Consider the following 72089-nt stretch of genomic DNA (forward strand, 5'->3'; position numbering starts at 1 on the left):
CTGATGGCCACACCATTGTGGCATCTTCCTGAACAATATCATAAGATCTATAGGAATGTTAAATGTTTTATGTTGTGATTGTTTATCTAATCTTACAAACCATATAAGTTCATGTAAGGAATGGCATGCCCACTAGTAAGTATAATTTAAACTTCAAAATTAAAACCTAGTTCAAAATGGGAAGCAAATTTATAAGATAAACTCATTGGTATGAAAAAGACACACCATATTCCATTATTTAGATGATTATACTTATTAGTGAAAAAATCACTTGATGTGTATGATAAGAAGGTTTCTAGCAGATGTCTCTTTGATGTAAGATATAAAACAGCACATACCTCATTAAACAACACATCAAAAGCATAAAAATGCAACCATTAATCTATATTTCATAATTTTCCCATAATAACTAGAAGTAAAACTCATTGAACACAAATGAAAGAGCTGCAGAAGAAGGTGATATTAAAATTCACATAAGGTTCAGCCCTTGTTCTTTTGAATTCAATTAAACATCTGTTGGTCCAAAATGAATGTAAGAATGAAAAAGTTTGACATATGAGTTATAACTTAGGAATATTTTCAGTAGAAATGATGATCTCATTCATTAATTTATCATAAATATATATATATATATATATATATATTAAGTATTATTAGATCCAATGAGACAATAAATATAATCTAAACCAAATTTTACATTTTACAGAATGGTAAATTGAAGCACACAGCAGTTAACTGACTTGCTTTACATGAGCACATTTAATGTAGAGCAGAATAGAAAATTTTACACAGAATATTCCAGTACATTTCATGATGTTTTAGGAATACACTTTCTATCTGAGAGAATCTTAAATTCTGTAGATTGGAAAATGTCTTCCATAAGAGGTATTTGTTATTCAACATATGCAGGGGCTGGAGGTATAACAAGTACAGTACAGACAGAAGGATCACTGTGGTAGACCACCTATTTCCTCACTTAACACCTATTGACTTTTATTATTACTTCTCAGTTATATAGACATAACTTTCACGAACCTGCTCTAATATTGCTATTTCTTATTTCCATCTCAGTTATCTTCAACCTTCCCAGAAGCCTGGGCTCTTCTTACATTCTGTGTTATTTTTTTTTCCACAGTCATTTTTTAAAGAGTATGTGTCTTTCAATTCTACTTTTTGCCTGACATTATTTTTGTTGCCACCAACTCCTTTTACTGATAGGAACCACTACATATCATGATCCCTCTGTTTCTAGTGCATCTGTCCTCCAAAATGTGTCTAACTCTGGGGCACATTTACTGATATCCTCTGAACCGATATACTTCATTTTAGGGTATTTCCCAAATCATTCACACCATGTTTATCATACTGGCTTGAGCAAGACAGGATACCTAATCTGCCTCATCGGATGTATGGTCTTTATTTATTTATTATTTGTTTATTGGTATTGGGAATTGAAACTAGGAGCATCCATTCTCCAAGCTACACCCCAAGTTTTTACAATACTTTTATTGGTGCACTATATCATATCATAGTGTAATCCATCCTAGTGGTGACATAGCACGTGGTGAGTTTCCTCCATACTCCTTCTTTCTCCATACATGAGACTGAGATTGGCATTGGTGTTCTCACATAGGTACACAATGTCAAGGAAGTGTTTCTTTCATTCTCTCTCCTCTCCCCTTTTCCAAACCACCTTCTCTGCTCCACTGGAGTTTCTCCCCCAGGATTTAAAGTAACACTTATATCCCAATTAATTCCTAGCTTCCAATATGAGAGAAAACATATTACCTTTTACTTTCTTTGACTGGATAATCTCATTTAACATAATCTTCTTCAGGTTTATTAATTTACTTGCAAATAAAATAATTTTGTTATTTATGGCCAAGTAAATTCCACTGTGTGTATACCCCATAATTTCGTGACCCATTCATTTGTTGATGGACACAACAAATTGTTCCATAATTTGGCTATTGTAAACTGTGCTGCTGTAAACATGGATATGCTTGTATTACTATAATATTGTGATTTCATTTGCTTTGGAAAGATACCCAGGAGTGATATAGTTGGCTCATATGCCACATCCATCCCAAATTTTCTGAGGAATCTCCACACGGATCTCCATATTGGCTACGTTAATTTGCAATCCCACTAAAAGTATAGAAATTCCTATTTCCCCACATCTTCAGCAGCATTTATTATTGTTTGACTTCTTAATGATTGCCAATCTAATGGAGGCTATGTGGAATCTCATGCAGTTTTAGTTTCCAACTTGATTTCTAATGATATTATGATATCATATATATATCATATATAGATCATATATATATATATCTCACTTGTATTTTGTATTTTCTGAAATACCTATTTGTTCAATTGCCCATTTCTTGATTAGGTAGTTAGTTTTTTTGTGTCAAGTATTTTAAATAGTTTTTATATTCTATACATTAGAACTTTATCAAAGAAATGGCTAGAAAAAATCTTCTCCCATTCGGTTAGATCTCTGTTTAGACTCTTGATGGTTTCCTTTGATGAACAGAAACATTTTAGTTTAATGCCATTCCATTTATTCTTGTTTTAAGTTTTTGAGTTCTAGGGGTCTTAATGAGGAAGTTTCTACTTATGTCTATATGTTGGGCCTATACTCTCCTCTAGTAATTTCAAAGTCTGTGATCCAATTCCTATGTCTTTGATCCATCTTGAATTTAATCTTGTTCAGGGTGAGAGGTAGGTACTTAATTCAATTTTTCTGTAAATGGATAACCAGTTTTCCCAACAACATTTGTTGAAAAGGCTGCTGTCTTTTCTCCAAATGATGTGTTTGGCACTTTTGTCAAAAATCAATTGGCTATCAGTGTGTGGATTTGTTTCTGTCTCTTCTATTCCATGAATCCATTGTTCTTTGTGTCTTTTTTGTGTCATTACCATACTATTATTTTTTATTACTATAGCTCTGTAGCATAATTTGAAGTCAGATATTGTGATGCCTGCTGAATGGTTTTTATTGTTGAGAATGCTCTGGCTATTCTGGGTCTTTTGGCTTTGGCTATTCTGAGTCATAAAATTCATGACTATTCTGACTGAAAAGAATGACATTAGTATGTTGATAGGGACTGAATTGACTTTGTAGATCACTTTTGGTAGAATGGCCATTTTGATAATATTTATTCTGCCTATCCAAGAACATGTGAATTGTTTTCATCTCCTAAGATCCCCAATTTCTTTCTTTAGTATTTTATAATTTAATTGTAGAGGTCTTTGACCTCCTCGGTTAGATTTATTACAGGGGTTTTTATTGTTTTTGAAGTTATTATGAGTGGAATTTTTCTCTGGATATCTTTTTTAGTGGACTCACAGTTGTCATATAGAAAAGCTAGAGTTTTTTTAGATTGATTTTGTATCTTATTACTTTTATAAATTTGTTTATCAGCTCTAGACAACTTTTGGTTGAGTTTTTTGGATCTTCTAAGTATAGGATCATGTCAACTGCAAATAGAGATCATTTCAGTTCCTCTTTTCTTATTTTTCTTAATATGAGTTCATTCTCTTGCTTCATCACTCTAGCTAGAGTCTTGAGTACTATATTTAAAAGGAGTGGTGATACTGAGCACCATTCTCTGGTTCCTGATTTTAAAAGAAAATTTTTTCAGTTTTTCCTCATTCAATAAAGCTCTTTTGATTGTATTATGCTTTTTAAAATTTGAAACTGTGTCTCTCTGAGTTGCTGAGTGTCTAGCTAAGTTACTGAGGATAGTCTCCAACCTGTGATCCTCTTATCCCCGCCTCCCAAGTACTGAATTTCTAGGAGTGTATCACTGTGTTTTAGCACTGGGGTTGTATTCATTTCACTTGGTATCACTAACATCTAGAACTGTGTCTGTCTTGCTGGAGGCAGACAAATACACATAAGAGTTTTTGCATAAATGTAATAAGTATGCCATATTTTAGAAAGAACTTTCTGTTTATTTATTTTCAGTCCCCAATTTTCTTTAAAAATGTCTTTTTCATTTCTGTATAGGAATAACAGGTTCCAATATTTTAATAGGCTTTAGTCTATTTATTGTGTTATATTTGCATGGATTATTTTACATATGAATAATGTGAGCTTATTCTCTAGACATTTCTGTTGGTTGTGAAAATTTTCCCATTGTTTCCTACAGATTATAATGTGGTATTTTAGTCTCTTCTATTCTGCTAGATCAATAATGATTATTTAGGATTCATTTTGTAGTCATCTTTAGTGTATAAAAATGCATTATCATTTTACTTACTAAAAGTACATGCATAAAATATATTTTATTAAAATATGCGGGCTTTGATTATCTACAAATATAAGTACAATAATAAAATGTCAATAGTCATAAAATACCAAGATATAAACAAAAAATTAGGGGGGTATTGTAAACAAAATTAGTAATCTATTCATAACATTTATAGTCTTGAAGTTAAGCTAATGTACATGAACTTTAAGTTCACCTGACATGAGATAGTAAATGAGATTACTAAAAAGTTTATCAAATTTTGTCATTCTAACTCATATGAATGAAGTAATTATTTGCTAACACATTGAATTTACTTTTTTATACCTTATTCTCCTCATTCCATTTATTTTAGAAGGAAGTAATAATCTGCCAAATGCTATTTTGTCCACTTTTCTCCTCCTCAATTTTTCTACTTAAGTTCCAGATACTTATAGCCTTTCATGAATAAATTAGATTATTAAAGGTTTTACTCAACATTTAATTGCAGAAATTTTGGCTTTAAAATATTTACTATGATTTTGTACATTTGAATATATCTATTATAAAGTGAATATATTATTTGAAAATAACCTTGATTATAAAAATAAATTAAAATCTTTATTTATAGTTAATAGATTCTTTGTTGCATTTTTAAGATTCTTATATACAAAAGTGAATATATTGAAAATTAAAACAGATTTTAGGAGAATCATCTATAACTACTATACTATAAAAATAATGACAATTAGCAATTATTTAATAGTAACATATATTTGAACTCATCTTAGTATTTTGCATCCATTAGCTTATCTAATCTTAATGTTCAAGACTTTGGCACTATTATTAGCCTTATTTTATAGATGAAGAAACTGAACTACAGAAAATTTAAATTACCAATCCAAGTTTACCCAGTCTTCCAATGAAGGATACAGAGTTTGAACCCAGGAAGTTCTCCACACTTTTAACCATCTCTTTACATACCACTGAAAAAAAAGGAAAGTATTTCATCTCTACCTAGTCAAGCATCCTATTTATCAATTCTTGGCCATTCCTGAGCTTTTGAAGTTCTATATTCAGGAAGACATTGACTCTATGTTGAAGTGAAAACCAGATTCTGTATGAATCTTTTTTCATAATTAAATTGAAAATTCCACATTTTTTACAAACAAGATTTTAATTCTAATAAAGAAAACCGACATATATAATATGTTTTTATTTGACTAGGTATGTATTAATCTCTCTTCAATTAAGAATAAGCCAAAGAAAGATAGCAGAATCATATACATTTTAGGCTCATTTATTTAAGTAAAAAGAAACACGAGATGACAGGTTACCAGTGATCTACAGGTGACAAATAGATTGTGTAGAAAAAAATTTCATGGTAAATAATATTTTTCACTAAACTCATATATGAATTACAAAAAATGAGTAATACAGTGCTCAGGGGAACTGTTTACTACACACTAAACAAGCTATTATTGTCTCATCGATCTTAATTTCCTTTTTACTTAATAAACATTCGTCGTTATTGAAGGCAATTTTGTTTTCTGCATCAATGTGTTCTGTATAGATTCAAAGTTTCATGATGGTAAATGCATAGTTAACCTTGAAACTAAGCAAGGAATATGCCGTTATATCTGTCTACCTAGAGCACATCAGACAAATATATATACATACATATATATATATGTATGTATATATATACATATATATATATATATATATATATTAGCTTGCATACATATATATTCTTCTCATCCATGTAATTAAAAATATCACCATTAAAAAAGAATTCATTTCTAAAGGACATGATAATAATATTGTCTTATTGTGTTTCATTTAATGGCCACAGTAGACTCTTGATAATAAATGGAAACATCCTGCTTCTGCTAATATGCTTATTCTGAAATTTTATAAGATTACATTTTCATATATATGTACATACACTCACACAAACATATACATATGCATATTTAATTCAACTTTCTTTCCTATTCTGAAGATACATGTAACATACTATTTCCCCCATATTAATTAAACTTATTTTATGGCTTTCATTTGCTCTTTTTATTTGAAAGCTCTGAATGTCTTGTTTGATCCTTGTCATTCAGAAAATAGACAAAATGATTACAAGAACTCAGATTGGCATATTCACTACACTACTGCTGTTGCCCTCTCTAAACACAGAGAGAGGAACTCTGGGTTGCAGAACTGCTTAGCATCTATCCTCTCCACTCAACCCTCAAGGCATGGACATTCGGAGGATTTTGTGTCTTTTCCTCTGGAACAAATATGCAAAAACAGAAAGGATATAAATTTTAAAAAAATTCCTATTGCAAATGCACATTTCAGTTGAAATTGACACGTCCCACAGTAAGGTCTGGGAATGTGTTTTGTAATTCTTTTGTTCCTAACAGGACAGACTTATCTAAAACCAGAATGAAAGTGTTAGGATGCTCGGGTTTGATTAATCTAATACTTGGCAAGAAACATTTCAATGAATCCTTGTGTTTCAGCACATTTTGGTAAGATTGTTTGAAAGACTGATGAAGATTTTTGACAAGCAGCCTAGAAACTAGAGCCAGGATATGAAATTTTAAAACTCCTATCCGCATCAATGGATGCAGAGAGAAGAGGAAAGAAGGCCATACAATAACTTCAAGACTAATTATGAATAGATCTGATTAAATGCACAGCATATCAGTAGCAATTAATATAATTAGTTTGGGAGAAAAAGAATGTGTGTTGTTGTTGTTGTTGTTCTTGTATTTTTACTTTTTTTCTCAAGCAGCAGGCTTTACTGTTTCTCACTTTGAATCTACAGCCTGTTTTACAAGCCAGGAGAGAAAGAAGATAAGTGTGAATTGTGGGTGAGTCCATTAACCTATTTGAACTAAAGCAACTCCTGGGGTTCTTCAGATGAGAAAAGGTGGCACTTTTCCTTTGGAAATAGCCAACACAGTAATCAGCTAAAAAATAAAAGTAGTAAAATCAGACTTGATCAAGTAGAAAAGAAGGGCCAGTTAAACAATAAAAGATGTTCCATATTTTCAACAACACTGTGAGGTAGAAAGGTCTTTTATTTCTGTTTTGTTTTTTTTTCCTCTTAAATGTCTATCTGATAAACAAGAAAAAAGTATCATAGAGCATGCTTAATGTCATACAACTTGGAAGGGTATAACTGAAATTCAAAGTGTATGGCTCTAAAATATTTTCATTCCAACTTGTCTCAAATAAAAATCAATGATCTTCTCAGAAAACTGTATTTATTTAAAAAGAAAGAGAAAAGGAAAAGATACTTATTAAGTCTGCTTGCACAAGGCTCCAGGCTAGGTGCAGAAGCAAAAAGATGCATAATAGAGGACACCTGCCCTCATTGGGCTCAAGAAGTGAGTTAAAAGCATTCTGTTTTTGTCCGTTATACACTGTGGATTCTCTCTGTAAAGCAATACAAATGGAATAAGACCAAAGTTGTTGTTGAATTTGTATAAAATAAGTGAACAGTATGAAAAATGAGAATCTCTATTGAGCAGATATTGGTGCTCAAATTATATCATATCAACAACTATATAAATAATTATCAAAAGATAATTATTGGTGATAATCGTCTTTATTTGATTAATTGAATAATTTATTCTCTCCTCCTGTCCTTTTTGTAGATTTTTTTTACTAGTTTACTTTTTTTAATTTTTTCACATCATTTTTTAGTAGTGTGTGTGTGTGTGTGTGTGTGTGTGTGTGTGTGTGTTATTTTGCTTAATTTCTTCCCAACTACCAATTCAGGCCAGTTTGTTAATAGACAGTGAGTCTTGTGAAGTCAAACTAGCTGACATGTAGCATCTGAAAAGTTAAATATAATTTATCATTTGTTCTCATGAGATTTCATATTTTCATATTCAAGAAATTTTATAAACTTATTTAAAAAGCAATTGGAGTTGAAAAGATCCTAACTAAATGAACACTATAGCTTTATATGAGTTATTTTAAGTTAGGAAATGGTGTTTTAATTTCTAGTTTACTTTTCAAGCACCCTATCTGCCAACAAATAATTACATAATAATTTTAAAAAGGTTTCAAAATGTATAACTGATTTGATATTCTTGAAGATTAATAAATTAATAATAATAAAACCTAGATATTCTGTTAAAACACAACTGCTATTGCTATTTCTAATTATTTTGAAACATATTTTAAAAATATACCATTAGTGATCACTATGCAGTTTTTTATGAAAGACAAGAAATCCTTCCTTGGTAGTTATAGGTGATTAGTTCTAGGTTCCCTGCGCGTACGAAAATCTGTGTATACTCAAGATCCTTATAGAAAATGGCATAATATTTGAAGACAACCTATACAAATCCTTCATTTTTCTCTGCTTTAAATACTCTCTAGAGTACTTATAATAACTAATTCAAAGGCCATGTAAATAATTGTATACTTTATTGTTGAGGAAAAAAATGAAAATAATCTACAAATGTTCAATTCTGATATATGTTTTTAATTGTGTTGGTGCATTGTAATCATACATCTTGATGAAGTTGAGGGTGGTGGAGGCATACATGTATGCAGCACTTAATTAGCCATCCCCCATTCCACTGTATTCCCCCCACCCCCGCCGTTCAGGTGCTCAGCATTGTGATTGACCTTGATAAGTTTGTGTATGTACATCACACCCTTCGAGGTGTTTCTCTCTTCCATTCCCCAATCTCCCTCAGTTCAGTCACCATTTGTAGTCCTTCCTGTGTCCCATATTCTCCCTAGCTTCAGCGTAATAGGAAGAACATATGACTTTTCACTTTTTGTGACTAAATAATCCAGGAATATCACTCCTCAGTATCTACCCAAAAAAATAAAAACTGAACTACCAGAGTAATGCATGCATATCTGTCATAGCCGCGATATTCAAATTTGCCAAGTTATGGAACCAGTCAAGATGGCCATGAAGAGATAAATGGATTTAAAAATTATTGAATATGTACACAGTGAGATTTTACTCAGTCATAAAGCAGACATAATTTTTAAAATATTTTTGATCCTCACTGAATCCGTGGATACAGAACCTATGTATATGGAGATTCAAGTATATAACTTAAATTTGTACTTAAGAAATATTTAAATATGTTTAGAAATATGGCTTCTTTATTTTTACTAATAAATATTATTTTACAACTTTAAATATTTCATTAGATAAACATGTTTATTATAGGAAAATTAGAAAACATGAGTTTGTTGAGAAAAAAATAGAAGAAAATTAGAGCTATCCATTGGTTTATAATTAATATTCATTTATTTTCATCCACAGTTTTTTGTCTTTTATTTTCCATCCATCTTTATTTCTTTTCTTTCTTCTTCTTCTTTTTTTTTGGTGAAAGTTACTAGGGATTTAACCCAGGGGTAATCTACCTCCAAGATATACTCCAAATTATTTATTTATTTATTTATTTATTTATTTATTTATTTACTTTTTGTGTTGAAACATAGACTTCCTAGGTTGCTGAGAGGTCTACTAAGTTGATGAGTCTGTCATTAAACCTGTAACCCTGTAGACTTTGGCTCCCAAATACTGAGATTAAAGGCAGGCATCACCATGCCTGGCTTTCATGACTTTATTTGTGTGTGTATTTTTTATACTTTAGTTGATGCATTATAGTCTCACATCATAATGTAGCTTTAGTGATTGTGTCATTCATGCACACACACTTGGTGAGCTTTAATATGTGATACAAATTACACTTTAAATTTTTTTTCTTTGGTGGTACTGGGGTTACTGGAAACCCTTCTACCTCCAGGCTACACTCCCAGACCTATTTTATATATTTTTATTTGGAAACAGGGTCTCTTAAGCCAGCGCAGCTGGCTTCCAACCTGCACCATCCTCCTGTCTTGGCCTCCCAAGCGCAGGGATTACAAGTGTGTGCCACCACGCCCGGCTACACTTTAAAATTTTAAAGTGAGACCCTGTTTCAAAATAAAGAATAAAATATAAGACTGGGGATGCATCTCGGAGGTTAAATGCCCCTGGGTTCCCCTCCTAGTACCACACACAAAAAAAATTAGTTACATGCATTATGTGAATTTATGATATGTGTGGATGTCCCTGTAAGATTCATGGTCCGAATTTTTTTGTATAAAACAACATATTTTCCCATCCAATTACTAACCAGGCCCAACCCTGCTTAGTTTCCAAGATTAGACAAGATCGGGTGCATTTTGGTGGTAATGAAACTCTCACTCTTTCTTGCTAGACAAATGCAGGATATATTGCCAACTGAAAATTTAAATAAATTGACTGGTAGCATTTTTTTTGGTGGTTTATATTACAATAACCTAAAAATATACTTATATTTTCCTAAATATAAATCATAGGTGGAATTTCTTTGTGGCTACTTGAAAGTTCTAGAAGAGAATGAATGTTGTGAATTAGAAACACTAATCCATCATATGTTTATATCTGTGTTTGAAAGAATATATGTGTTTGTACATACACATATATTCATCTCCTTTGATGTAATTAAAAGATAACTTATCTACTATTAGCTCTGTGAAATTGTGCTAATCAATAATTTTAATCTTCTTGTGTAAAGTGAAGAATTTTCTTATATAAACACTCACTATTCTTTACAGTTCTAAAGTAATACCATTTTGAGCCTTAACAAATTATTTAATATGTCCTAACATTAAAATGGAACCTAACTGGTAAAATTTACTATATATGTTATAGTACAAGATATTTTAAGATGTTTGCAGAAAACTAGTTTTAAAAAGTTATTCAATAGTTAAAGTCATTCACTTTCAAACAGGTGTTTGTGTCTTATTTATGTTCGTCAATGATTGCAATTTTCCATGTAAATATATTGAAGATATTTTGTATGCAATAATATTAAACACCTTTTCTTCTAAATCCTGATTTTTTTATTTCTAAATAAAAAATAAGAAATTTTTATTATAACTTTACCCCAAATACTGAAAATAGTCACTAAAAATGGAATCTTTGAAAAAAGATTAGACAATTCAATTTGTCAGATGAAAATATTAACATGTCTTAATTATGCACAAATGAATAATTTGTTCCTTCATAAAACATGAATTTCAAAAATTTTAATTATTCACTATAAAACTGAATTTCTATATAACAAATATTTCAGATATGTATGTTAATTATTATTTTCATTTTTACCAAATTTATTGGGTTTTTTTCTCCCGAGTAAATTCTATATTGAAGTATTTAGATTCATAACACATATTCTGATTCCCATTTGCCTTTTTTAGAGTTTTGCCTTCAGGGGTATTTTGACTTGAAAGAATTTGCTGAGAAAAGGAGTTGCATTGATAGTGAATCTCAGAGAAAGAAGCACATGTTTGGCAAAAACTTATTTTTCCTCTTTGCAAGTTGATTGAAATATATTGAAGACAGTACAGAATAATTTATAAAAAGAGAATCAGATTGCCAAATGAACAGCATGCTTCTTTGAATACAATAAAATTATTAGAAGACCATAAAGAAATGTATATGCACTAACATGTATTTGTTTGGAATAATATTCAACCAAAGAGATATATACTATTAATGTTTCTAGGTAATTCTTAAACTCAAAATGAAATATGACATTTGTGATTGAAAATTACATATGATTAACTATTTTATTTATAAATCATCTTAAAAAGTGACCCATTTGTGCTTTTAAGCATGTACTCACAAATCAGAACTCTTTTCAGTTTACTTTTATTGTGACAGTACAGAGAAAGACATAATGTTTTAAATTACTACCCCCTATGAGCATTCAATATTTATTTATTTAGTTAGGTACTAGGGATTGAACTCAGGAACATTCTTCCTCTGAGGTTTACCCCAAGTTCTTTCTATTTTGAAACAGAGCCTAAGTTGCTGCGGGTCTTGCTCCATTGCTGAAACTGGTCTCAAACCTGCAACCCTCCTGTCTCAGCTTTCCAACTACTGAGATGGCATGTACCACCACACCCTCCTAAGCATTCAGCCTTAAGATGTACAAGAAAGCTTAGCTCATCTACAGGATTTTGGTAAACAAATATTATGTGAATGCAAAGAGAAAAATAAAGATGAAAAATTCCAAAAAAGAGGCAATTCCCTATTCAGAGGTTCTCACTTGTGATGGAATTGAAATTATAGGACCACAGTCCCAAGCAATCTTATTCCATAAGATAGAATGTAATGGGAAAATGTGATTTGTGAAAAATTTCTGCCAATCGATTGTTTGATTCATTTGTTTTCTATTTCTAATTAAGTGGATCCTTTACTTCACTAACCTAGTTCCCACAACTAATTTGTATTTCAGAGTTGGTTTTTTTTTTTTTTTTTTTTTTTTTTTTGGTCGTACTGGGTTCCTGGAAACTCTTCTACCTCCGGTTACACTCCCAGACCTATTTTTATATATTTTTTATTTGGAAACAGGGTCTCTTAAGCCAGGGCGGCTGGCTCCAAACCTGAGCGATCCTCCTGTATCCGCTTCCCAAGCACGGGCCACCAGGCCCGCTCGACTTCATTCATTTCTAAAGTTACCCATGTAGGTGTCTTCAGTGAGTTGATTGTATCTGTTTGTTATATGATTGGAAAATCATGTGTTTCCCTGCATTCTGAAGTCATTCCAACCTCCTAAATGGTTTTAAACTGGGATTTTTTGTATAATTATGGTTACTCTGTGCTGAACTATCGGTTTTGTGGAATCCACAGTACCATGTTTCCACCATAATTGTATGCAGCATAATTTCCACCATCGTGGGTGATGTGGGCATGTATGTCTTCACAAGTTTTATCCCATTAAGATGTATGACTACAGTGCACCAATAAAAATAATAATAATTTCTACCATCTTAAAAACATCTCATGTAACTTATCTCCTTTCAATTCTCTTTCCCCTCCCCCATATCCCTGCACTGATTTGTTTTACTGTGTCTATAGTTTTATTCTTTTTAGACTGTTATGTAATTGGAATCATGCAGTATATAGCTTTTTTAGGTGGGCCTCTTTCATTTTAGCATAAATTTAAGATTCATTCAGTTATTTCCGTGGCTTGAAAACTCATCCATTTATTAAATCATTGAATTATATTCTAAAGAGGTACCATTGTCTTCATTTACCATTTAAAGAAAAAATTGGTTGCTTCCAGTTTGGAAGAATTATAAATCAATCCATACACACATTCAGATTTTTATGTGGGTATAATTTTAAACATAAGTCTAAAGAATACCTAGAAGCATGATTGCTGGGTCATGTGGTAAAATGTGCTTAGCTCTGAAAGAAATCATCACACTGTGCTATTAACACTAACTTAACTTTTGTGCAATGTTGAGGAGTTTGAAAAGGAAAACATTTTTGTCTTATTGCCAATGATCTCAGGGGAGAATTTTCTAATATATATGAATTATATTGGCAGCTAGGCATGGTGAAACAGGTCAGGTCTATAATTTCAATACTTGGAAGATGAAACAGGAGGATGACAGGTTCAAGACCAGCCTTAACAGTGTAGCAAGACTCTCTGCAACCAAGCAATACCTTCTTATACTTAAAAAAAAAAAATAAGGGTTAAAGAGGGAGTAGGGTTTGTAGCTCAAAGGTAGAATGCCCCTGGGTTCAGTCTTTACTATTACACACACACACACACACACACACACACACACACACACTGCTGCAAAGTTGATGTGTAAATATTTTTATCAAGTTAAGGAAATTTCTCTCTAGTTCTAGTTTTCAAGAATATAATTTTGAATAAGTATTGAATTTCACCAATGCATTTTGTGTATTAATTAATATAATACAGTTTTTCTTCATTACCCTGTTGATATGGTGAATTATATTGATAGGTCTTTGAATGTTGGAGCAGACATGCTTTACTAGAATAAACCTTATTTGGTATTGGTATATATTTCTTATGTGGTATTGGATTCAACTTTATTTTATTTAGAATTTTTCATCCATATTCAAAAGTATACTGGTCAGTATGAAGATAATGTTGGCCTTACAGACAAAGGAAGAATTCCCTGTGTATCTGTTGTCTGGAAGAAATTGTATAATTGAAATTATTTTTTTGAAGTGTTAGATTGAATTCACCAATAGAAGTTTCTGGAACTGGCACTTACCTTTTGGAAAGTTCTATTATTCATTCACATTCTTTAATGTTTATAGAACTATCAGTTTTTCTATTCTCCCACATGTGAATTATATTTGGTTGAATATTTCAATAGATTTGTATGTTGTATCTAAGCTAACAAATTTCAAGTCATAGAGGTGTGAGAATAATTTATATATTATTTTTAAGTCCTTAAGCTTAGAAGTAATGATGTCTCTTTCATTTCTTAAATTAGTCATTCTTGTCATCCTGTTTTTATTAACTAGTCAACAGTTTTATTAAGTTAATTTATCTTTTCAAAGAACCAGTTTTGCTCACATGCTTGTTATTTTTATTTTTCTCAACTTTCTGCTAGCTCTTTGTTTTTATTTTTAATATACTTTTATGGGTGCATTGCAAATTTACTCCATAATGAGATTCATAGTGATAGAAACATGCGTGCAAACAGCATTTAGTTTGTTTCCCTCTGGTACCAACCTCACTCCTTCCTTTTCCCTGCACATCTTACTGAGATTGGTTTCCATAGCTTCACCTACATACATATAATTATTCAAACTTGATAAATTATTTAATATGCTAGTTTCCCTCTTCTTTCTCTTTACTTTTGATAATATAAAATGATAAATACCACAAAATTAATTCATCCTAGTATATAAAAATACAGGAGACTGGATATCTTTCCTCATTTTCATGAAGTTCTTTCTCCTTTTTATTTTCTCTCTAGCTCCCACATACGATCAAAATAAAACATGCTACTCTTAATTTTTTTATTCTGTTGATCTCTAGTACTATTATGTTCTCTAGTTCTATCCATTTTCTTGCAAACGGCATGATTTTGTTCTTCTTTGTAACTGAGTAAAATACCATTAAGTGTATATATACACAACATTATCCTAATCCATCTCTTAATGGATACCTGGTTTGATTCCATTACTTGGCTATGTATCATGTAGTATTCTAACTTTAATTCTCTGGAGAAGACACTGAGGAATAGTGAACAAAATAGACACTTTCTAACAGAAGAAATACAAATGGACAGTAAATATTTGAAAAAAAATGCTCTATATCATTAACAATTAGGGAAAAGTAAATCAAAAATACACTTAGATTGGCAATTGTCACGAATATAAATAGTAAGCTGGGTATGGTGGTGCATGCTTGTAATCCTAGTACTTGGGAAACTGAGACAGGAAGATCGCAAGTTCTCTGCCAGCCTCAGCTATTTAGTGAGGTCTTCTGCAACTTAATGAGACCATATTTTAAAAGAGAGTTAAAAATAGGGCCGGGGGTTTAAACGTAGAGGTAGAATGCCCCTGGGTTCAATCTCCAGTACCGCAATAAAAAGAATACAAATAATAGTAAATGCTGGTGAGGATGTGAGGGAAAATGAACACTTATACCTGTTAGTGGGATTATAAATTTATATAAACACATAAACACACAATGGTGATCAGTATGGAGGTTTCTCAAAAGACTAGGTAATAGGACCACCGTATGACTCACTTAAATTATATTCCTCTCCCTTTAAGATATTTTTAGACATTATGCTTATTCAACACACTTAAGTATCAGTACTAGTAAAACCATCCAGATCCCTGTGGAGCACAGAAGGATGTGACCAATATAAACAGTTGACAGTAATAAATTTATCAGCCACTGAATTGAGTTAGAGCTTCACTTCTCCCTATATTTTTCCTTTAAAATATAATTATTTTTCCCAGTGTATAACAGACTGGTACAAAAGAAATCATCTGTTGGCTAAGACTAAAACAGGGGGATAATATTATGTATGTTATTTGTCAAATGCCCTTAAGTATGCCCTGTGTAATTTTAATTTAGAAAATATATTTTATTAAATAGTTCAAAAATATCACAGAAGATTATTTTTATTCAACATATGGCCTCTATTATATATTGTGAATAGTATTATATGGTGAACTAAATAAATAGTGGGTGTATATCAAATTGATGATGTCTGAAATAGGATGATTTATGACCCAAACCAGCAAATGCTTTTTAGTTTGAAATTGAGTGAATTCCTGGTAAAACAAGCATAAAAAGTTTTCTGTCATACTTTATATTTGACTAGTCAAAATGTAAGCCTGAGTACTGCTTATGATTTGCTTGGCTTACTTTTAATCTATTAATTAAACATTGTCTAAACTGTGAACTATAGGATGCTCTTGGCATTTGTGCCCCACAGGATTTAATTCCTAAAATGACTAAATTCCAATCTACCAGCCATCCAATTAATTGTGTTTCATCACTAATCAGATGCACTGCAGATATCTCTGGTTTCTACCCTATTTCTAGAAGCTGAAATTGTAATGAAGAGTTTTTATATCTGGGTACAGAAACTAGAAACCTAATCTCTGCAGCAGCTGATCAAGTGAGAGAAAATAAACTCACATTTTTGAAACTTACAGTTGGATTTATTTTAAATGTATGGTTTCTTTCAAACTTTAATTAACCCTAAATGTGCTTACTGCCTGTGGCCTTATGAATACGTTAACCGTTATGACCCTCTCAAATATTTTGACTGCATTTGTGAGTTTGTGTGTGTGTGTGTGTGTGTTTGTGTGTGTGTGTTACTAAAGATTGAACATAGGGGCATTCTACCTTCAAGCTACACATCCAGCCCTATTTTATATTTTTTTATTTTGAAACAAAGTTGGACTAAGTTGCTGAGAATGTCCCTAAATTGCTAATCTGGCTGTGACATGATATTCTACTCAGCCTCCCAAGTATTGGAATTACAGGCATGCACTACCATGGTTGACTGCATTCTATTTTATATATGACATATAAGGGGTCTGGTGTGATATTTGTTAAATATTAGCAAAGCATAAGTTTTTAATTTATTTTTAAATGTAAATAGAAATTTGAATACTTCTTCATTTTTTATATATTTTTTTGGAAACAGGGTCTTACTAAATTGTTGAGATCCTACTAAGTAGTTGAAGCTGGCTTCGAACCTGTGCAATCCTCCTGTCTCAGCCTCCCAAGCTCTGGGATTACAAGCATGAGCCACCATGCCTGACTTATTTCAACATTTTAATAGTTCTTTTAGTAATATGTTAAAATGAAATTAAGAACCTCACCACAGATAGTCTTGAAGAGATTAAAGGAGTATATTATTTGCATAAAATAAAACTCTAAAAATAACAATTATAGGTGATATCAGTCATTAAAAACTTATATTTACTATGAAATTGGTCAATACAAAAATATGCTAAGGTCATAGAATGTATATATAGATATGCCTATAAGAAGCTTAGACATTTTAATAAAGTTTCTGGTTGTAGCAACTTAGTTTTGTTATTTTCAGCAATTCTGACTGACAATGTCTGTATATGTTGTCAAATTAGTCACTCTAACTAAATTCTAAACTGACCTCAATTCTACATTTGGAAATGATGACATAAAAGATATGAACTGAAAATATGTGTGAAACTTCTAGCATAAATGAAGATTTTTATTTAGACAATTTGTACTTTAAAAGATATATGGGATGTGGTTATAGCTCTTGACTACATGTAGGATGCCCTAGGTACAATCCCAGTAGTCCCCTAAATAAAAGAGAAAAGAGGTTTATACTTATATAAAAGCAAATTTCTTGGATTAAATAAAAACTAAAAATACTTGAGTGTAATTGTCTTCTTACTTTCAGTTCATTATAATCTGGAAAAATGGATAAATTGTTTGGCAAAACTCTTTCCTGCATGCATACAAAAGAAAGATAAGCATCATAGACTAAATATTTTTCAACTTACCTGATTTCATGACTATTTGGGGGATTTCAACTGAGTTATCCAGCTGTATTTGGATCAGAAGATGGAAGTCAAAAGAAATGGCTCATGGATGGTCCTAGAAGTATCTAGCTTAATGGAGAAGATCTAAAATTGACCTAAAGCATTGTAGACTACAAACATTTTTAAGAAAATAAGCGACATGATAAAATATATTATTTAAATTCTTCACTGGTGAGACCATTTCCCATGGAAGTGTGTAATGCTAGTCTCAGAGTACCTCCATCTCAGTTGTCATTCTCTGCTCCATCTTCTTTCTTAGCCCTCCACAATTAAAAGCCATCTGTTGAGGGATAAATAGAGATAGTTTAACTTTCAAGAACTAACTTTTCAGGATTCTGGTTTCAAAAGATCTGGCCTCTTCAATGTCTCTCTCTTTCCCTCATGTGGAAGGTTTCTTATTTGTTTGTCTGTATTTTCTCCATAGTTTGTCATTGCTTACATGTTTTTGGAAGGGGTGATTTGCAAATAAAGTCTTAACCATCATTAGAAGCTAAAACCCCTATCAGATGTCTTCAGTTAACTCTCAATAGATTCAGAATTGAGTAGATGTGTCACTTCCAGTGCCTCTGTAAATTCAGAAGCAAGGATGGAAATCAGATAGGATAAGTCGGAAAAATAGTGGATGGATAAAAAGAAGAATGACTCAGAGGTAGAAAGGCCCTGGGTTCTATTACCCTTACTTCAAAAAGAGTGTTGGGGGTAGGCTATATGAGTATCTGCTCGTTTTTTTTTTTTTTTTTTTTTTTTTTTTTGTGGTACTGGGGTTCCTGGAAGCCCTTCTACCTCCGGGCTATACTCCCAGACCTATTTTTACATTTTTATTTGGAAACAGGTTCTCCTAAGCCAGCCCGCACGACTGGCTTAGAACCTGCGCGATCCTCCTGTCTCTGCCTCCCAAGCGCGGGGATTACAAGCGTGCGCCACCACGCCCGGCCTACTCATGTTTTTAATCTTAGTTGGATTTTGAAATCATTCTCAAATCCTTCATGTTAGTGATTTAAAAATTTAATAGAAATCATAATGTATGTGATTTAAGAGCTAGGCAAAGTAGCACAGTAGAATTTGGTGTAATGCTACAGAAAACACACACACACACACGCGCACACACACATGCAATCTTTTGTTTGTCTTTTGTGTGTGTGCGCGTGTGTGTGTGATAATGGGGATGGAATCCAGGATATTCTAACTCCGAACTACACCCGTACACCCAGTCCTATTTTAGGTTTTTTTTTTCCCCTGAAACAGGGTCTCAGTGAGTTGCAAAGGGCCTTGTGAAGTAGCTGAGGTTGTCTGTGAACTGCGATCCTCCTGTCTCTGCCTAAGGAATGATGGGATTACAAGGGTGTGCCACCATGCTTGGACTTGGTTTGTATTTTTTTTCATGGTTACTATGTTTATATTTTTTAAAGTAATATTTAAAAAATAATGCCTGTTTTTGTATCTTTTATTTTTTTTTAATTTTATTGCTTCATTGTAGTCATACATCTTAATGAGGTACAAAATGGTAGAGGCATACATGCACACATCACCCAAATAACCCTTACCCAATTTCCACCCCATTCCCTCCCTCTCCCTCCTTCTCATGCTTGGCTTAGTGATTGGCTTTGATATGTTTGTTAAAGTACCTCATATGCATTAAAGAATTTCTCTCTTTCCCCCTTACATCCCCTCAGGTCACCTTATTTGCTCATCTATAGAATCTCCTTCTTCAGTTAGAGTTCCTCCTATGGCTCATTGTCTCCATAGCTTTCACATATTAGGGACAGCATCCGAGTTCTTATTTTTTTGTCACTGAATAATCTCACTTAGCATAATGTTCTACAGTTCCTTCGATATTTCTGCAAATGATGTAATTGTGTTCTTCTTTATGGATGAGTAAAATTCCATTCTGTACATATCCCACAGTTTTCTAATCCATTCATCTGTTGATGGACATCTTGGGTACTTCCATAGTTTGGCAATGGTGAATTGTGCAGTTATGCATGCATTAGTTTTTATATTTTAGAGTCATGTTACTTTAGTGCCTTACAAAACAAGATTTTTCTTGTTGGTAAGTTTTGTTTGACCTTATAAACAACTAAAAAATAAAGAGACTAATTCCAAACTTGTATTTTTCAAAAGCCCCCCAAAGCTTTGATTAATATTTTTAACGTTCCTTAATATATTTTATGAGCCTCTGTGGCTGTTTTAGAAATTCTTGACCATGGTGAACTTTAAGAAAGGTGTCATGAATTTGAGTGGCTGTTCTATATACAAGATATGCGAATAAAAGCATTACCAAAATGCTCCACTGCAAAACTTCATGAATCAAACATAGGCCAAGTTACATAGAATTCATAATGTTGTTGTTTATTTATTCTCTTAAAATATTTTTAAAAGATTTAATTTACAGATTTTCTAAACTTAGGTCTGAAAAAGACAAGAAAAATTATCTAGGCAAGCAAATTATTTATCTAATGCCAACTTAGTGTGTTGATGTTGGAGGAAAAGTTTGTTTTAATCTATTTTCTGTATTGTATTCACTTGAGCTGAGTATACAAAGTGGCAGAAGAAGAAGATGAAGAAAGAAGATGGGTTTTCATTTCAAGCTCCAATGAAAATTTTCTGTAAGATACTGGGTTGATATTTTTACATATGTAGTTAAACCATTTAAGTTGAACCTGGAATCTTAGAAGCAGTCGATAGTTGAGAATAACCTAGAAAAATCACTAATAATATACTCTAACACAATAATTAAAACAATATTATTTTATATTACTGCATTATTGTTAATATAGGGTGGGTATATTACTATAATATAATTGTGACATAATTATAATAATGAAGCTTTCTTACTAAAGAAGCAAAATGCTTTATAGCTCTTACAGCCCTCAACTTATATCTTGTATTAATATAATATGATGCCATTTTAGAACCATGTATGAGATACATCAAGCTCAGAGTTCTTATTTTATAAAATATAAAATCTGATATTTCAAGAAAATATCATGAAATTCCTGTTACTCAGCATACGTTATCAAATTGCTATGTAAGAAGAATTTCTGAAAATGTGTGGAATTGGCAATAATGTATTCAAGCAGCGATCTGATTCATATTCTTTTACTTATATGCTTTATTAATTTTCTTATTTCTGGTCATTTCCCTAAAATGTGTGACATTAAGAAATACTATTTTATTTTTTATTTTTATACATATTATTAAAAAAAATAAACACAACATCCCAAATTGTGAGATTTCTCCAGGGACTGAGAACAGTCACCATTCCTTACCAAGCACTCTCTTTTGGACACTGTAACCCTCAGTCCTCACATCTGAGATAGACTCCACTGTCAAGGCTTAGTGTACTAGAAGGTAGTTCTTCAAACAATTATTTATATTGGTATTAATTTTATCAACAATACTTGGGGAACATTTTATTTAAAATAAAAATGATCTCAAATGTTCCATTGCATAAATCTCTACTGAATAGTTCTGGTATCCTGTGTATTAAATGTCAAATGTTGTAAGAAAAAGACCTAAAAATTTATATTATTTTACTTATATTTTTACTCTTATTTATATAACTTGTTTAAAATCAAATTATTTGTATATATGTAGCTATGTGGTAAAGCATATAAGTAGCTTTGTTATTATACACAATAAAGATTTTGAGTTAATCTTTTTAATAGTTTTTACAGAAATAAAAGTTGAGCATCTAAAAGTTTATAGTATAGTAGTCTTCATATTAGTCTCTCTAAAAAGGAGTCCTCCTGTACTTGCTGAATTTAATCACTTAGTAGTGAATAACAGGGGATATGCTCAGGTGAGAGTCATTTAGAACAAGCCAGCACAAAGTAAGATGAGACATTTTAAGTAAAGTAAGAAAGATAAAAGCAGGAAGCTGAAGACAAGGATACATTTTTAAGTCACTGTGGAGAAGAACAGCCCAGGAAGACTTTGATCAATGACAGTGATGAAAAAATGAGTAACTTCAATCAAAACCACCCAAAGCACTTCGTAAACCTGGAAAAATAAAGTACCGAAGGCCGAACATTTGGATGAGAAGCATAAAAACATTAATAGATATAAATGTAAAAGCTCAATCTGGTCATTTTTGATGACCATTTTTACCTTTGGTTTCCAATAGTGATCAGAAAGCACCTTAAAAGAGGAAAAGAAAAAAGCAGAACTGGTAAATCTAGTTCCTTTCATACTCATTTCATTTCAACTCCTCATTTCCAATAATCAAAGTTACACTGAGAATTGATTCATTTTACTAAAAAGCAGAGTTGTATATATATATGTCACCATTGAAACTCTTTAAAGCAATTATGCATTTTTCTGAAATTCTGTGGTTTTAGAAAAGATGGAATAACTATAAACAATAATTATTCATCCAGTATTCTTAAATGCTATTTTTAGAGATAAAGACATATAAGTATGTGGAATTGAATATTTTTGAACATATATAAAAAAACTACTCTTATAGCTCCATATTTTTAAGTACAAAACTAACAAAGCAGGTAATATTATACTGCCCCAATTATATAGATTAAAAAATCATAGGCTCCTAAAATGTGAAGCAATTTTTCCAAGGCTGCACAATTAGTAGATTGCGATATAAAGATAAATATTTAGATCTAGGGAATCTGGTTTTAGGGTTCAAGTCTGATATCCATCCATCTATCTATCTATCTATCTATCTATCTATCTATCTATCATCTATCTGGCCATTTCCATCTAATTATTTTTCTCTTTTTATGTAAACCAACTCAAGTGAAGAAGAGTGATAGAGCTACTTACTGAAACTCATGGGACCTCAATCTAAACTTGGCCTTTATGAATGTCCTCTTCCAAAACAAATATTAATTATTGTTTCTCTAATTTGTTATGTATGTATTGATACTACAGAGAAGCTCAACCCAAAATTTATAATCATATGTAATATGGAAGTGAATAGGGAAAATAAAATGTAAACAATCAGACATTAAGGAGAGAGAAACACTAATTTTAATATTTTTCAGCTTTAATATTTAAAGCAAATTAAGGTGGGTGTAGTGGTGCAAGCCTGTAATGCCAGTACTAGAGAGTGCGAGACAGGTTAAAGGCCAGCATGCAGTAACCTTGTGAAATCCTGTTTCAAAATAAAAAATAAACTAGGACTAGGGTTATAGCTCAGAGGCAGAATGTCCCTGGATTTCATACCCAGTTCTGCAAAATAAAAAATAATAAATAAATAAGTAAATAAATTAATTAATTAATGAAATAAATTAATCAGGATTTTGATTTACTATGTTTTATTTTTAGTAGCCATAGTGTGTATGATATCCTTCAGGTTAAGTTTCTCTCTCTAGGCACTAAGTATATTTTGAGCCAAAAACTATTTGCCTGAGGGGCTGACTCATGTGTTGTGGAATATTTAGCAGTATTCCTGGTTTTTATCCACTAGATACAAATAGTACCCTACCTCAGAGTGACACTCCCAAATGATCTACAGGTACTAAGTTAGACAGCAGAAGCCTGGTGTTGCATTGCAGAGTGAAAGACTGTAGATAATGATAATATAACTATATATTTTCAAAAAGCTTGAGGAAAGGATTTAGGATGTTTTTAGCACGAAGAATGAGGAGTTCAAGAGGGAGATATGCTTACCCTAACTTAAACATTACAGAAAAAAAGTACACAGGCATCAAAATTTCACATATGCCATAATTTTATGTATAATTTTTGTGAGTCAACTAAAAATATTTTCAGATATTGACAATTATCACATGAGGGGCTGTATCACCCCTAGCTGAGAACCAATGGTGTAAATTCCTCAGGTTTAACTTCAGTATGTACAAGTTTGCTAACATGTGGGTGATTTATAATTACTTAGCCTTCTGACCAACTGTGTCAGTCTGACATAATCACCCATTTACAAAAAGTCTATTTGTAGTGACAATCACACCTTTTTAAATGACACAATTTGTTTTGCCTACCTAATTGAGAGTTAACTGGCTGTGGTAATTAGTCCAATTGGACATAATGTTTCCTCAGAAAAAGAAAAAAAATTGAAGTACTTTCATGTCCGTGAAAATTCCTCTGAGTAAGCCAGTCATGAATAATACATACAAAATAAAACATGCTCCGACTCTGGTTCACAGACCTGAGATCCAAAAAGAGGCACGGCACTATTACAGACTTGCTAATCATCAAATCCGTCATTGAAGCTTTCGGGTCTAAATAGACCAAAGTATTAACTATTAGCCATTAATGACAGAAAATTTAACAGGCTAGAAAGATGAAGTTAACATAAAATAATTCATTAAAAATAATGAAATATGAAAGGCGTTTTATCTGTGAATTATTTTCCAGGAGTAATTTGTATCGTGTGGCAACTTAAGTCTTTAGAAATTGCAGAAAAATAAAACTCAAACTTTGTAATATCATTTGGCTATTATTCCCCATGTTATAATAATTAGATATGGCTCCTGACCTATAAGAGCTGCAGTTTTAAGGTCTTTGTATCCTGTAGAGAGACATTTAAAACTTTTTGTTTTTAATTTATATTATATTCAAACATTTTTCACCAGTTTACTTAGATATATGATAATTGTCTTTAAAAATTAAGGAGTAAGGAGCTAGGCATGGTGGCAAACCCTTGTGACCCCAGTACTTTGAAGGCTGAGACAGGAAGATTGGAGGTTGGAGGCCATCACCAACTTAGTGAGAACATGTTTCAAAGTAAAATAAAATAAAATAAAAATAAAAAGAGGCCAGGCATGGTGGCACATGCTTGTAATCCTCGCGCTTGGGAGACGGAGACAGGAGTATCCTGCAGGTTCAAATTCAGCTGCGCTGGCTTAATTAGCCTGTTTCCAAATAAAAAAGTATAAAAATAGGTCCAGGAGTGTAGCCCAGAGGAAGAAGGGTTTCCAGGAACCCCAATACTACCAAAAAATAAAAAATAAAAAATAAATAAATAGATAAATAGTAAGAGCTGGGGGAAAATAATGTTTGAAGGTAGAATGTTTCTGGGTTCAATTCCTAGTATCCCTACCCGCCAAAAATTAAAGAATATGAAGATATTATATATTATTTAATCAAATAGAGAAATAATTTCTAGACAGAATTTAAGCTGTTTTTGAAAGTAGAAAGTCTGATTTGCAAATTATGTCTCAGCTACCTCTAAGGTGTGTGACTTTAAATGACTAACATAATACTTTTTTGCTAACTGGGGATAATAATATCTAACATGTTTTCAGAAGTTATTTTTAAAATAATGCTAAAAGTAAAAAAATACTCTTTTGTCTAAAACCAATTTTCTTATAGAGGTTCTCAAAATTGATTCAGTTGCTCCATGGAAAAATGAGTTGAATTAGTCTAAATTATTGTTAATCACTTATTACTCAAGGGATTTCTAAAATGAGATGCAGGAAGATAGTGAAATTCCATTCATGCTTTTGGATAAATGTTGCTGTGATCATTTTAAATAAAATACCAGAAACATTTTCAGGGAAGAGTCATTGACACTTGGGATTGGTGTATAGTTTTTCTATTAGTTTTTGTTCTGAATGCTAACCATTTACTTTCCTATCAGAAAGTACAGAAAAACAAAACAAAACAAAATATAGTAACCATTATTATTATTATGGATGTATCTTCAATGGTTTGTGTTTAATTATAATTGTTTACAGAAAGTTGTGACAAGAAATAAAATTTAATTGAGTCTTGGGAAATAAGAGTTGAGAAACAAAGAACAATAATATACATGTATATGATAATATGTATAAAGATATTTATATGTGTGTATATATACACTTATATGTACTTATATATACTTATATGTATTTTTATATATATCCACATTTGTGGAAGTCAATATTGTGAATGTTTTTACATTTTTGGTAGAGATTTTCCTTTGCATATTGTTATGATTTTGGAGAGATGCGGTGCCATAATTTAAACTTGCTTATATGTGATTTGAATGAACCTGATAGATTAATCAAGTGGTTTTGGCTTTTTTGTTTTTTATTCATTTTATTTTATTTTTTCAGACATTAATTATTTTATTGAAATAATAATGTCTTTAAATGTCAGATAACTATTTTCATATTGTTTGGAATTTCAGATCTCTGAGAAAGTTTGACTCTATTGTTTTGAACAATTTCTTCCCCCTTTTGCATAGCAATTGTTTATGTCTTTGAGAACAGATGGTTTGTAGGAGGATTGTTGAGAGAGATATTCTGCATCTTAGTCCCAAGACTGCACAGTTGCTGTTGGAAAGGTTACAGAAATGACAACTGGTATACCAGAAGTTGCAAACCAGAGAGTGAAAATAGCCAGACAACTGTATGGAGACAAGCCAAATAAAAAGACACTTTGATACAATCTTGACATCTCTTATAGAAGAGAAGGCAGTGAATGTAAGACATTTGCATGGCAAGAAGGTGGTTGACATATTGGCAATGCTTTTCATATCTATACTTTAACAAGTTTCACAATTCAACCTCAAAATGAAAGCATCTGTGGAAGATTTTTGTCTACAGTTGGAATTTTTTATTGTCCTTGAATGAGAGATAATGGATTTGTTCATTCCTATTTGCAGTCATGTCCCTAGGGAAATTAAGCTATCCTAATTATTCTTCCATTCAAAAATCAGAAAGACTATGGAAACATTAAATTATCTATCCCTTGTTACTTAATTAGCTGAGGATTTCTTCAACAAATTAAGCATTAAGTTTTGGAAAATAAGTGAGTTTTATATTAAAACAGTTCCCGTAAATACAGGAAACTGAGGTCTTGTTTAGGAGCATGTTTAGTACACATTTTTGGGTCATGTCAGTTTACAAGCATAGTGAATGTAGTTTGATTTTTTTAATTATTTAAAACATTTAAAAAATCTTAATTGCCTTGTTTTCTTGCCTTCATTGATCAAAACCATTCAAGAAAATTTTTAGTATCTTCATTCAAATTAAATGAGTATTTAAAAGTAAAAGATAATTACATAGAAAATGTAGTTTGCCATGATGTATATGCATTGCTTCTAAAATATGATGTCAACTAAATCCTGCTGTTTATTTCAATGTAAAAAGTAAAATAATTCCTATTGAATACTTAGAGCTGCATTTCTACTTTAGAATAAGGATGCATACAAATGCTATTAAGAGCTGTTTTGCTTAACTAGCATGGGAAGAGTTCAGTTATGCGTCCCAACTGTTTTTTCAACTTCTTTCCTTTCACTAATATATCATCACCCTCTTTTGATATAATCCCAAAATAAAGACAATGTCATGATATCTATGGATATTTTAAACATATAGAATTCTTTCTTTGAAAAGTAAAGTATAGTGCCAGGTATGGTGATGCAGGCTTGTAATCCTGGTATTTTGGAGGCTGAGACAGGAGGATCACAGGTTCAAAGCTAGCCTCAGCAACTTAGGCCATCCACAATTTAGCAAAACCCTATTTCCAGAAAAAAAAACTAAAACAGAAATTGTAGTGTAGATGAGAAGTAGAATGCCCCTGGATTCAATCCTGAATACCCCCCCACACACACACACACGTGTAAAACAATACAAAATAAAACAACAACCATAAAGGGACCCTGGTCACATATTGCCTGGTGACAGAAAGAAATAGCAACCTGTTTTTATCAGTAGGAAACAGCTATGAAATGCCTATTTGATCATGAATCAGTCTGTTTTCTTTAGTGAAGTATAAAAAAATTTCAACTCCACATAATTTGCTCCACTCAGAGTGAAATTAATTGAAAAGGCCAACAAATGTTACATATTTGTGTTGATAAAAATTCTACTTGAGCTTGGCCCTTTAGTAGAACACATTCAAACATTTTTCCCCCTTATATCTTAACATTCGTTTTAGGTACTTTAACACAGAGTTATAGTGAAGCATGGAAAGGCAAATGAGACAGAGTACTTTGTTTTTAAATAAAATTTCTCAGGTAACTTTTAGGTTTATAGAAAAATGGAATATAAGTACAGACAGTCCCAGTTGATTTTCTTTCCATGTACACTCACCTGCCTTTGGCTCTACTGTATGAACATTTTGCATTGGTGCTAGAGTTGGTGAACCACTACTTATACATTATTAATTTTTTAATTAAAAATATATTGGTGCATTATAGGCATACGTCTTAATGGACTACAAGATGGTAGAGGATGGTAGAGGCATACATGCACACATCACTCATTTAGCTCTTCCTCAATCCCCACCCTATTTCCCCCCCCTCCCTCCTCATGTTTGGCTTAGTGACTGATATATTTGTGAATGTACATCATATACATTAAAAAATGATTATTAAATGAAGCCCATAGGTTACATTAGGCTTCACACTTTGTCTTGCACCGTTCTAAAAGTTTTAGCAAATATATCATGACACATATCCACCTTTTTACTGTCCTACAGAATGGCTCCACTGCCCAAAAAATGTTCTGTGCTCTAGCTATTCATTCCTCTTGCCATCTACCATCTCAACTCCTGGCGACCATGATCTTTTTATTGTTTAAATAGTTTTGCTTTCTGAGAGGAAGAGTTTGAATTCGAATGCCTTGCTATATAAAAATGGTTCTCTTTCATGAATGATATTTCAATTTTGTATAGAAATGGCACAAAATTTGAAAATTATATGATGAGTGCATTGGTGAGGAACAGCTATTTAAGCATTTGCTGAAGACTCAAATGTGGAAATCTGTAAGGCTAATTCACTTTTAAAAATAGGAAATACAGGCTAATGATGATAATGTACATTTAACCTTAACTGTAGCAGATTAAAAATTCATGCCTCTAGGAAACGCTTTTATTTTGTTGGTTATTTGTACTGATTCTTCAATAACCAGAAAAAATTTACAGTAGCAAAAGCTCTTTGCAGCCTAAATGTAATAATTGTCACATTTAGTTTATGGTGGTTCCATTTTAGAAAATCAATAGTGATCAAAACAGAAGAGATTGAGGCCAAAGAGATAAGTGGCAGATGGTCACAAATAGTTGCTTTTTACAATACTGAATGAACGGCCATGCAAAGTCACAAACAATCACAGGGAGCTGAAAGGGTTTTTAGATGGGGAACAAGCAATGTTATACAGTTTCAAACTCCCAACTGATTGTTTCTTTCATAACATAACTTCCAATACTTCTCTGAGGAATTTTTAATCCTCTTATTGTACCCAGATGAAAACAAAGCTATTTTTGTACCAGATAGCACTTCCAAGAATGAAATTTTGGCAAGCTTAGCTCCACTTCCTTGATATACAGTACATGGTAATGTTCATTATGATTGTATTGAAAATGATCCATTTTGGTACAGTGCAAAATCTGTTCTAATTCAAAAAAATGAATTCAAATTCCATAAAACTCAACTATGAATCTGGACACATTTTTCTCTTCTGTAGATAATGAATTTTTTCATACTCAAATTGTTTTTTTTGTTTTTTTGGGTTTTTTTGGGGGGTACTGGGGTTCCTGGAAGCCCTTCTACCTCCGGGCTACACTCCCAGAACTATTTTTACATTTTTATTTGGAAACAGGGTCTCCTAAGCCAGCACGCACAGCTGGCTTCGAACCTGCGTGATCCTCCTGTCTCTGCCTCCCAAGCACGGGGATTACAAGCGTGAGCCACCAGGCCTGGCTCAGATTGTTTTTAAAATGCTTAAAGTTTCCTCACCTTTATTCTAATAGTAAAAATACTTATTACATAAAATTAATTAGCATTTTGTGAAAAAATAAAAAAATAGTCATGGCAATCATTTCAAGATCCTGAATAAAAGAAAAAATATCATTATGTATTTGCTATAACAAGGACTGCAATGATAAAAGTTTTGCATGCTACCTGCTTTAAGTTTTTCTGCCTTAGTTACAGATGATGTATTATATTATTAAAGCCACTAAATAATATTAAGTGCATAATATCATTAAAATAGTTTCCTATTTGTTAAGTGATGGAACTCAATTCCACACCCACTTACTTAGCAAAAATATTAAATAAAGATCAATAGATATATTTACCATACCCAGTGAAACTTTATATTTTATTTATTTATTTATTTAATTTTTAATTGGTGCATTGTAATCATATATCACATTGGAATACAAGACTTGAGAGGATATACAAGCACACATCATCCAATTAGCCCTTATCCAGGCCCCATCCCATTCCCTCCCCCTTCCTCGATCCCATGCTTGTTTGGTAATTAACTTTGATATATGTGTTTATGTACCTCCTGCATTTTAAAGAGGCTCCATCCTCCCCTATTCCATACCCTATGATTGCTCACCTTAGTTGCTTCATTATAGGGCCCTTTCAATAGCTTGACCTCTTCTTGTTGCCCCTTCCCTGATAGTTTTTGCTGATTAGGAGAAGCATCTGATTTTTATTTTCTGCGATATTTCTCTGTGCATACCGTGTTGCAAGTACCAATTCCACTCTTGACAGCCCCAGTAGTGGCCTGGCTACCCAGTGGACTGATCCAGACCTCGCTGGCTCAAGCAGCGGCCTTGCCTCATGGGAGGCCCTGATTCTGGTCTTGCTGCCCCAGCACCAGCCTAACCCCTCGGCAGGCTCCAATCCTGGCCTTGGAGGCCCCAGCACCAGCCTTGCCTTACTTCAGGCTCTGATGCCGGCCGTTGGCCCCGGCATTGGCCTAACCCCTCGACAGGCTCCGATCCTGGCCTCGGAGGCCCCAGCACTGGCCTTGCCTCATGACAGGCTCCGATCCCAGCTACGCTGGCCCTGGCACCAGCCTACCCCCTCAGCAGGCTTCAATCCCGGCCTCGGGGGCCCCAGCAACGGCCTTGCCTCATGGCAGGCTCCGATGCTGGCCTCGCTTGCTCCAGCACCGGTCTAATCCCTCGGCAGGCTCCGGTCTTGGCCTTGGAGGCCTCAGTAGCGGCCTTGCCTCACGGAATGCTCCAATGCCAGCCGCTGGCCTCTGTACCGGCCTAACCCCTCAGCAGGCTCCGATCCCGGCCTCAGAGGCCCCAGGACTGGCCTTGCCTCAAAGCAGGCTCTGATCCCGGCCTCACTGGCCCCAGCACCAGCCTAACCCCTCGGCAGGCTCTGATCCCAGCCTCGGAAGCCCCAACACTGGCCTTGCATCACATAGGCTCCGATGCCGGCCATTGGCCCCAGCACCGCCCTAACCCCTAGGCAGGCTCTGATCCCGGCCTTGAAGGCTCCAGCACTGGCCTTGCCTCACTGCAGGCTCCGATTCCAGCCTCACTGGCCCCAGCACTGGCCTTGCCTCATGGTGTGCTCTGATCCCGGCCTTGCTGAACCCAGCACCGGCCTAACCCCTCGGCAGGCTCTGATCCTGGCCTCAGAGGTCTCAGTAGCGGCCTTGCCTCATGGGAGGCTCCGATGTCAGCCGCTGGCCCCGGCACTGGCCTAACCCCTCAGCAGGCTCCGATCCTGGCCTTGAAGGCCCCAGCACCGGCTTTGCCTCACAGCAGGCTCCTATCCCAGCCTCACTGGCCCCAGCATCGGCCTAACCCCTCGGCAGGCTTCGATCTCGGCCTCGGAGGCCCCAGTAGTGGCCTTGCCTCACGGCAGGCTCCGATGTCGGCCATTGACCCCGGCACCGGCCAAACCTCTCGGCAGGCTCCAGTCGCTGCCTCAAAGGCCTCAGCACCAGCTTGCCTCATGGCAAGCTCCAATCCTGGCCTTGCTGGCCCTGGCACCGGCTTAACCCTTTGGCAGGCTCCGATCCTGGCCTCGAAAGCCCCAGCACCGGCCGTGCCTCACGGCAGGCTCCGATCTCGGCCTCACTGGCCCCAGTACCAGCCTAACCCCTTGGCGGGCTCCAGTCCAAGCACCCCTTCGCCCAACCAATTGTCCCATGTTCTCGAGGGTGTGTGGTGGTAGCATTCTGCCTCTGGGGTTATTATTCCAAAGGTTCCAGGTGTAATGCATCAGATCTCTGCCTCCCCTGAGTACTGACCACTGCCATTGCCACTGCCTCCACCATTTCAAATCTTTCCCAAGCTCTTTTTCCACTCTGAATGTTGTCCAGTGTTTCTAAGCATGCATGACGATAGCATTCAAAATTTGGTGTAATTTCTCCAAAAAAATAAGGTTGGTAGGATCAGATTTCTGCTGCTCCTGAATACAAGTCTCCATGGCCATCGCGGAGACCGCTTTCAATACCGCCTTTCTCCTTGGTCTCCGCTAAACTCTCTCCTTACAGGTGATATCCAAGATTCTTAACGATATCGAGAAATAGCGGCCCTTCTTCACGGGGAATTTTTCCATAAGTTCCAGTGCATTTGGATAAGTTTTGTCTGCATCTCCAGTATCCTGGCATCCATCACGGCCTTCTCAACCCTTCTCCGATATTTTTCTTTTTTCTTTTTCCTTTTTCTTTTCCTTTTTTTTTCAATAAGAAAAGACAGTATGTGTGGTTTGAGGAGGTAGTGGGATCAGGCACTTAGTAGCATTGTGACCAGGCCCGGTTTCCCCATGGGTTCAGCATGCTCCACACTACTCCTCCTGGGGCCCAGAGTCCTGTGACCCGGGCCCCAGCTGTTCTGGTGTAAGGCGTGCCCCGCCTGACCCCTGCCTGGGACCCAGAGTCTTACTGGGCCCAGTTTCTCCAGGGGTCTGGCATGCTACGCGTGGTCCGGCCCGGGGTCCAAAGTCCTGCGACCCAGGCCCCAGCTGTTCCGGGTTCCAGAATGCCCCGTGCGACCCATGCCCGGGATCCAGGGTCTTACTGGGACTGGTTTCTTCAGGAGTCTTGAAACTTCATATTTTAAAGTAGATTTTGTAGATGTAAATTTCAGAGGTTATATACATGTATTGTAGTCTTGATACTGGCATTTGCACAAACTTAACCATGTTATTTTTTTCAATAAGCAAAGTGTTAATTTTAACAACATTGTATGATAAAAATGTTCAAAGAAAAGTTCATCTCATTTGGCAGAGAAGAGAATGTAGTCACATAAATAATACCATTTTTTATTTACTCTAAATCTTTCAGGCATTTGTTATGGTTTGGATGGTTTGGACCTTAATTGTCAACCCAAATCTCATGTGTTGAAGTCTTGGTTTTCAAGACAACAATGTTCAGCGGTGGAGTCCAAGAGGTGTTTGGATCATGAGGACTTGATGTCATGAATTTACTAATCTATTTATTCATTAAGAACTTGATGAGATATTGTATGGAGCTGGAAACTTTAGGTGTTGAGGCCTACTTGGAGAAGGTTGGTCATTGAGGTTATGCTTTTGAAGGTTGCATTTTATACCCAGTCTTGTCTCTCTCTTCTTGTCTGCTGGCTGCCTTGAGGTGGGCAGCTCTACTCCAACACATGCTTCCAACCATGATCATCTGCTTCATCTCAGGCCCAGAAATAATGGAGCCAGATTAATATGGACTGAAACTTCTGAAAGAATGATTTGTAATCAATCTTTCCTCCTATGAATTAACTTTCTCAAACATCTTATCAAATCAATGGAAAGTTGATTAATGCAATATTCAGTAAGAAATAAATTTTTGTGCTTAGCAATGTATGTGTCTGTCTCTGTATTTGTGCATCTCTGAATATATGAGAAAATTACTCAATGATTCATTTATGTAATGAACATGAGTTAGTATATTAATGACTTGAAAGACAAAATGTAGAGCCAAGTGTGGGAGTGCACACATGTAATCCCAGTACTTGGGAGACAGGAGGATCACTGCTTCACTACCAGCCTAATCTACTTACTGAGGCCCTCTGTAATTTAGTGAGATCCTGTTTCAAAATAAAAAATAAAAAATAGACCTGAGGAAGTACCTCTGAGTTAGAATATCCCTGGGTTTAATCCTCAATATCACTCTCTCACACATCCACATACCACACACACACACACACACACAAAAAAAAAAAAAACCATAAAATGTAAACAAAGACTTTCTTAACAAATATCTGTAGTATGGACAGATGGATTGGAAAAGTAGATATAGCAAATATTAAATTAAGTCAAATTTTACTTACTTTAAGATAAGATAAGATACAGTGTGTTAGTCAAATGTAGGAAGAGAAACTATGTTTCCAAAGGGAGAAAAGATTCCCAGGTCCCAAAACCAGTGGAAAAATAGCTGTAAATAGTAACCTAAAAAAGAACAAAATTACATCATTTACAGGGAAATGGATGGAACTGGAGAACATTATGCTAAATGAGATGAGTCAGTCACAAAAAGTAAGAAATCAGATGTTCTCTCTAATATGAAGAAGCTGGGGAGAAAACGGGTCATAGAAGAAACCCTAGCCAAAGAGGAGAAACTATAGATGAGCGGATAAGGTGATCTAACTGAGGGAGACTGGGGGAGGGGAGAAATTCCCTAGTGTACATGATGTACATTCACAAACATATCAAAGTCAGTCACTAAGCCAAACAAGAGAAGGAAGGAGAGGGAAGGAATTCGGTAAGGATTAGTTGAGTGATGTGTGCATGTGTGCCTCTACCATCTTGTACTCCATTATGATGTATGAATACAATGCAGCAATAAAAAATTTTAAAAATAGTACCTCTGAGTGGGGTATCTATCAGGCATTTGGGATAATTACAACAGTTTTTACACAAGTCTTGAATAATGTTATATGTAGTTATTCCTGGATATATATTTTGGCAATGTTGCATGAACCATATCAATCTCTGAATTACATAAAGCACTATATTGTTGCAAAATGATCCATAACATGCACAAAGGTAAGCATTTTACATGCATCATTCTCAGCCTCTCCATATAATTCTAAAATAGTGCATTGACTCTTCTAAGACTTCAAATTATTCCTTTTTTTTCCTGGACCTAGTCTTTGGATTCATTGATTTGTGAGTGGTATAAAGATGGCTAAAATGCTCACAGGTAATGATAATGTGAATTTCAATTTTTCATTCATAGTTGATGAGTGAAAGTGTTATATAACATTCATTTGTGTGATTTTTTGTATTTTGAATCCCCTTCTTTTAATATACTAGCTGTTTGATTTAAATATTCCTGGTTGCTATATATAGTGGAAAATACTACTTCTATGGAACTAGTTTAATGTCTTGGGCATCTAGTACTGATTCAGCAATTCTAGAGATGCCTCTGTGTGACCCGAGCATTTTGTCAGCAAAGAAGTGATCCAGGATGCTTTTTCCAATACCATGGCAGAGGCTTCAAGTGCTTTGCTTGCATTACAAGTTTGAGAAGCACTGCTTTGGGAATGATACGATCAAGAAATTGTAATTTCAGTTTATGGTTGCCTGCTCACTTGTGTAAACAACAAAAATGAATAAAGAAAAACTTAATTTTTTGCTTTAGTCCCAGTTCATTGGGAGTTCTTCATTTATAAAAGTTTTTCCATGTGTAATATGATATGTTAATGAATATTGCTTCCTTGTGTGGAAATTAAGAAGATGACCCATAAAATATACATGTTTGCTTTAGTTCCCAGCACATAGCAAATATTTGTTGAATATGCTTCTGAGATCTTTAAAATCAACCTAAAGAGTGTGATAATTTCTGATACCAAATCTAACAGGACTGGATAAAATGGCTTGTTGTACATGTCCATTGCTCTCAATTCTTGTGTATAAATATTAAGTAGCCACCTGTGGTAACAAGTAATAGCAAACTGAACTTGTTTGTGAGAATTTGACACTACAGACAGATACTAAGACATTTCAAGGCTTTATGACATTTTATAATTGCAGTAATGGAAATTTATTATGAATTCCATTTACAAATGAGCAAATAAGACTTTAGTGAGTGAATCAATACTCCAGGTTCATAAGCCAGTTAGAAGAAAGCCTTGTATTTAAATCTATGCTTTTCGACTATAAATTTCATGCTTATACTCAATAAGAATCATAATACAGGCAAGTAGTACTACAATAGGGGCACCAGCCATTAATTAATGGCTTTTTTAGGGAGTGAATGAAGAATATATATATATATATATACACACACACACACACACACACACACATATATATATGTATATATACATACATGTATATATGCATATACATATATATGTATATATACATATATATGTGTGTGTGTATACATATATATCTTAGGAATATAAAACTATAAACCTATAAAACTTTCATTTTTATAAACATAAAACTTTTTAAGATTAAAATGTGTCACCGGGCATGGTGGTGCATGCTTGTAATCTCAGCATTCAGATGGCTGAGACAGGAGGATCTTGGTTCAGCAACAGCCTCAGCTACTTAGGGAGGCCTTCTGCAACTTATTGAGACCTTCTTTCAAAATAAAGAATAAAAAAAAATAGGGCTGGGGATGTAGCTCAGATGTAGAATGCCCCTGGATTCCATCCCCAGTACCACAGAAAAGAAAAAATTAAAATGTCATGATAATGTTTGTTCAGAAAATATAGCTTAGAATTTCAAAGAATGGGTTTACAAAATACCAAATGAAAGGAATTCTCATTTAATTTTTACCTCATTAAAATGATTATATGATGTTTTCACAGGCATTCATTGCTTGTAATTTTATATTCTCTTCTATATCCTAGAGCTGAAAGGACACTTTTAAAACTTTCATCTGTGATTAAAACAGCCTTTATGTCTCTGACTTTAGTGACTTGCATTTTCCATGCAATAGACTTGGAAGCCCCCAAATGTCTAAATTTAGAATGTCTATCAATATGTCTAGTCTATTGATCTCTTATCTATCTATCTATCTATCTATCTATCTATCTATCTATTGATTTTGTATCTATGTCTAAATTTAGAATGTCTATCAATATGTCTAGTCTATTTATTTCTTATCTATCTATTGATCTTGTATCTATGTCTAAATTTAGAATGTGTATCAATATGTCTAGTCTGTTTATCTCTTATCTATTGATCTTGTATCTATGTAAATATATATCATTTAGTTATTTATAATATATCTTGCTATCATTATTCTACTGAATATGAGTGATGTCAATTACTTATTAGAAAAACTGCCTTGACTTTGGTAGCTGGCAACTATGGCTTCAAATTCTGACTCCAATTCCAGTTAACTATGTTAAATTTGACAGGTATATTATTTATCTGTCACTGTCTGACAAATTGCCAAATACTTAATGGTTTAAAACACTACACATTTATTATCTTACAGTTTTTCTTTTCTCTTTTGCTCTGTGTGTGCATGTGGGGGGGGTGCGCGCGCATGTGTGTGTGTGTGTATGTATGTGTGTGTGTGTGTGTGTGTGTGTGTGTGTGCATGTCAGGAGGAGTCCTAGCACACCTTACCTGTATCTACCATTGTTCAGGATTGGAAAAGGTAGCTAGCAAGTTGTCAGCCAGTTTGAGGATTCATTGCATGGTTGGCATACACTTCTGGGCTCAAGCAACTACTGGAAACATTTGTGTCTTTGATGCTGTCCAACTCACAGGTGCTTGCATCTTCAAGGCCTATAAGAGAATCTCTTTGACATGACCTTAGGGAAGATTTAATTTTAGGGCCATTTCTCTAGGTCAGTATTCCAGTTGGGAATATTATGAAGGAAAACCACATTTGATTTTGAACCATGTTTGAATCCTGAGGGAGGCAAGACTTTATAAGCCTACCAGTTAAAGGTTTTCTGCATTTTTTCTCTCAAGTGGATACAGAAAATCATCTAGAGGACAGATCTTTTCTTTAAAAAAAATAGTAATTTTGACTAATACTGTTTGTTATGTAAACTTAAGAGTAGTAGATCCTATTGCCTAATGAATCATTTTTAATACATACCTGTTGTGATGTGTGATAGTTAATATTCTTTTAATTTTTGCTTTGTGCAAAAGATTTTCTTTAGAAGAAAAAGAAATAGAATGTCCTATGTTACTTTTTGAAGATTAGTATTATAATCTCTGTGGTAGGTCAAAATGAATCTTACTTAAATCTGATGGCTGTAAATGTGCCAACTTCTCCCAAAGAGAAATTGTCATAAAGGGAAGGGAGTGTGGCTTTATATCACATCTGCAACGAGGGAGAGCTGTTTCGATCTCACCTGTTGCTGAGTCTTCCCCTTGGCTTGTTCAGAAACTCTGACTAGAAGTCAACATTTCAGAGCATTTTGTATTGGACATGAAAATATGAATTACAGTTCTCTTACTTTAGATGTTAATGGAACTACTAGTCAACCAAAGGAGCTGAATCATCCATCATTATTGTACTGTCCTCTCTGAAGGTATACAGTTTACCAAGAACTTTATGAAGGAATGAACATAAAAAGTACAACACTATTTTAAAATATGACCACTATGAGAGTAAAAGATGCAAGAACAATTAAAATTGCTTTTTTGGATAATTAATTTTCTCCAGGTACATCTTTGCCTAGTGTTTGGAAACACACCAGGTTTTCCCTAATTAAAGTGCCAACAGTATTTGGTAATTTGGGGCCCTGAGAAGGAGAAACTGAATGTCCTACTGATTTGGACAGGTTGTGGCTCAAGTAATTAATTTGAACTAAAAAACTGATGGAAAAAGAAAAGCTAGATGTGCCTATGAAAGTACTTCTAGGTCTTATTTCAATCAACATCACCACCAGGCATTTAACAATCATTAAAAAAAACATTTTTTATAACTCCTATGTGCCTGTCACTTACTATATTGCATCAGAAGGTCAGGAAACTTCCTCACAACACCACCAGACCATATGAGAAAGCAAGAAACCTACGTTTATTTAGGAGTCACTTTGCAATTGACAATGAACAGAAAGTAGAAATCTATTCTCGAGGTAAACGCAGCAGTCACCCATGATTATTTTTATTACATTCAATTTTTTAGTGAGTTTCAACTTTCTTTGTATGAGTTTGTTCTTTCTCAAATCAAATTTTGTGCCCCCAAATATACCATGGACCATGTGCATGTATGTTGTACCATACAGAACCTCTCTAAAATCCAGTAATAAAAGTGTACTTTAAAAATTATGCAACTGAGAGAAATTTGCTTTGAAAATGACAAAAGAAGGCAAATAGAATCATCAGGTGGAGAATATGTAAGGAAGAGAGACTATTATGGGGTTTATTTTAATTATGGTTAATTTCAAAATCTGAGAAACTGGTATGTCTAAAGTTACCTCTGTCTTTTTAAATTATTTGGGCCCTGCTCCTCAACCAAAGGTATTTATGGTATTCTTTAAACAAAAGTTGGGTCTTTTTTCATAAATGAATATATATTAAGATATTTAATTCTTAGGTTGAAACACATACCTAACTTACCCATAAATTTTAAATGTACTATGTAGCATGTTGATCACTTTTCTTTATTTTGGCTTCCTCCTCATGTGTAGTTGCGCTGTGATTAGCGAATCCATCAACATCCTCCCAGATTCAGCATTATCCTTGAACCCTGAAATATTAACACAAAACACATAATACCTGTTTTCTATGAATGTTCTTGACAAGCACATTTTTCCTAAAGACTTAGAAATAATATGATTTGATACTGAGACACTAGAAAATAAGGTCAGAACAAAGGTAAAAACCTAAAGATATTTAGATGGTAGAAAACCTAGTAGGTATGAATTAGCAATTTTCTTTACCTTCTGTTTGCTTATGTTAAGAAAACATTAAAGTCAATTGAGTTTAATTGTATACTCTGGAGTTAGTAGCTTTGGGGTTTTATTCTTCCATTTTTAATATTTTTGTGTTATTAAATACGAAGTACATTAGTCACTGTTTACCTGTCTCTTAACAATATGGCCTCCAATAAATGTTTTCAAGGAGAGACATCTTTTCTGACTCACCGAAATACAGAAAATCTTCATTATCATGGATTCAGTGTTTGTAAATTTTTCTGCTTGCTGAAATTTATTAGTAATCCCAAGATCAATACTTAGGGCACTACTCAGGTCACTGCAGATAAATTCTGAGAACATGAATCAGAGAAAAATTGGAGTTGCCTAATGTATGTTCCTAGCTGAAGTAGAACAAACTGATGTTATTCCTTATTGTTTTAGTTCATATGCTGGAAATGAGGGTCCTTTTTGTGATATATTTTGGGCTAGGACCCTTGCACTATTGTACATTATAATGGTGACTGGTTGCTTGAAAATGGTTCCTAGATATAGTGTAGAAGAGCTATCTAATGTTAGGTACAAGAAATCTATGTCTATGCATGATAGTGCTATTGAATGTGATTTCAGTGTTAATGACACATCTATATACATACATGTGGAAATATTACCCACATACATGAATGTTTGCATGCGTGCATGTGTGTGTGTGTTTGTGTGTGTTTGTGTGTGTGTATGTGTGTGTGTATAATAAGGTATTATAAACAGAAATCCATGAAAAACATGGTTTAAGTATTGACTAGTGATTGTGAGCAGATGCTTGTAAAAACCAAACAATATCTTTTGAAAGCAATAGTTCAGTATTAATTATGTGTCTGACAATTTCATATAGTCTACTATTAATATTGAGAATCAGTTCCTAGTAAGAAAACCCTTAACATCTTAGTAGTCTTACTGTGCGTTAATGTTCATATATATATATTTGTGAAAATGCAGTAAAGAGTAGAATTTCTTTGTTATAAAATATCCAACAGTCTGTTAGTACTCAAAATAACCAAAATAAAACTCACAAAGTTGTATGATTTTATTCTGCACCCACACTGCAGTAGACATTACTTTAAAAAGACTTTGTGCTAATTGATATACACAAAATATATTACTTCCATGACATATCACCATTTCTATATTTTAGTTATAAATCCTAATAGAAACAATGCAAAAATTAACTCTAAGATGCTTATAAAGTGCTTATTCATGCATTCATGTATATGATAGTTTACCCATCCCCTATTATATGGCATATACTATTTTTCATACATAGGAAGCCACACCGTGGCCTGTGGAATAGTAAGTAAGAGAATAAATCCCAGAATCTGAACTCAAGTATAATTTGGTAATAACAGAGATAATACAACAAGATAGATAATATTCTGAGTGAGAAAATGTCTTTCAGTAATGGTACTCTAGACAATAAACTTATAATCACCTAAAATCAGTGAGATTCCAGCAGACATTGTGCATAAGATACTTTTTAGAGTGTTGCTTGTTGATACAGAATAATACCAAAGTGAAGAGTCACTTTCCAGTAGAAGACAGAGATGAAGAGTCACACCTCTAGAATTTACAGTGTTTCATAAATTTGTGAAATTGCACTTTGGAAAAGAAATAGCTAAAGCAATAAAAGTATCATGTTAAAAGCTTATGTAGTAAAGGAAAAAAATCTTACTTTGAAGATTAAATGTAGATCATTTCAAGACATACAGAATCATATTTTTCTCCCATCAATATATCATCTTCAGTTAAAAAAAAAGTTACCTTTATTTCACATGGGCAGACAAGCACATGCACAGAGCTTAGAAACAGATCAGGTATGCTCAATTTGGAAACTTTGTTATTGGACCTAAAAGAATAATGGAAATGTTATCCAGGCCACCATTTACTTATAATTACCAAAAATATAGTAATGACATACTAGTATTTAATACTGTATCTGCTTGTTAGTTTGGAATACAGATTTTGATGCAATAATTTTACTTAAACACGTAATTATTTTTAAAATCAGCTTGTATAATATTTGTCTCTTTATATAGCATTTTTCTTTATTTTAATAAGATTACATTTTAACCAAGTCTTGATTCTTGACTCTTTCTAAGTACTCAATCAAACTCACTAGTGTCACTTTCTCACTTTACTGATATGTCATTGCTGACCAGATCTTTGCTTTTATGTCGGACCCCTTCTCTGAACTCTAACCATCTACTTCCAAAAGTTGCACTGACATTTCCACTTGGATGCTTTAAACATCCCTAAAAAATGAATGTGATTTTGTCTTTTGACAAAGGTACCAAAAAACATATGTTAAATAAATGATAGCCTTCTGTCAAATGGTGCTCAGAAAACAGGATATTTATATGTAAAACAAATGAAACTAGATCCCCATCTTTGTCCTGTACAAAAGTAAATTCAAAACGTATTAAAAACCTATGTATAAGTACAGAAGTTTTGCAACTGCTAGAAAAAAAGCATAAGAAAAGCACTTCATTGTATAAAATGCAGAGGAAATGTTTTTCTGAATAGTATTCTTCTAGCTTAGAAAATAATGGCAAAAAATCATCTGGCAGATAGCACCAAATTAAAAAGCTTCTGCAAATCAAAAGAAATAATGAACAGAGTGAAGAGACAGCCTACAGAATGGGAAAAAATCTTTTCAGGTACTTTTCTGACAGAAGATTAATATCTAGAAATATAACTAAAAAGAAATTCAACACCAAAAAAAAATTCATCCACTAAAATAGTGAATTAACCAGGCAAAAACTTTTCAAGAGAAGTATAAATGGCCAACAATTATATGGAAAAATGTGCATAATCTTTAGCCATATTAAATGCAAACCAAAAGTACATTGAAATTTCATCTCACCCCAGTCAGAAATGTAATTATTATTATTAAATTCACATACTTACATATAATTGATTTTTGACAAAGGTACCAAAAACATAGGTTGGAGAAGACAGCCTTTTCAACAAATGGTGTTGAAAAAATGATTATCTATTTGTAGGAAAATATAATTAAATTTTAAGCATTCACCCTTCATAAATGTCAACTCCAGATGGATAAGACATCTGGAAATTAGACCAGAGATTTTACAATTACTAGAAGAGGGCATAGCATCAATGCTCCAACATAAAGCTACCAGTAGAAACTTTCTCAGTGAGACCCCTAAGGCACAAAAATTAAAATGAAGAGTAATAAGAAATAATTAAGTTTAAAATATTCTATGAAGACCTGGGCATGGTGGCACATGCTTGTAAACCCATCATTCAGGAGGAGGAGATTGGAGGATTGCAGTTCATGGATAGTTTCCACTACTTAGTGAGGCCTTTCACAGCTAAGTGAGACCCTGTTTCAAAAAGTAAAAAGACTAAAAAAATAGGGCTGGGGGTGTAGCTCAGAGGTGGAATGACCCTGAGTTTCATCCCCAGTACTGAAAAAAAAAAAAAAGATTCTATGAAGAAAATAAAACAATCAAGAATTTTGAGAGCTGAAAAAATGGAAGAGAGCTGAAAAAATGGAAGAAAATCTTCATAAACTATTTCTCTGGTAAAGGAATAATATCTAGAATTTAAATAACTTGAAAACTTAACACTCAAAAACAACACAATCACGTGAGCTAAACAGCCATTTTACAAAAGCAAACATTACAAATGGCCAATAAATATATGAAAAAATTTCAGCATCATTAGCAATCTAAGAGATCCAAATAAAATCTACATTGAGATTCTGCCTAACTCCAATTAGAATAGCAACCATCAAAAATATAAACAGTAGTAAATGCTGGCAAGGATTGGGGAAATAGGAAATCTTATACGTTGTTGCTGATATTGGAAATTAGTGCAGTCATGTTGAAGATCAGTGTGGAGGTCTTTAGTAAACTAGGAATGGAATGACATACAACCCAGCTTGCCACTTTCTGGGTATCATTCCAAAGGAATTCAAGTCAGAACACTCTAGTGGTACATGCATCTGTTTTTATACCAGCACAATTTACAATAAATTGCCAAATTAGGAAAACAGCCTCAAGTTTGCTTGACTTACAAGTTTCTCTTATAAGTCATCTCCAGTGACTTCATCTGTAACATTTTTGTTTTCATCTCAGCTCTTCATTTGGCAACTTAGTACTTTTGTATGATGTATGATGTGTGCTTCCTCATTCCCCATTCTTATTTTCACTTTATTTTTATTTTGATATTTCCTGTTCATCGTCAGATGGTGGAACATTAGTTTTACATTGAAAGCTTTTCCCATCCTCATCTTCTTTCACCTCGAGTTTCTGTTTTTGCAATTATAAGCTTAGACATTTAATTTTATTTTTTCTCACTTTGGGGAGATACTCTATTAATGTGCTGATTATTTTATATGTATTATTTTTATTATTTCTAATGTGTTTTTAAAATGACAACTGAGCAGTTATTATTTTGGTGATTACTGCATGCACTCCAGAAGCATACAGGACCTGTGGGATAAGGATAAAGTGAACAGACACTGGCAGCTTTGATATGAATGAGGTTATAATCCCATGGAATCTTTTAATAGTGTTCTTCTTAAAGGTTATTTTTCTTTTCTCATGATGAGATCAGCCTAAAATTTGTAGCTAGACCAGAAACAGATTGTAAATAGCTATAAGGACCTTCAGGAGGTAAACCATGATGATTTGTTCTGGTCCTGCTAAATACCTCATTAGTGCTGAATGCTATATTGCACACACTGTAGAAAATCAATATCATCTCTAAATTAACTGAACTCACCTATACTTGTTCTTTTAATAAGTGACAACATATTTGATTCTCCTAACAACAGAAAATAAGAATTCTATTATAGTAACATGAGTTAAATACATTATATTGTTTTCTTGAATAAAAGTAAATAAATGAATCTCATTATTTATCAAGTCCTGATTCCGTTTATCTAAAAGGTAACAACTCAGCCTTTATATTCAGTGTAAAGAAATTAAACAAGGATTATTCTTTTAAAGAAGTGAAGTAACTCAGCAGGCGATAGATACATGCCTTACAATTTCTACTTTATGATATTAAGCAACGTTGTTTTTGGAAGAATTTTTTATTAGTAAATTAAATTTTTACATTTATGTATTATATAGATTTTTTGGTTATGATTGTATGTCAAAGTTATAAAATAATTGATAGGTAGCAAGTTCAGTAAGATTGATTAAAATTTACAAAAAGAAACTAAACAATTTTCACTTTTCTCAAACCCACAAATGTGGAATTAAAAAGAGTAGAATTAAAGCCTAAGGTATATTTAATGAAATGTTAATATTTTTTCTTAAACTAAAAAGGTACATTGAGAAGAGTTATCATCCTTTTACAATGGAAGTAAGACTTATTGGAAAACAGAGGGAGATAAAAAAAGTAAGCCAATTTAAATGACCTTTATTCAAATTCCACTGAAACAAATGAATAAGAGGATTTACCTAGCAGACTATAAAATATAGCTAGAAAATAAATCCTAATACCAAATGAATATACTTTCATAAAAGGAAGCTTATAAATATGTAATTATAGAAAAGTATTTACTCTGGATTCTTAAAGTTAAAAAAATTGTATTCATTGGAAATGGTACACATATTACTCAGAAATCAAGACAAATAAAATACATTTCATTGTTTAAACTATTAGTATATATTTGAAATATGGACAATTTTGCAAATATTTTTGTAACTTGAATTCTTGCAGAAAATAATTTTTAAGAACTGTACACTTAGACTACTAGAAAATTAATGTTTAAATTATTCTATGTGAATTTCTCTAGCATTTTAAAATAATTGAAATAGCCAGGCATGGTGGCAAACGCTTGTAATTGCAACATTTGTAAAGCTGAGACAGGAGGATCACAGTTCTTGAACAACCTCAGCTACTTAGTGATGTTCTCTGCAACTTAGTGAGACCTGGTTTCAAAATAAAGAATAAAAATTAGGGCTGAGAGTATAGCTCAGATGTAGAATTCCCGTGATTACCACACACAGACAATTTGGTAATATTATCTAAGGTGTTCAGATGAAATAACATTAAAAATGAAATAATTTCTTTTTCTGTTAGCATTAAATTCAGAGCTTTCTTCCTTAGGGTAATTTGGCTAGCTACAATAATTTTGACTAAACTGTGTTTGGTTTTCTAAAAAAATTCTATACTTTTATAATAAAAGCAATTACATATGGAAAATTTAGGGCACACATTATGGTCAAGTAACCGTGACTAAAGTGGGCATTGTTTACCTATATATAGAATTTCTCAAAATCAGTATTTATTTCTGATAAAATCTGTGCTTCCTGATTGTGAGCTTTCTAGTAAAAATATACTTATCATTTGTGTTTCTACCTTAATTCTGACTTTTTTATTTTTATCTAATAGTGATTAATACACAACTGACATTCAACAGCTGCTGAATGATTTACACTTTTAACCCTCTTATGAAATGTTAATATTTGTCATCATGCTAAAAAAGTACATTGATAAGAAAGCTATTATTCTTATTTAAGTAAAGGATTTTTATTTCTACTTGAACTCCAACTCTTACACATCTACTGATGTATTATTTTGTAAAATATTTCACATTTTTAGTAAATAAAATGGGATTTTAAGTAATTAACCTCTATTATTGGCTACTTTTGGTAAAAATCTGTAAAGCCAGTAGGCATATGTGGCTTCTTTACATTTTGTTGCAAATTAATTAAAAAATAAATTTGGAAGACTTCCAGGAAGATGGTGACCAAAGGAAGCAGCACATATCAGTCCTGCTGACACCTGGTCTCCATTGCTGTAAAAATAGCCTTCTGACAAAAAAATAAAATAAAATAAAAACTTTAAACAAAGAACCAGATAAGTAAAAGGCAGCAGGAAAAATAAAAATGTTAGAAGACTAATGAGAAAGTAGGAAAGGGACCCACCCACCTCCAATGGCTGCTGTTGCTGGTGCCGTGGAAGTATCACCTTGCCTTTCTACACACAACTGCCAGAAACTCATAGAAAACAACCAATAATTTGAAATTAAGTTAAAGTAAGCAGTTGAAGCTCATTAAGATTGTGAGCCATCAGTTCCTCCTGCATAAACACTGGCTACAACTTGCAGCAGTAGTGGTTAAGCTCAGATCCAGAGTGGTGCTCAACATCATAAGTGAACCCACCATCCCTGCAGGACAATACCCAATATGGAATCCACAGGGACTCGCACAGCTATGAAAACTCGCTGGGTCTGAGAATTTTTGGTTCAAATCCAGCAAAGGTGTGGGAGGAATCTGCTATGGGACATGTCAGAGGCTCAGACAGATTCAGGCTCTGCATCAGTAGAAAGCATGGAGGGAGATCTACACTTAATACTAGAACTAACTAGTAGAATCTCTGAGATCACCAAAGACCACCCAATTGTGATAAACATAAAGAAGTCTGGCCAACCCAGGCTTAGTTCTGGTGAACAGCAACTCCTACATATATACCAGATTTGGTCCTAGGGGCATTTGCTGCCTACACAAGCAGGAAGATACTCTTCCTGGGTTCACATCCATGGAAAGCGTGGAGGGTGATCTACATTTACATTAGATCTAGCCTCATTAATACCTGTCATCTGCATAGACTGAGAAAGACTCAGAGAAGCAGATTTGCAGCAGGAAAGGTGCAAGTGGCATTCAGTATCTGCACAGAGAGAGACTGAAGAAGCCAAATCCATAAGGTATTTATATATTTGTAACATTGCATTATATTGCTATTGTTTTATTCTGTTTCTGTGTGTATATGCTTGTCTGTTTGCTCTCTTCCCCAACGCTTTCTCAAACCTCTTATCTTGTACATGCCTACTATCTTCTCTTCATTCCTTTTCTTTTTTCTCTATTCTTTTCTCTTGTCTTGTATTAAATCCACTTTATATCACTATAATAAATACTCCACATTGGTTATTAGAATACTACTGCATATTCACTATCTCTAATATCTACTATATACTACCTTAACAAATTCATACTCTTATTCTATTTGATCCCATCTGTGGCTTTACCCTATTCTTGCATTTATGACTTCACTTCCCTAGTCACTCAAACTACACCATTCAATGCAACAAAACATGCCATTTGATATACCGATATACCAAATGACACCTAGAGACAACCAATTAGAATCACTCTACACTTCTCAAACCAAGACATGAAGGCTAAAAGGGCCTGGAATAACATATTCCAAACTCTGAAAGAGAACAACTTGCAACCCCAAATTTCCTACACAGCAAAACTAACTCTTGAATTTGATGAGTAAATAAAAATCTTCCATGATAAACAGATGACAAAAGAAAACAATCACTAGAGAAAATACTCAAAGAAATTAACTGCAAAGAAGAAGTAGTACATGCCAGAACCAGAGAAACAAGAATATCCATCAAGCAAACAACTAAGCAAAGAAAATCAAACACTCAAAAAAAGATAAAATTCAAAATGTTAGGAATTAAAAATCATTACTCAGTAATCACACTGAACATAGATAGCCTCAACTCTCCAATAAAAAAACATAAGGTGGCAAAATGGATTAAAATTATAATCCATCTATCTGCTGCCTGCATGAAATACACTTTACAAGTAAAGATAGCAACAAACAAAAGGTAAAGGTCTGGAGCAAGAAAATCCATGCCAAAGAACTCAAAGATAAGCAGAAGTAGCAACTATAATATCAGGCATATTAGACTTCAAGCCCAAGTTTTTAAGAAGAAACAAAGTAGGTCATGTTTTACTGATAAAAAGAACAAACCAGCAAGAGAAAACTAACAATAGTTATACAGTTATGTTATACATATATACATTTATACATTTAGTTATACATATATACATTTATGCCCCAAACATAGGTGCAACAACTTTCATAAAACAAGCATTTTGCGACATTAAGTCACACATAAATCCCAATACAATAATGCTAGGAGATTTCAACACCCCTCTCACTCTGCTAGACTGATCTTCTAGACAAAAGGTGGTCAGTAAAGATGCCTCAGACATAAAAACAGCATAAACCAAATAAAATTATTAGAAACATGTAGAATGTTCCACCCAAATACAGCAGAGCTCACATTTTCTCAGATGCTCATGGAACCTTCTCCAAAATAGATCACATACTGGGCCACAAAGTGAGCACTAAATGGTATCACATAGAAATAAATTAGTGTACATGATCATGATCCCACTTGGAGCTACATATAGCCAAGACCATATGAATATTTTTCAGTGTCAAGATGATAGAAATAAACTGCTATTTCTATACAAATTTATATCTTTATATGTTTACAAAGTATTTTCTTAAATGGCGCCTATTTCTTCCTGACAGTGATATGAGAGAGATGAGATGCAGGATTAAACCCTACATGAAACCTTACACGTACATTAGTCTCATCTATGTCTATGGAAGCCTCAAGAGATCAGGACTCCTGAGCATATTGTGATAATGCAATATGCCAGCACTTTGATACCCATTAGATTCTTGGGTTAAACAAGAGAAGGAAAAGCATTGTTTTCATTGTTAAAGTGTAAAAATAATTACTCTTTATTTACAAATCAACACATGCAGGCCAAGTGTCATAAATGTGTTAACGATCCAACATTGAAAATTATTAATGAACGTACACTGAAGAAGATTTAAGGACAAAGAAAATATTTCTTTCTGAAGAATCAAACTATTTCACAGGTAGTTTATGTTTTGTGTGGATTGCTTTTCTTTTAAAAAAATCATAGCTGGTTGAATTTTTTCTTCTCTGTAGATCATCTTATTTTGTTTGTAAAATGTTCATATTTTCATCTTAATTTACAGAATTATATGTATATTTGTGTCCTACAACATGATGTGATTTATGCATACATTGTGGAATGGCTAAATTAAAGTAATTACTATATGTAACACATGTGTGTGTTTGTGCGTGCGCGTGTGGTGAGAAAACTTGAAATGTACTCTTTTAGAAAATTTCAATTATATACTATGTTACTAACTATAGTCACCAAAGTGTACAATAGATATCTTAAACTTATTCTTCTGACCTAACTGGAGCTTTATTTTCTTTTATTAATATCTTTTCAGTTTCTATCGAGTCCTTTAACCTCTCCCACAAATCCTCCTCCCAGTATCTACTAATCACCATTCTAGTCTGCTTCTATGAATTTGACTTTCTTAATTTTACATATAAGAGAGATCATACAGCTGTGCATGGTGATCCACATCTGTAACCCCAGTACTTGAGAGGCTAAAATAAAGGGACTTACATATGAGGAAAGCCTCAGCAATTTAGTAAGGTTCTCAGCAACTTAGTGAAAGCCTATTTCAAAATAAAAAATAACATAGGGCTGAGGATGTAGCCTGGAGAAAGAATGCCACTGGGTTCAATTCCCAGTACTACAAAAACAGAACAAAATCAAAACGGAATGAACAACAAAAACATAGAGATCATGCACTTTTTGTTGTCTTATGTTTGGATGAAGTCAACTAGCAATGTCCTCCAGGCTCATCCCTGTTGTTAAAAAAGAAAGAACTTTTTTTTTTTTTTTAAAGCTGAATGTTAGCCAGGAATGGTGGCATTCACCTGTAATTCCAATACTCAAGAGGCTGAGACAGGAAAATTGCAAGTTCCAAGCCAGTCTTGGCAACTTAGCAAGGATTTCAGCAAACTAGTGAGACCCTGTTTCCAAATAAGAAATAAAATCAGGTTGGGGAGGTAGCTGAGGAGTAGAATGCCTCTGGGTTCAATTCTCAGTAACACACACACACACACACACACACACACACACACACACACATACACACATACACATACACACACATACACACACATACACACACATACACACACATACACACATACACACACATACACACACACACACACACACACACCTGAGTATTATTCTACTATTTATATATAGGACATTTCTTTATCAATTCATTCATACTCATGAATAAAATTCTTTGTATATGCAAGGTAGCCCAGAATTATGATCAAATAGTGTTCTCATTTTGACAGAACACATCACTAGTAGTAAATCTGTGAATTCCTTGCCATGCAAATTTTTAGTTACGTGATTAATTTTTGCTTGATATTTCTCCTGTCATTGTTGTTAAATGCAAAAGTCTGTATATGTTCATGTATTTTACAGAATTCTTACTAATGTTATAACTGAGAGAAGTAGACGGATTTAATAAACTTTTATTATTTCATGACAAGTGAGATAGACTGAAAACATAGGTAAAAGCTGGATCTCATTTACAGTTACTTTTAAATGTAACACTTAACGTTGAGTTCTGTGAGAGAAACTCTAAGGTTTTTGTAAATATCTTGTTTTCCACAAATAGTAGTGAAAATTTTGTAAGATTCTCCTAACTTAAACACAAAAATAGATTAGTTCACTGTCAAGGAATTTAACTAAAATGACAGGAAAATATCTGGGAAGAAAATGTAAATCTGTTTCAAGGAGAGTGAAGTGTGACAGGAAATACTACAAAGGACAACATCAGCAGAAGCATTGAGAAGCTCATGAAAGGAAATAGCAGCATCAGGCAGGAGAAGTTTGTTTAGTAATGTAAGTGAGCTATTTTCTAAAAAGGACGCTCTGAAAGCTACAGTGAAGAAAAAAATAATGAATCTTCAGACACTGGATACCTGAAAATAACCCAGGGTTATGTCATAAATTTAGCATTTCTAAAGAGGAGAATCTTACAAAATATTAATGAATTCTGCCAAGGAAGAGAACAATGGGATAACTTGACACATAATGCACCCATATAAATCTAGAAAGTTCTTTTGAGTGTATTTCCTTTGAAGAAGGATTTCCAGAGAGGAATCATGTGGTTGGAACTTGCCTGTGTATCATATATATTGGAGCAGAATTCTTTTACACTAATTAGTTTTTCTTTAGTTACTGTTATTATGTTATTGGAAATGTAGATTTCTTTTGCAGGGTCAGGAATATAATAGAGACTTTCTGACTTTTCAATTAGACATTCTGTTTAGTCTAATGCATCTTGAATGAATGACTGTGGCATGGATTTATGATGAGAGTGATTCACAGGTGTTGTTTCCTTTGTATATGTATAAATGTGGGAGGACTTCCCTCCAAAAAAAAAAAAAACATTAAAGAGGCCATTCACAACCATAAAGTCTATGTTTAATATAGAATGAAGAATTAGCCTGACCATTAATGTTCAATAGTATCTTATCAAACATATTTTTATTATATACAAAGGTTATTGCTAGCCACTGTTCTGATAGTCATAAAAATATAGAAGAAATTTCAAAATGATTCTTACCTGCAGAGGGCTTCATTTAAAATAAAACCCTAGCATATTTTTGTATATAAATGGCAGGGCAAATCCATATACCAAATAGTACAATGTCATTGGAGTTCAGAGACAGTATGCCCTGTGGTTTGAGCAGTTGGGAGGAAACAAGGCTTTATTTAGATCTTAAAGAATAGTTAGGATTAGACAAAGGTGAGAAAAGACTGAATTTGCAGAAAAGGTCCAGCCTTAAACCAAACACATGGTTTATCTATGTTATCAACAAGAATACAAAAGAACATATCTATCATTAAGAAGGCTGTGCACAGGAACAGGAGAGCAAAACAAAATATATCTTTATATATTTTTTAAAAAAGAAATATAGTCACCTGATTTTCACCAAACTTGACTTTTAAACTGGTAGGGAGCTAGATAGAAATGATCAGGTTAGGGCAAGATTTGGTGGGGCCTGAGGGGAAGTTAAGTAGCTCTCATGAATGGAAGTAGAACATTTTGTGCCTAGCTGCATTGCAGAACTGCAGGGTTATCAGTAGGCTAAAGATACTACATGCATAACACCCTGGGACTCCACTTAGACACAAATGAGAAAGCTTCCAATATGGGGGAACAGAGCAGATCCACTAATCTGTGGCACAAAAAGAGACAGTGACCTCTCTGTATGCACATGCTTGGGGGGAAAAGCTCCTCACAGGTTCACAAGGAAGATTCAGACTCCACATTGACTTTCATTCCAGAAAGCAGCCCAACCCAGACCTTTTCTCTTATACTATACCCAGTTCACTAAACAAGACTCTATCTTTCCTTATTTATGTATTCTGCTTGAAATCCTTCTTTCATAAAGGCTATCCTGGTGCAGGCCTGTTATCCTAGTACTTGGCAAACTGAGGCAGGAGGATTCTAGGTTGAGACAGGAGGACTGTAGGGTCACAGCCAGCCTCAGCAATTTAGTGAGGTTCTCAGCAATTTAGCAAGGTTCTCAGCAAGTTAACAAGGCCCTGTTTCCAAATAAAAATATAAAATAGTTCTGAGGGTATAGCTCAGAGGTAGAATGCTCTTGGATTCAATCTCCAGTACCCCCCAACACATACACACACACACATTGAGGAAGAGACCATATCCGATAACAATGAAACCATTAGAACTGATTTTAAAAAGGTGTAACACAGAAACAGTGAAAGGTTTTTTGTTACATAGTGTGTTTTTTTTCCAAACATGGAATGAAATTATTGAATGACTATTAGAGCATTTTAACCAGCATAAGAACACAAATCCTAACAGATGAGAGAAATTATTAAAGGAGAAAAATTGTGCATATCTGAAAATGGTCAGTGAGTAAGATGATTGAATTAATTTATTTTAGGTCCTAGAAACGATATGGCCACAGAGAGACTCTTTTTTTGAGTCATAAATTTAATAAACATGATTTTTGACATAGAGAGCCCAAAGATTTCAGACTATTTTATCAAAAGCCTCACTTGATGGATGCTCTAATTTAAATAAGAACATAGTAGCCTATGAAAAAAATAAGTTTTAAGACACCATATTTATTTTACCCTATTCAGAGACTTGTACTTGTCATACAAATAAAATACCAAAGTACATAATGAGGCTTCCCTTCAAGGCACCACCAACTCCTCCTGTGTTCTCTAAAGATGTAGCAGCTAGGCATAGTTAGGGGATATCGGAGAGAAGTATGTACATGTAGCATATAAATAACCTTATGTGTATATTGCATATATAATAGTTCTAAAAAGAGATACAAATATTTTGCATAAAATAATGTTTGTATGTATCTGAACCTTCTTTTTTTCATTTTATGTACCTTTGATATCTTTCTGTGGCTACATACATAGATCTACTTCAAATTTTTAAAATGTCTATTCTGTGAAACTGGATTATTGGTCCCAGTTCTTCACTCCCCAGTAGCAGTGTTTTAGATCCATATACTTGCTATGTCCTACGTGTGAATGAAGTATCTGCTAACTATGGGCTTGACAGAGGATTTGCTTTGGCAAAGCCTTCACCCTTTCTGTCTGACATAATGTAACATTTATGGAGGACTCACAGCTAAAGTGAATCCACAAGAAACTTAGATAAAGGTTGCTTGTTGGCTTCTATACTCCATGAAAATACTTTTGCCAAGTCTGTCTTAAAAAAAAAGTCTCCTAATCTATATAGGATGAAAACAAGCAATAAGACAAATATTTTTATTGTCTTTAGAATGTCTTGTCCTTTTATACTTTTCTTAAAAATATCTTCCCTATTCCAAAAGTAAGAATAATGGTTTTCAGCAGCTCAAGTAATACTTTAATATGAAACAGTTATATTTTTTGCTGATTACCTTCCAGTACTGCTTAAAATATTTGCAAAGCTTTATGCAAAGCCTTGGGAAGGTCTTTATAATTTCACTCCTGCAGGGGTGAAAATTATTGTGGGACCTTCTTAGTTACACACTAATTTCTTGGCTATTTTAACATCCTAAGTTATTTTTTTCCTGACTTTTGTGTACAGAAAGTAGTCCAGAATATTTATTATATCTTAAAATCTGTTACACCCAAAATTTATCTAATTTTTAAAATCATTAACATTTTCTTGGTGCACTTTATCTTGCTAAGCCTTTTTATTTTTATTTTTGGCATTATAGATCTTTTTTATTTATTTATTTTTATTGGTACACTGTATTCATACATCATAGTGGGATACAAACTTTTGTAGACATACATGCACACATAGCCCAGTCAGCCCCCACCCGATCCCCACCCCATTCTCTCCCCATCCCTCCCTCCCATGCTTGGCTTAGTGGTTGACATCTAGTATTATAGCAATTTATCCAAAATTAAAAATGATAATCTCACATAATAATTTAATTTGTCTGATACCAAGCTTTTGATGACTTAAAGATAACATTTCAATGTTTCTTTTTACCCTCCCTCTTACCAGAGAATATTTTTTTTTCTATTTTTTTAGGTGAAACTATCATATATTTATATACCCGTACCTTTCAGAAAAAAAAATCTATCCTAATATGGAATATGGACTCTAGATACCTAAAATGATCTTGAAAAAGAACAAAGCTAGAAGATATATATTTTCTGATTTCAAACCATATAAAGCTACAATAATTGAAACAGTGTAGTACTATTCTAAAGGCAGATATATAAACCATTGGAGTTAAATAAAAGCCTAGAGCTAAATTCTTCCCTATATTGTCAAGTTATTTTTGACAAGGTTTCCACGAACATTTGGTGGTGGAAATAATAATCTTTTAACTAAATATTGTTGAAACATAATAATTACATGGAAAAGAATAAAGTTGGACCTTTACCTAATCTCATATACAAATATTAACTCAAAATAGATAAAAGATCTAAATATAAATTTTAAGACTATAAACTTTCAGGAGAAAATCTGGGTCATAAAACCTCACAACATTGGAATTGGCAGTGATTTCTTGGATATGATACACAGGTCCAGGAAACTTATAGAACTCCCTTTAGACAGGATCGGAGAAGAGGATTCCCACGCCACATCATTGTCAAAATGACCAACGTGGAAGCCAAGCAGAGAATCTTAAAGGCAACAAAAACAAAGGGCCAAGTGACATTCAGAGGCAAACCAATTAGAATCACTCCAGACTTCCCAAACCAAGTCATGAGAGCCAGAAGGGCTTGGAGTCACATATTCCAAACTCTGAAAGAAAACAACTTCCAGCCAAAAATTTCCTACCCAGCAAAACTTTCTATCAAATTAGATGGAGAAATAAGAAGCTTCCATGACAAACAGAAACTGAAGGAATTTATGTCTTCAAAACCAGCACTAGAGAAAATACTCAAAGAGATTAACTACAAAGAAGAAATAGGTAACACACACCAGAACCAGAGAAACAAGAGTTTCCATCCAACAGACAACTAAGATTGGTTATCTGTGGAAATTCATTACTTATGTTAGTCTTTTACCTATCTCTAAATGGTATTGTTTGCCTTTATTGTTGTTTATTTTTAGGATGTCTAGTTGGAATATTAATATACCTTCAGATATAGCATTTGGAAATATTTTATCCCATTCTATTAGTAACTGTTAACTCTGTTTACATTGTCTTTGGATATACAATATATTTTTTATTTTTTAGGGAGTTTGTATACTCTTCTGTTGCCTGTGCCATTGAAATCATATCCAAGAAATTATAGATCTTTTATCAAGGAGACCTTGTTTCCTGTTCAATAGATGGGCTGGGATCTGAAAATAATAGATTTCATCAAGTCATTGCTCATCTTACCTTATTGTTAATCATTATGTTCTTATAAACCAAGATATTTCTCCTCACACATTTTCCCCCCTGAGAAAATCATGTCAAATTAAAAATCATGACATCATCAAAGTTACCTAGAAGTTATGAACCCAGAATGCCATGGCAGCCTTGCTGTTTTATATCAAAAGTGTCTCAGCTTTCCTTCAGAGAGCCAGGTACCATTCTATCATGATCACTGACTCCTCTCTCAGTATTCTTACCAGGTGATTCAATAAATCACACTTCATTTGCTATAGTGCATCATCATCATCATCATCATCATCATCATCATCATCATCATCATCAAACATCATCATCATCAACATCCAAACATAAAGGAGCCATTCGAGCCTCAAGTTTGAACCAGAGTCAAGTATCCTGCCAACAGGGTAAATTTTACAACAAAAAATTCCTCTTTCTAAACACATTCTCCCTCACCAGCCATACAATATACCTTCCTATTCCAGCATCCTCAGGGCTTTTTAATAAGTTCTTTGCATTCCTGATGGTAGTTAATAAACAGTTTAAAAAACTTTTTTCAGATGTTAATATATCTTTATACCATAAAGTGTATGTTTTATATTCACTAAGAAATATGGAAAATTGACACTAGATACTGGCCCACAAATGATTAGAGAAAGCACCATTTTCTGAGGCATCCATCTCACATAAGGACTTTCCTTTTTCTAAAAAAAAAAAAAAAATGGTGGTAGTAGTGTATGTGTGTGAGAGAAAGGTAGGATTCATTTTCCTCAGCAGGAGAAATGAATGCAAGTGCAAGCTTAGAGGTTTTAGAAAAATCTGGGGAGTTTAAGGTACTCAGGTGAACTCATTCAAATGTCCCCAGCAAAGTCCTCTAGATACTGGTCTTATACTACTCCACTATCAAGGCCCAAACTATCTGCTAAGTTATACATATCTTCTTAATAACTTTGTAATTCTTAAAATTAAACTTGATTTTATTTTTAGAATAATCTGTGCTTCAACAGGAGATAGATCTTTATCTTCCTCCTCCTCCTGCTCCGCCTTCTCCTCCTCCTCTTCTTCCTTCTTCTCCTCATTATCTTCTTCCTCTTCTTCTCCTCTATTTTATCTATTCATTCATTTGTTCATTTGTTTGTTTGTTTGTGTGGTACTGGGGAATGAACTCAGGGGTGTTCTACCACTGAGATACACCCCTAGCCCTTTTTATTTTTTATTTTGAGACAAGGTTTTGGTAAGTTTCCCAAACTGGTATCATATTTGCTATCGTTCTATTTCAGCTTTCCAAGTATGGGATTACAGGCATGCATCACTGCGCCCAGTTAGATGGATCTCTTTCAATGAGGCCATGGAGGTCATCTAGATTTCTTCATGTGCCTTGAGTTAATTGCTGGCTGAAACTGAATAATAAACACTGCTTGTTTGTTTGTTTGTTTGTTTAAAAACAGTTGCAAGAGAACTGCCTCCACCATCATTTTAACCATTATCATCCCTGTATCTTTTAAATAGTAGAGCAACTACATGCCAAATCTTCTCCTTTCTGTTTACCTCCCCTTGAGGCCCAATGGATGAGAGTGTTAAGGTGAGATATAACAATGGGCTTACTAGTGTACTATGGAGATTATTCCAAGGCCGTGGATGAGGGGGAGGAAAAGTGAGCCAGGGAGGGGATAAAAGTAATAAGATTTGTTTTTAATGCCAAGATACTGTTGGGTACAACTTGGTTCCATGTTTATGGGAAGCTTCAAGTGTGTTTAGATTACATATCAAAATTTCCCACCAAAGGAAGTGGCAAAAAAGTCTTTAATCCATCAACTCTTGTCCTCATTACCTAAGGGTTCTTCCTGAGGACATGAGTTGACCAGGTCCTCTGGCCTATTTTGAACCACACATGAGCTAATTCCAGTGACTTAAGAAAGCCCCTTAGTTACAGATTCACAGGAGCTTAAGACAAGAATGGTGATATATAGAAAGAATCAGAAGATTCAGTCATCATCATAGAATAAGATACATAACCATAATGCAAATTAATATTCAGGAGTTTAATTAATTCCTTTTTTTTTTCAAGTCTGGGGATGGAACCCAGGGGCATTGGACCTCCTAGCTACAACCCCTGCCCTACTTTTTATTCTTTATTTTGAAACAGGGTCTCACTAAGTTGCAGAGGGCCTCACTAAGTTGCTAAGGCTGTTCACAAACCCTGATCCTCAGGTCTTAGCCTTTCGAATGCTGGGATTACAAAAGTGTGCCACCACGCCAGGCTAGGAGTTTAATTCATTTTTGCATAAGGTTCAAGATCATAAAATCTGGAGCTTTTCCTATTTCCAATCCACTTTGAACTTTTGTATTATATTTTCTTAGGGAAAATATTTAGAAAACATTGCCATTTATGACTAAACTTCTTGAAATTTTCTTCAGCAATATATTTTAGAGTTTTAAGATTTTAGTAAGTAACTCAAATACTTGACAACTTAATTTTTTTATTTCTACTTTTATTTTTTTGCAGTTCTGGGGATGAAACCCAGGTGCATTCTACCTCTCAAAAACTACATACCCATCCCTATTTTTTTAGTTTTTATTTTAAAACAGGGTCTCATTAAGTTTTGTAGAGCCTAAGTAGCTGAAGCTAACCATGAATCTGTGATACTGTCTCAGCCTCCCAAGTACCGGGATTACAAGCATGTGCCACCATGTCCAGCTTCATATTTTTTATGGATACACACACACACACACACATATTTAAAATATCATATAAAATATAAAATTTGTGTATTTTGTAAATGTAATATATACATGTTGGGGGGATAAGTTGCTGAGGCTGGCTTTGAAAATATCATTCTTCTGTCTTAGCTCCCAAAGTACATGGAATACAGACATGCATCATCATACTTGGCTACAAATATAAATTTAAATGGTTGATTAATGTGCCATTTCATGCACATTTATAATAGTGCTAGAATTCTAAATGCTGTTTTTTCTTATTTTCAGAGATTACTATTTTAAGTTATAAATCAATGATTTAGACTAATATTTTGAAACAATTTTGTTTTGTCTACAAATTGCTTTATGTGTTATTTTTTCAGTTTTTGAAAACATTTCTCTGAATGTTTTGTCAAATTTTGTAGCAATACATTCATATTCAAAAGAATCAGAAAGATCCTAGTTGAGCTAGAGAGAATTGTTTGTCTTGGTATTCATCAGCAAAATTGTTTTTAAGTTGAAGATAAAAATATAAAAGAAATGCATTAGGCAAAGGGATGACACAGTAGGTACTATGAATGACCAAAAGCCCCCCAAAATTATTTTAAGTATTGATAAAAACTGGGAAAGGGGCACATATATATATATATATATATATATATATATATATATATATATATATGATTGTTTGTTTATTTGTTTGTTTTGGTGGTACTGGGGTTTCTGGAAACCCTTCTACCTCCGGGCTAAACTCCCAGATACACCTAATATACATACATACATACATATATATATATATATATATATATATATATATATATACTCTTTTTTTTTAAATTTGGAAACAGGGTCTCTTAAGACAGCAAGGCTGGCTTTGAACTTGCATGATCCTCCTGCCTCCACCTCCTAAGGGTAGGGATTACAAGCGTGCGCCACCACGCCCAGCTTAAATACATATTTTTCTCAGAAAAATTCTATTGTTCAGATAAGAATCATCCTGAAAGCATGTGATAATTCTATAGTTATTTGAATAAACAACATTAATGTGTTACAGATTGAGAAATAGGATAACATTACTGATCACAAAATGTAAAATGTGTGACTGGTTTCAAATGAATACTATATGAAAATAATGATTTCATAGTGTCTTGAAAATTGATGGATCTTGCTCATAAACTCATAGTTAGGTACATTATTGCATATATGGATTATTTTAAGTATGGAATTGAATTATATTCACATTTCTCTAATTGTGTTTTCAAAATGAAGGCCCACTGGGTAAATGAGTATGAAATTCACCACCTGCAATAGATTGCAAATTGCTGTGAAGCTAGTAGAAAGGTTATTGTTTCAAAATCCAACCCTAAATTCACTTTAGAAGAACAGAAGCAGACATTTTGTGAGTACTTCTTTCTATATGCTTTGAACCTCTATCTGTGAATTCTATTTTAATCAAATGAATTAAGGTCATATTAATTTTCCCCAAAGAATAGGTCCTTTAGTGAGGTTCTGGGAAAATGGCAACTTAAATTCATCCAATGCTACCTCCTGTTTTCCAATTTCCATGCACTGTGATTTTTTGGAATGGTGGGATGGGGATCTCAGTGAACCCTCTCCCTAGAAAAATAGTCATTCAACTTGTAAGACTAACTTGGAAAAAAATCAAGTTCTCTGCAAATTATATTAAGTGATAAAGCAAATTGAGAAATATTTATTTAAGAAGGTCTAATAACTCTTATTAGGACCTGTGGCTGTGGTATTGCAGCCATAATCCTTTCTTCTCCTCCATTTTCTACTTCAAGGAAGTGGGATGAAAATTGTACTCCATGCAGATGAGGTTAAAGAAACAAGAATCACTCTCCCCTCATAATCTAAGGCTATGATTATGATTCTACCTCAAAAGGGACAGGCCACCGACCTCTTTCATATCCCTCACTTCATGTTCAGGAGCTCTATTCCAGAAAGACATGGCTAAGAAAGAAAGACGTGGAGCTCCTTCTTGCAACTATCTGTACCCCTGATGGAGCAGAATGTCTTTGGCTCCTTCTCAGCCTACTCATAGGTTAGAGATTTTATGTTAGGAATCACAATGACTGCTAATTCTACTTGTTCATAGAAAAATAGAACAGTACTATTAAAATATAAGGAGAGAGCCAGGCATGGTGGCACACACTTTTAATTCCAGCGCTTGAGAGGCTGAGACAGGAGGATTTTGCAGGTTCGAAGCCAGCCTCAGCTACTTAGTGAGGCTCTCAGCAACTAAGTGAGACCCTGTTTCTGAATAAAATATAAAATAGGTCTGAGAGTGTAGCCCTTAGGTTCCATCCCCATTACCACTATATATGTGTGTGTGTGTGTGTGTGTGTGTGTGTGTGTGTGTGTAGAAATAGATTGTTGGCCTTACCATCAGCTCTAGTAGAGTGGGGTCAGAGACTCTGCCTAGGGGAGGGAGAATGCATCTGTAAAAAGAGAGAGAGATCTACATCTCACACCATAAGATATTGTTTTTATTTGAATAGAGCATAGGAAAATTTATACTTCAGGGTTGTATTGAAAGAAAGGAACATTCTGTTGAATGACTAAAAGGATATTCATAGCTCCATGGTACTATTAGGGGTAGGGAAAGTAGTAAACCAGCTAGAAGTTTAACAGAAAGAACCTGGAAAAATGTCAGGTAAGAAGAATGTTTCTAAAGTCAGAGCAATCCTCAGAGATTGGTCATATAGTGTATCTACAGAAGGGTTCAGATTTAATTGTATCAGACTATGAAACAATTAATATCTCAGAGTATTGTTGAAAACAATAATCATATAAGTAAAGAGTAGAGGCTACCAGATGTGTTGTGATAAAATAGAATCCCTTCCAGAAACTTAGTGGAAAAACCAAAAAATGTGATGGTCAGAGAGAAAGCCTGTTAAGATGATATCCATCCCTAGTGGTCAAGAAGGCTGTTCACATACCCAAGGCCGTACTTCATGAGAAACTATATGAGGCTATGATACATGTAGGGGAAATAGACTTTAAAAATCAGTCCATAGTCACTATATAAATATATGAACAAACTGAAAAAATATGTCCTCGATTGGAGGGATTTATATTCAAAGCTACTAAAATATATTACCTAATACATCTGTAATCAATAGTGACAAGAACAAAATCACAAATATGTGAAGAAACATAAAAGTTCAAATTATACACAAAAGAAAAGAAAGAGAGAAAGAAAGAAAGAAAGGGAAGGAGGAAGGAAGCGAGGAAGAAAGAAGAGAATGAAGGGAGGGAGGAATATAGTCATTTAAAATGAAATCAGAACTGGCCAAAGCTTTAAGAGTTGAGAAAAGGAGAAAGTTGGGTAAAGCCAAATTTCCATTCTCTAGTGATAGCAAGGAATGCCGAAGGATGGGCGTTATCCTTTTTCTCAGCCTACCTTCCTGAGTCCAGTGATCATGGATCTCTGACCCTATCTGCTTATTTTCTTCCTACCTCTTCAGAAGGAATAAAATTAGAAATAGAAGGAAACAGTAATTATTTATAAGGATCTAGATGATAGACTAACAGGGAGAAGAGTTTGCATCAGATATAAGTACATTCAAGAAATTGATGAAAACCATGTTTAAAGGACTAAAGGAAGCTCTTAAATAATTTTTCTTTAAATCGATAACATAAATAAAGACATAAAAACTATTTTAAAAATAATTTGGATTTCTGAAGTTGAAAAGTTCAATAACTGAAATGAAAAATTTACCATAAAATTTTATAAGTAAATCTGAGATAAACAAAACTGAAAAATGTTTATCTAGACAGATAAAAGCATATAAAAAAAGAGAACACACAAATAACTAAAATAAAAATGAAAGTAGGTGCCTTGCTACTGACCATACAAAGATAAGAAGGGTATAAGAGAATACTATGAGCAATTGTATACTAACAGTGCAGCTACTTACATTCAGAGGAAAGGCCTGTGAGGACACTGAGGAGATGGACAACTACACACCAGGGAGAGAGCCCTCACCAGAAACATAATCAGCCACAACTTTCAACTCCTACTTATGGACCCTAGAACCATGAGAAAACAAAATTCTGTAGTTTAAGCCCCTGTCTATGGTATATAGTTAAAGCAGCCTTAAGCAAAGTAAATTGTTGGTATTCTGTCCTCCTCCGATCATAACACACTCCTCAACCAATCAATATCATAAACTTGTTTTATTATATTTATGTTTAAGGAAAAATTTTTGTAATATATATTGCTGATTTATTAACAATTTACTGATTTATTAACAATAGTCAATAGTACCGAACTTGTAATTTTTGCCTAAATACATTGCATTTTTTGTGTGTTGCTTGTTTTTGTGAATTATATCATAGAATTCTTGTTCTTAGAAACATTAGATTCACCATTGTGCTTTGTGGTCACTTTAAGTATCAAAATCACCAATAAAATAAAAAGCACAAAAATGTAAATATTAGGGCATACATAAAATCATAAAATGTTTTATAAAATGATCACTTATAGTTTGAGAAATGAAATTAGAAGGTAGCAGTTTACCTTAACCCTCTAGAAATGAGTGCATTGGACACTATGAACCCTACTGAACTGTGAGTAGCTAAGAAAGTTCTGTGGGTATTTTTTAGGAGGGCTTATAAATAAATTTTGGCTAATAGTCAAGTTAGCAAATATAGAATTCTAATTAATGAATATCACAATATTTTCATCACTTTTCACTTAATAGGTAATAAAATTACCTATTAATTTTATTAATACAATATGGAGAGTAAGATAATTGTGCAGAGATTTCAAAACCAATATTCATTTATTTTCTTTTTTGGTACAGCAACCTCCTCCTCCACAGTTTTGTTTCCTATGCTTTAAGTTATCTACAATTAACCATAGTACAATATGTTAAATGGAAAATTCTAGAAATATGTCACAAGTTTTAAACTATATATCATAGCCGGGCGTAGTGGCTCACGCTTGTAATACCAGCATTTGGGAGGCTGAGACTGGAGGATTGCGATTCGCGGACAGCCTCAGCTACTAAATGAGGCCCTCTGCAACTCAGTTAGACCAGGTTTCAAAATAAAGCATAAAAAAAAATAGGGCAGGAGGTGTAGCTCGGAGGTCGAATGCACCTGGGTTCCATCCCCAGACCTGAAAACAAACAAACAAACAAACAAACAAACAAAACAACAACTAAATGTCATTTAAGCAGTGAGGTGGAATTTCCCATTCTCCTGCTTTGCCTTCCCAGGATGCTAGTAGTTAGTCCTTGGTCCTGGATGCTCATGGTTTGTGCACTAACAGCCCTTTAATCACTTAGTAGTGTTTTGGGTTATCAGATTGACTTTTATGGCATCATAGTGCTTATGATCAAGTAACTCTCATTTAATTTGATAATGGTAGCAAAACTATTAAAATAATTGGGCCATCAATGCAGATATGCTAAAGAGAAGTAATACAGCAAGTCTTTTAAGTGAAATTTAGATTTGGGGACCTATCTATGGTTTTAGTATCTATTTGTAATCTTGGAACATATTGTTTCTTGAAATAATAAAGTATACTATGTGCCATATTTAAAGTTTTATATAATCATTAATTCCCAAGATTTATAAAATTTTGAGTCCTGAATATGTATTTGTATATGTAAATATTAGAATGAAAATAATTTTTTTCTTCATTTTGGACTTCTGAAAAAATAACCTTCAGTTATAGATATCTATATATTTCCAAACATATATTTATATTTCCAAACAACTATATATATATATATATATATATATGTGTGTGTGTGTGTGTGTGTGCTTTTATCCAAAAGTTACCATTTTTCTCCCCAAACTAGCATGTGTGTGTGTGTGTGTGTGTGTGTGTGTGTGTGTGTGTGTGTGTGTGAGACTGGGTATGGAACTCAGAGGCATTCTACCTCCAAGCTATACCCCCAGCCATTTTTGACCACTTTTTTTTGTTTTGTTTTACAGTACTGGGGATGGAACCACGGGAGGCACTTGATCTCCAAGCTATACCCCAGCCCTACTTTTTATACTTTATTTTGAAACAGGGTCTCACTGAGTTGCAAAAAGCCTCACTAAGTAGCTGAGGCTGTCTGTGAACCAAGATTCTCCTGTTTCAGCCTCCCAAATGTTGGAATTACAAGCATGCACCACCAAGCCCAGCTTCCATTTTTGACAAATTTTTAGACAGATACTAAATTCACTTTCATTCATAATTTTTACAAAAGCAAAAAGAACACTTATACTTCCTCTTTTTTCAGTGCTGATACATTCTAAAATCAATTATGGAATAAATATATGGCATATCTTTCCATCTCTATCTAAGAAGTCCATAAAAGTTGAAGATAAAATATGTCATCTCAAACCTGTAGGCATCAGTCAATGATTGATACATACTTACAGTTTTGCTAACATTAAATTTAGAAAGGCAGTTGTTTCGTATTGTGATTTATCTGTACATAGAAGGCTGTGTATGTGTGTGTGTGTGTGTGTGTGTGTGTGTGTGTGAGAGAGAGAGAGAGAGAGAGAGAGAGAGAGAGAGAGAGAGAGAAAGAGAGAGAGAGAGAGAGAGAGAGAGCAATAAATGACCTTGATAGTCATCAAATACATGAATGTTTTGCCAGGTTCCTGGTGGTCAAGCTATGATGGGTTTTGGATATAGAAATATGATGTATTGACTGCTATGCCAGGCTAATTGTTAGGCTTTAATCAAAATCATATTATGAGACTTTAAGTACCTGAAGTGGTGCCAAAGCAGTTTGTTTTTGAGGGTTGCTCATTCAGAAAAAGAGTGTTATAGCTCCAACACTCTAAAAGTTGGGAAAAGAATTAACATTTAGCAGAAATCTGCAAGTTGGCTCTGTTAATCTCAGAAAATTACAGAAAAATACATAAAACAGTAGGATATAGTCAGATTCAACCCCAAACAGACATCTACGAGTGTTAAAAGGCTGAAAAATCTGTAGCAGCAGATGTATTTGTATATTTGTCCTGTATTTTATTTCACCACATATGGTTCCATATTACCACGGAACATGATTATAGTACTTCTGCTCATGTTGCTACAGTTAAGGCAGTGATGCCATTTATAGACATTTTTCCACCCAGGTGTGCCAATTATATTTAACTTTACATGTTTTTCTCTGACTTTTATTTTGTAATAAAGGTAGGTCACTAGAGGCATAAAATATCTCAGTAGAAATTTTTAATTTTATTTAGTTGGATAGCTTCAAAATGTTTATGGAACCTGTGTATCTATATATCCTGTTAGTTTTATTGAAACACTTATAGAACAGGGAAAATCTTATATATGTATAAACACAAACAGTTGGCCAAAAGTTGGGCTTTTGACTCCTACAAACCCTACTTCATTCCCACAGTCTCCTCCTCCCCTTGTCCTGTACCTTCATTTCTAACTTTCAGAAAATAAGAAACTGTGAAAACATAAGAATTGAGAGTCATCAACTAAGACTATGGTTTCAATAGGTGGCATTTCCAGAGGCTAGAAAGGATTTCTGCTCCAACAGAACAGGTAGTAAGGGGTTGAAAAAATTGACATTATTCCATCTTTTATTCGTGTACAATGAAAATTATTGCACCCCAAAAGATAATGCATTTCTGGAAGTATTCAATCTTATTTGACAGGTTTTATTTGAAACACTTCTTTGGAAGTGCTATTTTAACCACATCCCCTAGGTATATTTTTAACTTGAATTCTTAATACTCTGTTCTTTTGTAACAAAGGAGAACCATTGAAGGGATTGACCTTGGAAACCAATTCTTTGTAAACTTACTCTTCCATAAATAAATTAATAGGTTGCTGTAGAATGCAAACAGATACAAATGATACTTATTCCTTTTTCCATTCTAATATCAAGTAAAGGAACTGAAAATTCTGTAGAACTTATCATATGTGACTCACAGCCATTTTAATGAAATTCTTTCATCTTGATGAGGACAAGATTGAGTTTTACATCTAATATTCAGAAATAAACTCGTGTGAATTTCTGAGACTCTAGTAAGCAGCTTCTGCCTTCATTCTTCACACTGCTTTCTCCATTATGTTCTCTCTCCAAGATAAAACACACACTGTAAGGATCCTCTTGAGATTGACTAGTTTATTTTATACCTCTCTACAGAGATACATTATAAAATCTACCTCTAATAAGTAGCCAGAATTAAGATTTTAAGGGATCTGATTTACTACTATGATGTAAACATTGTATATACAAATAGTAAACCAATTTAATATCATTTATAAATAATCCCCAGTACCTCAAAACTATTATATTAATAAGGATAAATGAGAACCACTGTTTCTGCACTTTGCAGAAATTATAAATTGGTTCAGAGCATCTGTAGGAAATAGAGTTCTTCCATGTGATTATTTTTATTTATGATTCAATTTTAATATTAAGTTTACCAGAATGAATGATGGAAGAGCATTGGTATAATTACCACAGTTTATTTTCATGTTCCTATATGATATATTAATTTAGCATTATATCCTGTGTTCTTAGTCTTGAACATACAGTATTGCATTTAACAATTAATTGATTACTATATAAAGGAATGAAATTTTATATTATTATAATTTGATAAGTCCTTAAAATAAGATGATACAAAATATATAAACAGTTGTATTTGATTAAATTTGTAAAGTAAAAATATGATTCATAGGAATAAGAAGACAAAAATAATAGTCATAGATCATTCCAATACAATCATTTTACATGCTCGCACAGAATACATGGAACATATAGCTATTGTGTGATAGTGCTGTCAAGAATGAATAGATGTAGTGCATCTCATGTGCTTTATTTCATAACATCATGTGAAACTTATATAAAGCTAATTTTATTTTTTATTAAGCATTGATACAGTCTGGACATACTGAGTGACAGAAAAGCATGGTTCCAAAGCTTTGTGATGTTGGCCATAAGTTTCTCTCCCTTAGGTTTCTATTTTTTCCCCTTACCTGATCAGCTAGTAACTATGCTTTGACCAGGGTGTGTGCTCACAACTTTTTTTTATAGTATTAAGTATGACAACAATATGTTTTATGAGAATATTTGCACAATATAAAATTTCATTTTACTTAAATGTAAAAATCAGAATAGAGGGTGTATTCATTTCAAGTCACCCCTCCATGCCAGTGTGGTATGGAGCTGAATTTCTATTTTCTGTATTTCTATCTTTTTAATACATTTCTTTAAATCTTCAAAAAAAACAGAATAGAGAATAATAACAGCTATCCAAAAAATACTTCATTTAAAAAATCTCCATTAAAATAGCAATCATGTATTTAGCTATTAAAAGCAATGCAGATGCGTGATAACATATTTCAAAAGTAATTTCCCAAAAATATTCAGATTTTATGGTGAAATTACTATTTTTTTGTATTATAAAATCAAGTTATACAATGGCATGCCTATATCTCTGTTAAAAGGCCTCATTTTTTTGTTTAGTTAAGATTTGCCCTCCTGAAATAACTGTGTGGCCTGTGGCATTGTGTGGAACAACTCTAATAATCCTTTTTCTGCATGACAGCCTTTTAAATATTTGGAAACAGCTACCAAATCTCCATTAAGCTTCTTTTCAACTTCCTACAACTTTCTGATATTTTATTGTTTGTAAACCTTGCCTCTTCTTTTTCACTCATTTTCTGCATGTACTTCAATTTTGTCCAAATGAAGTGCCAAGAACTGAAACTAGTAGCCTAACAAAAGTCAGATCAGTGCAAAGTACTTCTAGGACACTTGAAGAAAAACCTCACTTTTTCTCTGAATATGGGTAGTTTGCTCAAGGAATGAGATTAACAAAACAAATTAAATCACCTTCAATGGAAAATTTTCCTCAAAGCAACTCTGGAAATTGCCTGAGGTTTTTATTTTTATTTATTTATTTTTATTTATTTATTATTATTTTTTTTGGTACTGGAGTTGGAACTCCAGAGTGTTCTACCTCTACAATACACCCCTAGCACTCTTTTATTTTTTGTTTGGAAACAGGGTCTCATTAAGTTGCTGAGGCTGATAAAAAAAAAACCTGTACTACTCCTGTCCCAGCCTCCCAAAAAATGGGATTACCAGTGTGAGCCACCACTGCATCCAAATTTACATGATTTTTAAACTCCTGCTCTTTGCAGGATATTGAGACATTTTGATTCTGACCACAGACCACTAACAATGTCATTTACCTAATTCTTTGACAATACAACTTAAATCATACGTACTCTAAAAAAGAGCCTGTGATTCCCCATCATATCCTTTAAAATTCTAGAATTTTTTTGATATTATTAATGTTCTACTCCAAAATCCTTATTTGTCTCTGTTTTTCTTATTTAATCATCGCTAAACATACAAAACAGTACACACCGTTCCCTTCCTACTTATTTATTAATTTTTAATGCATCACACATTATCAATGAGATCATTTATCCAAATAGTCTTTAGTGACACCTAATAAATTTTAGGTACTATATTAGAAAACAAAATTTAGAAGTCAGAATGGTAAAAAGAAAAATCAAGAATCAATTGGATCTTGCTTTTAAACAGGGCAGTTCTAACCAGTTGTATCACAGCAGTTCTAGTCCTGCATTGTAACAACATAATATCTCTCCATTACTGGTTTCTGAATGGTTTTCCTGCCATAGATATTTTTGGAAATATGATACACTATAGGTTAGTAATATACTTGTCTATATTTTCAATTTAATTCAATAAAGCCATGCAAATGTTTTATTTCTGCATGAGTCATATCTAAGTACATCCAAATTTTTGTTTTTATTTGTTTATTACTTACTATTCTATATTTTAAATTAAATGACTGCCCCCCCAAAATCAGTAGCTACACATTCCCCAGTCATGCCTAGAGCTCCTAAAGCTTGTTTAAATTAGACCTAAAATGTTGAAAGAATACAAACTCCAACATGTAACAGAATATATAGATCAATGTGAGGATCTGAAAAGACAGAAAACATATGCTTTCATTTACACCCACCCAAGATTCTGCAAAGCGGAACCCTCCCACCAGATTGCAAGAAAGATAGTAATCTTGAGACAGGTGGTAACATGAAGTGATAGATTTTAGATAAATTCAGAACATCTCACCTGAGTCCTCTAAATAAGCCTAATAGTATTACTGAAGGGTACAATGGATGCTAATATGGACCACTACAGTGAAGGATCATTTATCTCTCTCTGGTGTTTATAAGTTCTTAAGAAGTATATGCTAATATCAGGAGAAGGAATAAAAGAGCTAACTAGCACAGTCTTCATAGGGAGGGGACAATGAGTGACATATTTAAGTGAGTAACTTGGATCTGGGTTAGGTTTTAACCATCTGCTAAAATTATATTCAGAAAATCAATTATTCAATTGTAGAAAAATGAAATCATGATCATGAAAACCTGAGATAATAACCTTTGCAATTTGTCACAGCAAAGAAGGTGGTTCTTAGAAAAACTACAACATGGACATATTGCCCTTGACAAGAGTTTGCTAAAACCCATTTACTATTTTTCTACATTTTAAATAGAAAATCACATTATGTTCTTTAAAAAAAAGTCAAAGAAAGAGCCCTTCACAGGCAGACACTCACTCTTTACTAAAGCAACATATTCATAAACATAGACTGAGAAATTTACTTAAAATATTCTGAGCTATTTAAAATGCAATTCTGTATTTTTGTTGACACTTCAAATTGTTAAGCTTAGACTTTTGTGAAGTTAAAGAAATCAATTACTTGTTTTTTCTATCTTTAACTATCCCCACACTTATACCAACTAATAAACTGTGTTGAGAAGAAAGATTAAATATTCCTTTAATTTTTCCTGGTTACCATTTGTTTTCAATTAAGTAAAGAAAATCCTTTCAAATACAATACGTTATTTGTTTTGATTTATTTATAAAACCAAATAAACATTTTGTGGTTATGATTATTAATGCTGTTGAAAAGAAATTGCATTAAATGAATGAGTTGGAATAAAAATGAAAATAATTTAAGACTTGAAGAATTAATTTATAGGATCTGTTTATTCTCCAGGTGTAATCTCAAGTTGGTAGCAGTAAAAGTATGAGATTTTTAACAATTATAGGATACTAATTTTGTTTAATTTATATATTAGGTAAATGACTACAACAAGAAAAGTCAAGTCAGGTGTGGTGAACCATGCCTGCAATCCCAGTCCTTGGGAGGTTGAGGCAGAAGAATCACAGGTTCACGACCAAATTCAGCAGTTTAGAAGGCCATCTGCAATTTAGGGAGATGCTGTTTCAAAATAATAAAAATGTCTGATGGTATAGCTCAGAGGTGGAATTCTCCTGGTATGTTTGTAGAACACACACCACACACACAGGAGAGAGATGAGGGAGGAGAGAGAGAGAGAGAGAGAGAGAGAGAGAGAGAGAGAGAGAGAGAGAGAGAGAGAGAGAGAGGAGGGAAGAAAAGAAAGAGAAAGAAAGGAGGAGGAGGAGAAGAAGAAGAGGAAGAAAGAAGAGAAAGAAGAAGAAGGAGAAGGAGAAGGAGAAGGAGAAGAAGAAAGACAAGAGATTAAGCTGTACTGGACTTTAAAATAGAGAATGCGGACAGGGAATCAGGGAATTCTGGCAGTCCCTAGAAATTTAAAAGGTTAAAAAATCCTTTTCTAGAGTCTACCAATACTTTTATTTAGAATGTAAAATTTGTTAAATGTCTGATCTCCAAAACATGAAAAGTATTTCTCTTAAGACTTAGTGATCATTCAAAATTTCAATCTCCATGAATATGTAATTGCTTTATATCTTCTTGCTGCAAATTTCTACTTTTATCCCATTATGACTTGAAAAGATACAAAAATTGTGTTGATTTCTTTTGAATTTATTAATACTTTCTCTGTGGCCAAAATTATGGTATATTTTGGAGAATTTTCCATTAGTAGCTAAGATGAATGTGAATTCAACTGGTATTAGATGAAACATTCTGTAAATGCTTGTTAGGTCTATTTGATTTATAGTTTTTGTTGCTGTTGCTGTTGTTGTTGTTGTTGTTGTTGTTGTTGTTGTTGTTGTTACAGTACTAAGGATGGAACCCAGGGTCATAGGGCCAGTCTCTGAAAATCAAAGGTCATATGTTTTCTCTCATATATGGAAGCTAGATAGAAAATAGGAAACAAAAAGAATTTTAGGTAAATGAG

This window comes from Muscardinus avellanarius (assembly GCF_963383645.1).
Source record: "Muscardinus avellanarius genome assembly, chromosome: 2".
Classification (NCBI taxonomy): Eukaryota; Metazoa; Chordata; class Mammalia; order Rodentia; family Gliridae; genus Muscardinus; species Muscardinus avellanarius.